This window comes from Ranitomeya imitator, chromosome 1 (assembly GCF_032444005.1).
Source record: "Ranitomeya imitator isolate aRanImi1 chromosome 1, aRanImi1.pri, whole genome shotgun sequence".
In the NCBI taxonomy this organism is placed as follows: Eukaryota; Metazoa; Chordata; class Amphibia; order Anura; family Dendrobatidae; genus Ranitomeya; species Ranitomeya imitator.
The window spans coordinates 823054764-823126852 of NC_091282.1; the positions used below are offsets into that span (position 1 = coordinate 823054764).

Consider the following 72089-nt stretch of genomic DNA (forward strand, 5'->3'; position numbering starts at 1 on the left):
CCGCCGCCACCTGCCTCCTTTTTTTTTCCTGGGGAAGGCAGACTTGATCCTCTTCACTGCCTCTCCCTTCTCACTCACCTTTAAGGTCCGCCGACCCCAGCGGTGGTGCTTCAGGGAAGGGAAAAAGGGGGCGGGGGGGGAGAGAGGAAAACCGCTCGACCCAGCCATGACAGGACGCCCCCTGTCAGGAACTGACTGGATCGGCCCCTGGTATCCCACGAAGGATCTTCAGGTACGTGCTGTAGGTTCCCTGTCAGGGACAGGAAACCAACTGATGTGGGAGAGAGGTACGCCCTTTTTTACCTGTAGGTTTCCTGTCCCTGGGGGCGGACCCCTCTCTCCGTGGTGCCATCATGGGGGAAAGAGAAAATCAGTTTCTTCTTTCCGGTTATGCCACTTTGCATTAATTCTTGAAAAGCACCTGAACGGCGAATAAACTACCTTAAAGCAATTTTAAATACATTGAGGGGTAAGGTTTTTAAAATGGTATCACTTTTGGGGATTTCCAAAATATGGAAGCCCCAAAGTCACTTCAAACCTTAATAGGTCCCTAAAAAATAAGTTTTGTACATTTCCTTGAAAAAATGAAAAAAAAAAAAAAAACCTGCTACATTTTTTAAGCCTTCTAACATGCAAACAAAAAACATTTTACAAATGGCGTTAATGTAAAGTAGACATGAGGGAAATATTTATTAATTTTTTTGTGTGGTATGGCTATCTGCATTAAAGGGATTAATCACTGTTTGAAAATTTCCAATTTTTTTTTAATTTTTCTACATTCTGATATTTGTATAAATAAAACAGAAAATATCATCAATTTACCATTACCATAAAGTACAATGTATCATGTAAAAACTATCTCAAAATCAATGAGATTATGTTGAAGAATTCAAGAGTTCTTGCCACAAAGTTACACTGGTCAGATTACAAATATTTTTCTCGGTCACTAAGTAAATACAATTACATTTTTTAATAAAACTAGATTTTTGGTGAGGTGTTTGCTAATGCCCAAAATGAATCCAAGCATGCAGCCATATGGCCTTGCGCATTAAATGAAAAATCTATGGTTGTGGCCTTATCCTTTTCACCCAAGAATCAAACTTATGGATTGTTAATGAATGTTGGTACACAACTGTTTAAAAATAATTTAATATATAAACAATGACAAAAATACCAAAAGAGTCATACAATTATGTACACGTCATCATTTAACATTTCCATCAAATGATTTAATAAAGAAAAAAAAAAAAAAAGGACATTGATACTTTAATGCTGTAGCCACGTGTACGGCTGCCATGCGGATTTTAATTAGAAGTCTGCTTTTCTTTACGTTTTCTAGTTGTCATCTTTTCAAAGTAGCTTAGCAATCACTCCAATGTGCCTGGAAAAAAAAAAGTCATATCCATTTTACTAATAATTACAGAAATCTAACTTTGTAAATTACAAGAAACTTTTTTTCTTTGACAATGTAGTCTCTGTGGAAGTTTATGTAAAGGGTATGCACTTTTTTGTTTCTACTAGTCTGCATAACCTGCAGTCATTTAGTGCAGAGAAAAGCAGGGCATGTACGCAACATTACCAAATTAATAATACTCATTTCTGCTCACTGCATTTATACTAGGCAGATTTGTGGGTTCGCTTTTAATCAATTGATACAGGGATAGGAAACAAAGGGTGGTTATTAATGGAGCACACTCGGACTGGGTAGCGGTTAGCAGTGGGGTACCACAGGGGTCAGTATTGGGCCCTCTTCTTTTTAACATATTTATTAATGACCTTGTAGGGGGCATTCAGAGTAGAATTTCAATATTTGCAGATGACACTAAACTCTGCAGGGTAATCAATACAGAGGAGGACAATTTTATATTACAGGATGATTTATGTAAACTAGAAGCTTGGGCTGATAAATGGCAAATGAGCTTTAATGGGGATAAATGTAAGGTCATGCACTTGGGTAGAAGTAATAAGATGTATAATTATGTGCTTAATTCTAAAACTCTGGGCAAAACAGTCAATGAAAAAGACCTGGGTGTATGGGTGGATGACAAACTTAAATTCAGTGGCCAGTGTCAGGCAGCTGCTACAAAGGCAAATAAAATAATGGGATGCATTAAAAGAGGCATAGATGCTCATGAGGAGAATATAATTTTACCTCTATACAAGTCACTAGTTCGACCACACTTAGAATACTGTGCACAGTTCTGGTCTCCGGTGTATAAGAAAGACATAGCTGAACTGGAGCGGGTGCAGAGAAGAGCGACCAAGGTTATTAGAGGACTGGGGGGTCTGCAATACCAAGATAGGTTATTACACTTGGGGCTATTTAGTTTGGAAAAACGAAGACTAAGGGGTGATCTCATTTTAATGTATAAATATATGAGGGGACAGTACAAAGACCTTTCTGATGATCTTTTTAATCATAGACCTGAAACAGGGACAAGGGGGCATCCTCTGCGGTTGGAGGAAAAAAGGTTTAAGCATAATAACAGACACGGATTCTTTACTGTAAGAGCAGTGAGACTATGGAACTCTCTGCCATGTGATGTTGTAATGAGTGATTCATTACTTAAATTTAAGAGGGGACTGGATACCTTTCTGGAAAAGTATAATGTTACAGGGTATATACACTAGATTCCTTGATAGGGCGTTGATCCAGGGAACTAGTCTGATTGCCGTATGTGGAGTCGGGAAGGAATTTTTTTCCCCAATGTGGAGCTTACTCTTTGCACATGGGTTTTTTTTGCCTTCCTCTGGATCAACATGTTAGGGCATGTTAGGTTAGGCTATGGGTTGAACTAGATGGACATATAGTCTTCCTTCAACCTTAATAACTATGTAACTATGTAATCCCAAAACAGAGTTTACAAATTCTTAATGGTGAAGAGAATAATAAAATGACTTTCAATGTGACTTACCTTCCAAAAATGCAAATTCGTCAAAAGCATCAATTGCGTTGTCTGAAATTAAGAGAGCAGCCCATTTAGAAAAAGAACTAGTGTCTCATTAACATCTTTGTGCCATGAATGTTTGTGTTTCATCTGAACCTTCTAAAAGCTATACATCTTTAATACACACATTCAGCCAGTCATATGAGGGCTTGATTCTTCCATGACAGACTGCGAATATGATTTTAATAATTTCATTTACCACATGATGTACAAGACAAGCAACCCAGCAGTGCAATTTTCCTGTTGCTCTTCAGGTAGCATTTTCATGGAACACACCGAGCAGTAATACAATTCTGTGATCAGTCTAATTAAAGAGGTTGTTTGCTACAGGGAAAATCCTGGCATGTGACAAGTAATGCCACTGAACTGATTAAACTTGTAAGTCCAGTAGTGAACAATCACTTTAATTGGAACCTGTCAGGATTAATAATAATCTTTATTTTTATGTAGCGCTAACATATTCCGGTTTACAGTTTTGCACACATTATCACTGTCCCCCATGGCAGTGTTTTTCAACCAGTGTGCCGCGACACATGGTCGGGTGTGCCGCGGGGAACGGGAGTCAGCTGTTCTCTGTGCCGACTGTCAAGCTGACAGCCGGCACAGAGAAGCTGCAGCGCGCCGGCTCCCGGAGATCAATTGTACTCGCAGACATCTACCAGCTGCGAGTACAATTGAGGCTCTGACCGCTGGGTCAGAGCGACGCCAGCAGCGTGATCAAGTCATGTGATCACGCTGCTGACATCACTATCCGGCGCGCAGGAGAAAGAAGAGACTTGGTGGTAAGTGCTCCTGTGCTGTGGAGCTGAAGACACCGAAGATTCAGCATGGGGCGGGTTTATGGGGAGTATGTGGGGGGATTTATTCAGTGTGTGGGGGGGGGATTTATTCAGTGTGTGGGGGGGGGATTTATTCAGTGTGTGTGGGGGGATTTATTCAGTGTGTGGGGGGGATTTATTCAGTGTGTGGGGGGGATTTATTCAGTGTGTGTGGGGGATTTATTCAGTGTGTACGTGGGGGGGGGCTGGAATTTATTTAGCATGTGTGGGGCAGGGTGCATTTATTCTGTGGAAGGGGATGGATTTATTCTATCGGAAGGGCAGTGGATATATTCTGTGGGGGTGAGTGGGGAGATGGGGGTGGACACAGTAGCGAGGGGAAAAATGTGTGCTGACAGTACTGGGAGCAACGGTGATGGGATGTGTGAGGACAGTATGGGGAGTCGGGGGAATGTGTGAGGAGGAAATGTGGAGAGAGCAAAGGGGTATGTTAGCAGGGGGGGGGGGATGTACAGGAGGAGGCTATTAGAAATGTGTGCAGACAGTATGGGGGGATGAAAGTGTGAGTGGTCACATAATAGATACTGAGTAGTGTGAGGGTAACAGCCAGGAGGAGACAGTATGCCAAGTAGGAGGAGTGTAATGAAGGGGCACAGTAGAGAGACTGGGCTCTCTATGAGGGACACCATATGAGAAGGCAGTGTGAAGTATGGAAAAGAGAGGGTAGTGTGGATGGCATGTACCATAAGAGGGACAGAGAGGGTCATATTATGTGCTGGGAATAAAGTGAGGGGCAATTATTTACTCAGGGGCTCAGCCTAGGGCAGATATTGTTATTCCGGAGCATTATAATAACACTGCTATCTTTAAGGGTGTTGTGTCGGGATGTGCTGCAGAAGACAGGAGAAGATGGAAGTCTGCAGAAACGAGCTCTGCCGGTGGATGAGAAGAGTAATCATGGCATCTGGACAAGGTGAAGATGAAAAGAAAGAGGCGACTCCACAAACAAGGTCATCTATCAGGTACCTGGATGTAAATGTGTTTTTTTTGTGATACCAATTCTCATTTTTATTTGTTAGGAACATTAAAGGGGATGTCCAAGGTTGTGATGAGTCTGCAGTCATACTATGTGACTGCAGACTTCTGAATTCTCACAGTGCACACTGCTATCATAATTCTCTGGTGTTGGTGATTTACATACATGCGGTCACGTGCTGACTAGACATGTGTGGCCTCATTCAATGAAAATGAATTGACTGAGGCCGGACACGTCTAGTTAGAATGTGGCCAGAAGTATCCAAATCACATACTTGTGCTGTCATGACCGTCCACCGGCAAGGGAGAATCCTGAAAGTGTGCAGTGCTTGCGCTGTGAGAATTCAGAAGCCTGCAGTCACATAGAATGACTGCAGACTTTCATCTCAAACCTGGACGCACCATTTTGTGCCATTTTGGTTGGTGGTGTGCCTCGGGATTTTTTAAGTATAAAAAGTGTGCCGCGGCTCAAAAAAGGTTGAAAATCACTGCCCCATGGGACTCACAATCTAAATTCCCTATCAGTATGTCTTTGGAATGTGGGAGAAAACACGAGTGCCTGGAGGAAACCCACACAAACCCAATACAAACTCCTTGCAGATGTTGTCCTTGGTGGGATTTGAACCCAGGACCCCAGCACTGCAAGGCTCAGTGCTATCCACTGAGCCACCGAGCTGCCCCCGAAGGATTGTGCACAGTAACCTACAGACAGTGTCAGGTCGGCTCCATTATACCGCTTAATGATACATTGGTTGATGAAATTCATCTTATGGTTGTTGTATAATCTTTATTTTCAGTTTTGTGGTGTTCCAATTAGGTATTCACCAGTATGACTTCTGACAGGTCACTGATCCCTCTCTGACCTGCCCTCTATTTTACATAAGGAATATTATATACCGTATATACTCGAGTATAGAGAGTATAGAAGGCTAGCACTCGACAGTTCTGGAGGTGACGGTGCAAATGAACGGAACCTGTGGTCCTCTCAATCATAGAACGTAAAATCACTACACTCGTATGATGAAGATATTCAATTCATGTGGATAATTTTATTAGATAAATGTTCAGGTGAAGCGATAAGTATAAAACGTTTCGGCCAGCCCGTGGCCTTGTTCACTAAATCGCTGAAACAAATAGAACAGAACAGTAGTAAATAACTATGTACAGGACAAGGACAAGATTACATATATACAGTTCAGAAAGCACGTCAATACTTGTGTCGAGGAAATGGAGGCCATCTAGGCTCATACCATCAATAATTAACAAGGAACAAAAAACAATGGAGCAAGAGAGATGCACAATAGATAATTAGTAACAGAAGAGACGGTAGGGAAAGATAGTCCAGCGTACCCTTAGGTAGTAGATTCTTCCTTCGAATGCGTAAATATTGCTGCTGGGGTGTCAGCCAAGAGAAAAAGGAAAATAACCTGGAGTACTGTGTCCAGTTTTGGGCACCGGTGCTCAGGAAGGATATAATGGAACTAGAGAGAGTACAAAGGAGGGCAACAAAATTAATAAAGGGGATGGGAGAACTACAATACCCAGATAGATTAGCGAAATTAGGATTATTTAGTCTAGAAAAAAGACGACTGAGGGGCGATCTAATAATCATGTATAAGTATATAAGGGGACAATACAAATATCTCGCTGAGGATCTGTTTATACCAAGGAAGGTGACGGGCACAAGGGGGCATTCTTTGCGTCTGGAGGAGAGAAGGTTTTTCCACCAACATAGAAGAGGATTCTTTACTGTTAGGGCAGTGAGAATCTGGAATTGCTTGCATGAGGAGGTGGTGATGGCGAACTCAGTCGAGGGGTTCAAGAGAGGCCTGGATGTCTTCCTGGAGCAGAACAATATTGTATCATACAATTAGGTTCTGAAGAAGGACGTAGATCTGGGGATTTATTATGATGGAATATAGGCTGAACTGGATGGACAAATGTCTTTTTTCGGCCTTACTATGTTACTATGTAACCTGTAACAGGTAATAGGAAAAATGAGCTGGGCTGCTGCATAACTGGTGTTAGTATGACCTCAGGTACAACCATAGATAGGCCTAGCTCGGCCGCCATGTATGTATACACATCACCTTAGTGTTAACGATGCCGTAGTCGCCGTGTTGCAGGGCAGACAGGTGTATACCAATGGCTGTATGGGTAGATATAGATACACTAAATAATCCAGTGTGCACGTAACAAGTAGGTGGATGATAAAAAGTAAAAATACATAACTACCTGTGTGCTTTAAGGGACCAGCCAGAGCAACAGTTGAATACCTTGGAAGAGTATAACCAGTAATGTGGGGAAATTCGTAAGCTTACAAACTATGGGGAAAAGGGGAGACACGAGAGGTGGATGGTAACAATTGCTTTAGTTATTCGGACCAGCTATAGTGTAAGGCTCAGGTGTTCATGTAAAGCTGCATGAACCAGTTAACTGCCTAAGTATGTAGCAGTACAGACACAGAGGGCTAATACTGCATAAAGTGTATGAGAACATGATGCGAGGAACCTTTTTTTTTTTTTTTTTTTTTTTATTATAAATAGGCCTCACAGGGATCGTTAGGTTAATGCATTGAGGCGGTAGGCCAGTCTGAACAAATGAGTTTTTAGGGCACGCTTAAAACTGTGGGGATTGGGGATTAATCGTATTAACCTAGGTAGTGCATTCCAAAGAATCGGCGCAGCACGTGTAAAGTCTTGGAGACGGGAGTGGGAGGTTCTGATTATTGAGGATGCTAACCTGAGGTCATTAGCGGAGCGGAGGGCACGGGTAGGGTGGTAGACTGATACCAGGGAGGAGATGTAGGGTGGTGCTGAGCCATGGAGTGCTTTGTGGATGAGGGTAGTAGTTTTGTACTGGATTCTGGAGTGGATGGGTAGCCAGTGTAATGACTGGCACAGGGTAGAGGCATCGGTGTAACGGTTGGTGAGGAATATGATCCTGGCTGCAGCATTCAGGACAGATTGGAGCGGGGAGAGTTTTGCAAGAGGGAGGCCGATTAGTAGAGAATTACAATAGTCCAGACGAGAATGAATAAGTGAAACAGTCAGAGTTTTTGCAGAGTCGAAAGTAAGAAAAGGGCGAATTCTAGAAATGTTTTTGAGATGCAGGTAAGAAGAGCGAGCCAGTGATCGGATGTAGGGGGTGAATGAAAGGTCAGAATCAAGGATGACCCCAAGGCAACGGGCATGTTGCTTTGGAGTAATGGTGGAACCGCACACGGAGATGGCAATGTCAGGCAAAGGTAGGTTAGTAGAGGGAGAGAACACGAGGAGTTCAGTTTTTGACAGGTTTAGTTTCAGATAGAGGGAGGACATGATGTTAGAGACAGCGGTAAGACAATCACTGGTGTTTTCTAAAAAGGTCGGTGTGATATCAGGAGCAGAAGTGTATAATTGGGTGTCGTCAGCATAGAGATGGTACTGGAAACCAAATCTACTGATTGTTTGTCCAATAGGGGCAGTATACAACGAGAAGAGTAGGGGGCCTAGGACTGATCCTTGAGGAACCCCAACAGTAAGGGGAAGGTGAGAGGAGGAGGAACCAGCAAAACATACAGTGAAGGATCGGTCAGAGAGATAGGAGGAGAACCAGGAGAGAACGGTGTCCTTGAGGCCGATGGAGCGGAGCATAGTGAGGAGGAGCTGATGATCCACAGTGTCGAATGCTGCAGAGAGATCCAAGAGAATTAGCATGGAGTAGTGACCATTAGATTTAGCTGTTAGTAGGTCATTAGAGACTTTAGTGAGGGCAGTTTCAGTAGAGTGTAAAGAGCGGAAGCCAGATTGAAGAGGGTCGAGAAGAGAGTTATCTGAGAGATAGCGGGTAAGACGGGAGTGGACCAGGCGTTCGAGGAGTTTAGAGATGAAGGGAAGATTAGAAACAGGTCTATAATTAGCGGCACAGTTTTGATCGAGGGATGGTTTTTTAAGTAATGGATGTATGATGGCATGCTTAAATGAGGAGGGAAAAATACCGGAAGTGAGGGAAAGGTTGAATATTTTTGTTAGGTGAGAGGTGACAGCCGGGGAAAGGGACTGGAGGAGATATGATGGAATGGGTCACTGGTGCAAGTGGTCGGGCGAGAAGATGCAAGGAGCCTGCTTACTACTTCTTCTGTAACTGCTTCAAAGTCATTATTTACTACTGTTCTGTTCTATTTGTTTCAGCGATTTAGTGAACAAGGCCACGGGCTGGCCGAAACGTTTTATACTTATCGCTTCACCTGAACATTTATCTAATAAAATTATCCACATGAATTGAATATCTTCATCGTACGAGTGCAGTGATTTTACGTTCTATACTCGAGTATAAGCCGAGATTTTCAGCCCAAATTTTTGGGCTGAAAGTGCCCCTCTCGGCTTATACTCGAGTCACAGTCGGCGGTGGGGTCGGCGGGTGAGGGGGAGAGAGGTCTGAGGCATACTTACCTGCTTCCGGGGCTCCTGGCGCTCCCCCTGCCTGTCCCACGGTCTTCGGGTGCTGCAGCTCTTCCCCTGTTCAGCGGTCACGTGGGACCGCTCATTAAAGTCATGAATATGGACTCCACTCCCATAGGGGTGGAGCCGCATATTAATTTCTCTAATGAGCGGTAACGGTGACCGCTGACAGAGGAAGAGGCTGCGGCACCCGGAGACCAGCTGTCCTGGGGAAGGAGCCAGGGACGCCGGGAGCAGGCAAGTATCTCATATTTACCTGTCCGCGTTCCACACGCCGGGCGCCGCTCTGTCTTCGCGTCCTCTTGCAGTGACTGTGCAGGTCAGAGGGCGCGATGACGTACTAGTGTGCGCGCCGCCCTCTGCCTGATCAGTCAGTGCGGAGACGGGATGCTGAGGAGCTGCAAGAAAGAGAGGGGAGTATGTCTTTTTTTTTTATTGCAGCAGCATTATATATGGCACAGTTTTATATGGCACATCTATGGGGCAATAATCAATGGTGCAGAGCATTCTATATGGCAGAGCACTATATGGCACAGCTTTCTATGGCACATCTATGGGGCAATAATGAACGGTGCAGAGCACTATATGGCACAGCTTTCTATGTCACATCTAAGGGGCAATAATGTACAGTGCAGAGCACTATATGGCACAGCTTTCTATGGCACATCTATGGGGCAATAATGTACAGTGCAGAGCACTATATGGCACAGCTTTTTATGGCACATCTATGGGGCAATAATGAACGGTGCAGAGCATTCTATATGGCACAGCTTTATATAGAGCATCTATGGGGCCATAATGAACGGTGCAGAGCATTATATGTGGCACAGTTTTATATGGAGCATCTATGGGGCCATAATGAACGGTGCAGAGCATTATATGTGGCAGTTTTATATGGAGCATCTATGGGGCCTTAATGAACGGTGCAGAGCATTATATGTGGCACAGCTTTATATGGAGCATCTATGGGGCAATAATGAACGGTATGGAGCATCTATTTTTATTTTTGAAATTCACCGGTAGCTGCTGCATTTCCTACCCTAGGCTTATACTCGAGTCAATACGTTTTCCTAGTTTTTTGTGGCAAAATTAGGGGGGTCAGCTTATACTCGGGTCGGTTTATACTCGAGTATATACGGTACATCTTGGAAAAAAATCCCCTTCTGCAGGCAGGCATAATCACATATATATATAAAATAAAGAAAATGGAGTATATGTGCCAAATACATTTTATTAAATATAGTAGATAACAAGTTAGCTTAAATAATCACAAAGGCTGAAATACCAAATATAATGGATGGGAAACACTGCATAATATACAACTTGGTGTTTACCTGGAATAAATCTAATGTGCAAAATAGATCCCGAGTGGAACAATGCCACTATCAGCTAAAGTGCCTCCGGTATAAGGTGCTGCTCTGAAGCGTGCATATAGAACATGTAAGGAGAAAAAAATAAACACATTGGTAACCCAATTGTGATGCAGGTGTTCCCGCCGATCCAACGCAGATTTCGTGTGGTTACTTCCTCCTGAAGATAGCCGGCGATCCGATAGCTGTTACTGCGCAGGTGCCGCCAATTTGCTAGAGAAAAAAAAAAAATCTCCGCCAAGATGGCACCGCCAGTGTCTGCGCAGTAGCAGCTATCGGATCGCCGATAGCTTCTACTGCAACAGCGCCAATTTTCAAACTGATTTTTAAGGAATTTATGGATAGCAAAAAAGAAGAGGATTACATACACATTATATATGCGATCATGCTGAATCACAGGCACCTGTCTGCAGAAGGGGATTATTTTCCAAGAATATATATAATATTCATTATGTAATCTAGGGAGGCAGGTCAGTGAAGGTACAGTTTAAAAAAACTGACCATCACATCCAAACATAGACTAAGTGTGAACAGGTGCTGAACCTAGAGTCACCATCTCGTATACAGTTAAATAAATAAGGCAGCACACTGCTGCGCCAAAACCTGCAAACATGAAAATTGAACTGCATTAGAAATATGAATAAATGAGAGCGTTTAGCACATAAATTGGCCAATTCCTGTGTACCTGGTAGCCACATTAAGGCTATGTTCACATTTGCGTTGTGCGGTACTGCGTCGGCGACCCAACGCACAACTCAAACAAGAACGCATGCAAAACGCTTAGTTTTGTGACGCATGCGTCTTTTTTTGGCCGGATTTTGGATGCAAAAATAATGTAACTTGCTGCGTCCTCTGCGCCCTGACGCTTGCGCCAAAAAAGATGCATGCATCACAAAACGCATGAAAATGCATGTCCATGCGCCCCCATGTTAACCCATTTCTGACATCGGACGTACTATCCCGTCCATGTGGGGTGGGCCCCTATGACCATGGACGGGATAGTACGTCCAGCGCGATCGGCGGCGCTCACGGGGGGAGTACCGCCGATCGCGGCCGGGTGTCAGCTGTTTATCGCAGCTGACATCCGGCACTATGTGCCAGGAGCGGTCACGGACCGCCCCCGGCACATTAACCCCTGGCACACCGCGATCAAAGATGATCGCGATGTGCCGGCGGTGCAGGGCTCCCTGCGGGCTTCCCTGAGCCCCCCGCAGCAACGCGATGTGATCGCGTTGCTGCGAGGGTCTTACCTCCCTCCCTCCTCGAGCCCCGGATCCAAGATGGCCGCGGATCCGGGTCCTGCAGGGAGGGAGGTGGCTTCACAGAGCCTGCTCAGAGCAGGCACTGTGAAGGCTGCAGCGCTGCATGTCAGATCAGTGATCTGACAGAGTGCTGTGCAAACTGTCAGATCACTGATCTGTGATGTCCCCCCCCTGGGACAAAGTAAAAAAAAAATTTTCAAACGTGTAAAAAAAAATAAAAAAAAATATTCCAAAATAATGAAAAAAAAAAAAAATATATTATTCCCATAAATACATTTCTTTATCTAAATAAAAAAAACAAAACAATAAAAGTACACATATTTAGTATCGCCGCGTCCGTAACGGCCCGACCTATAAAACTGGCCCACTAGTTAACCCCTTCAGTAAACACCGTAAGAAAAAAAAAAAAAAAAAACACGAGGCAAAAAACAACGCTTTATTATCATACCGCCGAACAAAAAGTGGAATAACACGCGATCAAAAAGACAGATATAAATAACCATGGTACCGCTGAAAACGTCATCTTGTCCCGCAAAAAACGAGCCCCCATACAGCATCATCAGCAAAAAAATAAAAAAAAGTTAGGCCATGTTCACACAGTGCGTTTTTTACTGCGGAACCGCAGCGGTATTGCCGCTGTGGTTCCGCAGCTGTTTTCCATGCAGGGTACATAACAATGTAACCCTATGGAAAACAGTCACTGCTGTGCACATGATCCGGAATTTAGTGTAAAAAGCCGCGCTGAATAGCCGCGGTAAAAAAGAAGGAGCATGTCAATTCTTTTTCCTGAACCGCAGCGGTTCTGCACCCATTGATCTCCATTGTGAGGTCAAAATCGCAGTAAAACCCGCAGATCAAAAATATATCTGCGGGTTTTACTGCGATTTGATGTGCAGAACCGCTGCAGCAGGAAGTGCGGGGGAGCGGGCGGAAGTGCGTGGGCGGAGTGTGGCTGCCCCCCCGTGCTCCGATCCCGCCCCCCCGTGCTCCGATGCCCCCCCCGTGCTCCGATGCCCCCCCCCGTGCCCTAATCTCCCCCCCTTATACTTACCCGGCGTCCCGGTGTCCGTCCGGCCGTCTTCTCCCTGGGCGCCGCCATCTTGCAAAATGGCGGGCGCATGCGCAGTGCGCCCGCCGAATCTGCCGGCCGGCAGATTCGCTCCAAAGTGCATTTTGATCACTGAGATATAACCTATCTCAGTGATCAAAATAAAAAAATAGTAAATGACACCCCCCCCACTTTGTCACCCCCATTGGTAGGGACAATAAAAAAATTAAGAATTTTTTTTTTTTTTTTCACTAAGGTTAGAATAGGGTTAGGGGTAGGGTTAGGGGTAGGGTTAGGGGTAGGGTTAGGGTATTTTCAGCCATTTTAGCCCTAAAAAGCTTCCTAGGAAACACACAGTAAAAAAAGGATAAAAAAACGCATAAAAAAACGCATAAAAAAACGCATCAAAAAAGGACAAAAAAAGGACCTGCGTTTTCTGCCAAGAGCTGCAGTTTTTTAAAAAAACTGTCCTGAAAAAAAAAGGAAGGAAATCCTGAACGTGTGAACATACCCTTATAGTCCTGAGAATAAAGCGATGCCAAAATAATTATTTTTTCTATAAAAATAGTTTTTATCGTATAAAAGCGCCAAAACATAAAAAAATGATATAAATGAGGTGTCGCTGTAATCGTACTGACCCGAAGAATAAAACTGCTTTATCAATTTTACCAAACGCGGAACGGTATAAACGCCTCCCCCAAAAGAAATTCATGAATAGCTGGTTTTTGGTCATTCTGCCTCACAAAAATCGGAATAAAAAGCGATCAAAAAATGTCACGTGCCCGAAAATGTTACCAATAAAAACGTCAACTCGTCCCGCAAAAAACAAGACCTCACATGACTCTGTGGACCAAAATATAGAAAAATTATAGCTCTCAAAATGTGGTAACGCAAAAAATATTTTTTGCAATAAAAAGCGTCTTTCAGTGTGTGACGGCTGCCAATCATAAAAATCCGCTAAAAAACCCGCTATAAAAGTAAATCAAACCCCCCTTCATCACCCCCTTAGTTAGGGAAAAATTAAAAAAATGTATTTATTTCCATTTTCCCATTAGGGCTAGGGTTAGGGCTAGGGTTAGGGCTAGGATTAGGGTTAGGGCTAGGGTTAGGGCTAGGGTTAGGATTAGGGTTAGGGCTAGGGCTACAGTTTGGGTTGGGGCTAAAGTTACAGTTAGGGTTTAGATTACATTTACAGTTGGGAATAGGTTTGGGATTAGGGTAAGGGGTGTGTCTGGGTTAGAGGTGTGGTTAGGGTTACTGTTGGGATTAGGAATGAGGGTGTGTTTGGATTAGGGTTTCAGTTATAATTAGGGGGTTTCCACTGTTTAGGCACATCAGGGGCTCTCCAAACGCGATATGGAGTCCGATCTCAATTCCAGCCAATTCTGCGTTGAAAAAATAAAACAGTGCTTCTTCCCTTCCGAGCTCTCCCGTGTGCCCAAACAGGGGTTTACCCCAACATATGGGGTATCAGCGTACTCAGGACAAATAGGACAACAACTTTTGGGGTCCAATTTCTCCTGTTACCCTTGGGAAAACACAAAACTCGGGGCTAAAACATTTTTTGTGGGAAAAAAAAAAGATTTTTTATTTTCACGGCTCTGCGTTATAAACTGTAGTGAAACACTTGGGGGTTCAAAGCTATCACAACACATCTAGATGAGTTCCTTAGGGGGTCTAGTTTCCAAAATGGTGTCACTTGTGGGAGGTTTCTACTGTTTAGGTACATTAGGGGCTCTGCAAATGCAATGTGACACCTGCAGACCATTCCATCTAAGTCCTCATTCCAAATGGAGCTCCTTCCCTTCCGAGCCCTCCCATGCGCCCAAACAGTGGTTCCCCCCCACATATGGTGTATCATCGCACTCAGGACAAATTGGGCAACAAATTTTGGGGTCCAATTTCTCCTGTTACCCTCAGGAAAATACAAAACTGGGGGCTAAAAAAATAATTTTTGTGGGAAAAAAATTTTGTTTTATTTTTACGGCTCTGCATTATAAACTTCTGTGAAGCACTTGGTGGGTCAAAGTGCTCACCACACCTCTAGATAAGTTCCTTAGGGGGTCTACTTTCCAAAATGGTGTCATTTGTGGGGGGTTTCAATGTTTAGGCACATCAGTGGCTCTTCAAACGCAACATGGCGTCCCATCTCAATTCCTGTCAATTTTGCTTTGAAAAGTCAAACGGCGCTCCTTCCCTTCCGAGCTCTCCCATCCGCCCAAACAGTGGTTTACCCCCACATATGGGGTATCAGCGTACTCAGGACAAATTGTACAACAACTTTTGGGGTCCAATTTCTTCTCTTACCCTTGACAAAATAAAAAATTGGGGGCGAAAAGATAATTTTTGTGAAAAAATATGATTTTTTATTTTTACGGTTCTACATTATAAACTTCTGTGAAGCACTTGGTGGGTCAAAGTGCTCACCACACCTCTAGATAAGTTCCTTAGGGGGTCTGCTTTCCAAAATGGTGTCACTTGTGGGGGGTTTCAATGTTTAGGCACATCAGTGGCTCTTCAAACGCAACATGGCGTCCCATCTCAATTCCAGTCAATTTTGCATTGAAAAGTCAAATGGCACTCCTTCGCTTCCGAGCTCTGCCATGCGCCCAAACAGTGGTTTACCCCCCCACATGTGGGGTATTGGCATACTCAGGACAAATTGTACAACAATGTTTGGGGTCCATTTTCTCCTGTTACCCTTGGTAAAATAAAACAAATTGGAGCTGAATTAAATTTTTTGTGAAAAAAAGTTAAATGTTCATTTTTATTTAAACATTCAAAAAATTCCTGTGAAGCACCAGAAGGGATAATAAACTTCTTGAATATGGTTTTGAGCACCTTGAGGGGTGTAGTTTTTAGAATGGTGTCACACTTGGGTATTTTCTATCATATAGACCCCTCAAAATGACTTCAAATGAGATGTGGTCCCTAAAATAAAATGGTGTTGTAGAAATGAGAAATTGCTGGTCAACTTTTAACCCTTATAACTCCCTAACAAAAAAACATTTTGGTTCCAAAATTGTGTTGATGTAAAGTAGACATGTGGGAAATGTTACTTATTAAGTATTTTGTGTGACATATCTCTGTGATTTAATTGCATAAAAATTCAAAGTTGGAAAATTGCGAAATTTTCATAATTTTCGCCAAATTTCCGTTTTTTTCACAAATAAACGCAGGTACTATCAAAGAATTTTTACCATTGTCATGAAGTACAATATGTCACGAGAAAACAATGTCAGAATCACCAGGATCCATTGAAGCGTTCCAGAGTTATAACCTCATAAAGGGACAGTGGTCAGAATTGTAAAAATTGGCCCGGTCATTAACGTGCAAACCACCCTTGGGGGTAAAGGGGTTAAATATAGGGGCGCATGACGCATGCGTCGCCGCGGCTGCGCCCGACGCAGCCCCGCAAAACGCTAATGTGAACGTAGCCTAAGGCATCTCTAGTACACCAGGTCCTAGACTTTCCTTTCATCGCTGAGAATAAACGTCTTCATCTGAATGGGAACCTACCTTGAATCTTCTTCTTAGACTAAAATTTCTCTCTCTCTGTGGAGGGGTAGTCGTCCCGCTGTGATTAAAACACCTGTGGCTAAGAGGTGGAGTGCTCAGTCAGAAGGCTAATGAATACAAACTTCAAAAAAACTGACCGTCACATCCAAACGTAGACTAAGTGTGAACAGGTGGTGAACCTAGAGTCACCAACTCGTATACAGTTAAATAAATAAGGCAGCACACTGCGGTGCCAAAACTTGCAAACATGAAAATTGAACTGCATTACTGCATTAGAAATATGAAGAAAAAAAAAAAAAAAAAACGTAGGTTCCCATTCAGATGAAGACATTTATTCTCAATGAGGAAAGTCTAGGTCCTGGTGTACGAGAGATGCCTTAATGTGGCTACCAGGTACACATGAATTGGCCAATTTATGCACTAAACGCTCTCATTTTTCTAATGCAGTTCAATTTTCATGTTTGCATGTTTTGGCGCCACAGTGTGCTGCCTTATTTAATTGAAGGTTCAGTGACCTGTCAGCAGTCTGCATTAATGATACCCAGAGCACCACATGAAGACCACCAAAGGCCATCCCCGAGCTTGAGCAGATCATTAACTCAAAACTAAAAAAGAAGATTAAAGAACCACAAGACTGATTTAATCAACCAAGGTATCATTGTAATCAATATAACGGCGCCGACCTGACACTGTGTGTAGTTAACTAGGCACAATCCTGCCGACAGGTTCCCTTTAAGCCAATGTTAAATTTGCAGGTTTTTTGTGGTTTAAAAAAAGCAAACAAAAAAAACAACACACCCTTAATAAAAATAAGAGCCGGAACTACAGTGTATTGAGCAAATAACCCAATATTGTTAATGTTCATCAAATCGTCAGTTTAAACCTTTCACTACCAGGGTTTTCTTGACAATTTGCTTTTCCACTAGCCAGAACAATTTTCACAGTTTTGAAATATATATATATATATAAAAAAAAAAGAGAGATTAAAAATTTGATCTTTGTGCATCTCAAACAAAAGTTTTATGGAAGTGCAAGCATGTGTCCATTTACTGCTTAAAGCCAAATCTTGTTTTCACCTTTTTGACCAGAAGAAATTTTACAATTCTGACCAATGTGGTAATGGCTCGAACGCTTTCATATATCCTAGTGATTCTGAAATAGTTGTTTTGTGAAACATTGCATTTGTTATTGGTAAATTTAGGTTGATATGATTTGAGTTTAATCCCTTCCCGACATGCGCCGTACTAGTACTGCTCTGCGGGAACTGCGTTCCTGAAAACCGCAGTACTAAACCAAACCAAAAAAAGATGATAGAAGCTGAGATTTCCATGTCCATGTAAATTTTATTAATAAACAATCAATCAAATATTAAAATTGCATAACAACAAATTGGGGAAGGTGGTGAAATAGAGCGACATTCACATAGTGTAATACATAATAAGCGACGAGGTGTACTGTCTGGACACCTACCTAGGTGCGAAGGTTGGCACCCTAAGAAAATTCGAGAATGGCGCCCCCACGATGGCTGACCCCATCTCCTGTTATAGCCCTATGAAGCAGATAGTCAGAAACAGAGGGCAAGATGGCCTGTAATTCTGTATAGTATAAAATGCTGTGAATAAGCCGGATTACGTACCGGTAATGCTCTTTTAATGAGCCACGACAGCACCCACTTTGAGAGAGGGACCCGCCCATAGGAACAGGAAACCTACAGAGATAAAAAGGGCGGTCCCCCTCTCCTCCTCAGTTGTCAGTACGAGAGGAACCGCCGTTGTTAAAATTAGTGTACATCCTTAATTACAAGTATATCTTATCATATCTATAATCACCCATGCGAATATTTTAGTATTAATAAACATACATATCTACAAGGGTGGGAAGTGACAGGGTGCTGTCGTGGCTCATTAAAAGAGCATTACCGGTACGTAATCCGGCTTTTTACTCTTCGCCACGACAGCACCCACTTTGAGAGACTTTCAGAGAACCTTCACCTGGGTGGGATTACCGTACTAAGGACGGCTCTCCCGAATGCCAAGTCAGAGGTGGAAGACAGATCAAGTCTATAGTGTTTATAGAATGTTGAAGGCGACGACCAGGTTGCGGCCTTACATATAAGCTCGATGGAGAGGTCTTTATTCTCCGCCCACGAGGATGATACGGCTCGAGCTGAATGCGCCTTTACTCCCTCTGGAGGATCTTTGCCTTTTGACAAGTATGCAAGACAGATGGCATCTTTGATCCATCGAGACAAGGTAGCTTTTGTGACCCCGTAGCCTTTTCGATGACCCTGAAAAGAGACAAACAGAGCCCTACTCTGTCTGTAGGACTGGGTTCTCTCTATGTAGCTCAGGACCGCTCTTAACATCCAACATATGTAGCATTCTCCTCCTCTGAATTTGTTGGATTATCATAAAAGGAAGGTAGAAAAATTTCTTGGGATCTATGGTATTTTGTAGCTACTTTAGGGAGATATGAAGGATCGGGTTTGAGAACTACTCTGTCCTGATATATCATTAGGAACGGAGGATCTATGGAAAGAGCTTGGATATCTCCCACTCTTCTGACAGAGGTCAAGGCTATTAATAAAGCTACCTTGTATGTAATATTTTATAAAGGGATAGAATGCAAGGGCTCAAAGGGAGGTCCCGTTAAGGCATCTAGGACTAAATTCAAATCCCAGGGAGGCAAACGTGGGACATGTACTGGTGTACATCTTTCACATGCTCTAATAAATCTTTTTATCCATCTATTAGCAGCAATATTAGCACTATAAAGGGCTCCCAGGGCAGATACTTGAACCCTCAAAGTATTGACTGATAACCCCAGCTCATGGCCTTTTTGTAAAAATTCAAGGACAGCATTAATAGGGACTTTGCTGGAAAAAGGTTTTGCATAGAAGTCAAGGAATTTTTTCCATATCCTACTATATATTATAGTTGTAGACTTTTTTCTGCTTAACAGTAGTGTGTTAATTAGCTCTTGAGAGAACCCTCTCGAAGTCAGTATCTGCCTCTCAAGTTCCACGCCGTGAGGTGGAGGCCCTTCACTTGTGGATGGTAGAATGGACCTTGGGAGAGTAGATCTGATGTCATTGGCAGAATCCATTGGTCGCAAACTGACATCGCTCGAAGACAGGAGAACCAGGGCCTCTTCGGCCAAAATGGAGCTATCAGAATCACCCTCGATTTTTCTTCTCTTATTTTCTTGACCACCAATGGGATTAGCATCATTGGTGGGAAGGCGTAGGCTAGATCGTAATTCCAAGGATACTGGAGAGAGTCTACTATATCTGGACGATCTGCCAGACTCAGGGAAGCAAACATTGGTACCTGCCTGTTGCTCCTGGTTGCAAACAAGTCTATCTGCGGAAGACCCCATATGTCCACTATGTTTTTGAATATGCGAGGATTGAGGGTCCATTCTCCCTGGCGGAGCATGTGACGACTTAGGAAGTCGGCTCTTAAGTTTTCTATTCCTCTGATATGGACAGCCATGAGAGAAAGGAAATTGGGTTCTGCTAGATCGAATATTTCTGCCGCTGAACACATCAGACTTCCCGATCGTGTTCCGCCTTGCCGATTTAAATATGCGACGACAGTTGTGTTGTCTGATTGGATCTTGACATGAGAACCACGAAGCTGGGGAAGAAAAAAATTTCAAAGCATAATATACTGCATTTAGTTCTTTCCAGTTGGAAGACTGCTGAATCTCTAAAGCATTCCAGCGACCTTGGGCTATATTTTGGTCTAGATGGGCTCCCCACCCTTCTGGGCCTGCGTCAGTAGTGAGTAATTTAGAGGATCTAATTGTCCTTGAGACTCCTCTGGACAAATGGTCTTTATTCAACCACCAAAGAAGTGATTGAAGCACGTTATCAGAGAAGGTAATTTTTGAATTTAGATGCTCCTGGCAATATGACTGGGCATGGAGTATCTGGTGTTGTAGAGCCCTAGTATGGTATTGGGCCCATTGAACCGCCGGAATGCAGGAGGAGAGTGAACCTAGGAGAGACATGGCCTCTCTAAGAGACATACGAGGACTAGATCTTGCTGTAATGATTTTTGAAATTATGATTGATTTTTTGGCTTCTGGCAAGAGACATTTTTGACTTACAGAGTCCAAGAGTAGTCCTAGGAAGGACTGAAGAGTTTCTGGAAGCAGCCTTGATTTTTTGAAGTTTACAATCCAGCCTAGAGCCTGTAACGATGAAATGGTATTAGATAAGCGTTCTTCACACTGAGATGCTGAATTACCAATTATTAGGAAATCGTCCAAATAGGGCACAATCAGCGTGTCCTGATGACGTAGATAGGCCATCACCTCTAGCATGACTTTCGTGAAAATTCGAGGAGCCATAGAAAGGCCGAATGGCATGGACGTAAACTGGAAGTGACGGACCCGGCCTTGCAGGTTTATCGCCACCCTGAGATATTGTTGGTGGTCTGCATGGATTGGAAGATGATAATATGCATCCTTTAGATCCAGCCCTGCCATAAAGCACCTAGGAAACAAAAGTTTTATGGTTGATCTTATTGATTCCATCTTAAAGGTATGCCCATGCAAGAAGGAATTTAATTTTCTTAGATTAATTATAGTACGAAAAGTACCATCTGGTTTCGGAACCAGAAATAAAGGGGAATAAAATCCCCTCCCTTTCTGACTGTATGGTACTTCGATGAGAACATTCTTAGCCAATAGGCTCAGAATTTCTAATTGAAGCGCTTCTTGTTGTTCCGGCGCTCTTAATGATGTTACTACAAAGTTATCCTGTGGTAATTTACAGAAATCTAGTCTTAGGGTACCGTCACACAGTGCAATTTTGATCGCTACGACGGCACGATTCGTGACGTTCGAGCGATATAGTTACGATATCGCAGTGTCTGACACGCTCCTGCGATCAGGCACCCCGCTGAGAATCGTACGTCGTAGCAGATCGTTTGAAACTTTCTTTCGTCGTCTAGTGTCCCGCTGTGGCGGCATGATCGCATGGTGTAACATATATCGTATACGATGGGCGCATAGTAACCAACGGCTTCTACATCGCACATACGTCATGAAATTATCGCTCCAGCGTCGTAGATTGCAAAGTGTGACAGCAGTCTATGACGCTGGAGCGATATTGTTACGATGCTGGAGCGTCACGGATCGTACCGTTGTAGCGATGAAAATTGTACTGTGTGACGGTACCCTTAGTCCAGTTTTTATTAGACTGAGAATCCACTGATTTGATGTTATCTCTTCCCATTTATGATAAAAAAAACTTCAGTCTGCCACCAACTGGGATTTCATTACTGATAGTATCGCCCCCGCCTAGATGTTTCGGGGTTACTATATACGGCACCTTTCGGCTTGGTTTCTTTTGATTCCCAGCAATCTTTTTGTGGCTCGTACGGCCTCCTCCTGTTAAATGGCCGTCTTCTAAACGCTCTCCTGTAAGAAGGAAGAAACTGTTTAGGGAAGCCTTTCCTTCTCTCTCCAGCTTTGTTAAGTAGGTCATCTAGGACCTTCCCGAACAAGAACTCACCCTGGCATGGGATTGAACATAGTCTAGTTTTTGACTGAGCATCTCCCTTCCATCCTTTGAGCCAAAGGGCACGCCGAGCTGCATTGACCAGACCTGCTGACCTCGCTGCTAAACGGAGGGAGTCCGCTGAAGCGTCAGCTAAGAATGCCGTGGCACTTTTAATCAGTGGCAAAGCTTGGAGGATTTTATCTCTTGAGACCTTGCCTCTTACTTGTTGCTCCAGTTGGTCTACCCAAACTAATAGGGACCTGGCTGTGCACGTGCCTGATATGGCCGGTTTGAAAGCTCCTGTAATCGTCTCCCAGGATCTTTTCAGGAGAGCCTCTGTTTTGCGGTCTAAGGGATCTAGCAAGATTCCTGCATCTTCCACAGGAAGAGATGACTGTTTCGAGGTGGATGCCACAGCTGCATCCACTTTTGGGACTTTAGACCATACTGCGAAGTCCTCATCGCTAAAGGGGTAACGCCTCTTAGAAGAGGACGGGAGAAACCCCTTCCCCTGTTTGTCCCACTCTTTCTTTACCAGGTCCTTGATGGCAGAAACTACTGGAAACGCTCGTCTTTTTTTATGACCCAGACCTGCAAACATAATATCTTCAGCAGATTTGACTCCTTTAGCGTCTGGGCACCCCATAGTATTTCTGATGGATTTTATAAGGCTGTCAATGCTTTCAACGGAAAAACATGCTCCACCTTCATCTTCAGAGGAACTATGAGATGATTCTGAGGTGTTGGATGAATGAATTAAGCCCTCTTCAGATTCTGAACTGGGGTCAGGAGACTGGCGTTTATTATCATGCTTTTTTATGGACCCTGATCCCAGAGACTGTATTTCTTGCCGTATTATGGCTCTAATACTTGTGGCTGTAACAGCCGCCTCATCCTGTAAGGTCTGACTTATACAGGACTGACACAGCCTCTTAGGATATGTGTCCGGCAAGGGCTGCGTGCACAAAGCACACTCTTTATGTTTAGATTTATTGTAGGGGAGATCAGAGAAGGAAGGAATCAGCTTATAGGTAGAGGATTTTTTTGTTAACACTCACCCAGTGAAGCCTTCATTTCCATTATCATACCGGTCTTGGAGGAGGAGACGCTGTGCGGGGTCTGAGTACTGTATCCGTACTCCTTGATTTACTTCTGTGAGTGTCAGATCCCTCCATGGAACGACCACTCTTTTTCGCTGAGGATTTAGAACCTTTAGCGCTGCTTTTATCAGCGCTGTCGCGTTCCACTACTAGTGGAAGCTCACTCTCTGCCGGGAACGACATACTGAGCATCGGCTCTGCGTCCCGGCTTCCCATTTGAATCGCGCGGCTCCCAGCAGCGCGCCGCCCCCGCGAACCGGAAGTGCTCCAACCACTTCCGGTTCAATTGAAGCAGCGCAGACTTACTTGCGCATCAGGGTCGGCGCCGCTCCTAGAACGTCCGGGACCGGCCCCCATGCACACGCTCCCTCCAAAGGCCGGACTTCCATGCCCGGAACCTGCCGGCCCGTACTCAGACGAGGGGGGAGGCTGCATGCAGTGGCTCCCCCGCCGCTGCTTCTGATGCCGCAGCCCCTGCTGTCACCGAGAGAACCACACAGGCGGGTGCATAGGCTCAGGTAGGAAAGCAAAGCGGAGGTGCTCCAACCACCTCCATCTGTAGGTATTCCAGGGATTTCCGATAGGAACAGGAAACCAACTGAGGAGGAGAGGGGGACCGCCCTTTTTATCTCTGTAGGTTTCCTGTTCCTATGGGCAGGTCCCTCTCTCAAAGTGGGTGCTGTCGTGGCGAAGAGTAAAATAGGGTATATACACAAGATCAAAAATGGTAAATATATAAGCAGGAGAGGGTACAATCAGCCTAAGTCACTCACACCACATGAGTTTGGGGATTAACAGATATAGTAATCCCCAAATATACAGTAACATAAACCTATATCAAACAAAATGTAAATTGGTACGGTCACACAGTGACCCTCATAAATATTCCAATGAATGCACAGTCATAGCCTGCAAGATGAGGATACAAAGATACTACCACACATGTAAAGGTATATGTATATGATGGTTTACCCCATTAAACAGAAGAGTACTAGTAAATAAAGTTCCAAACTAAATCATACTCCTCTGCTATTGTGTGCAACAAACATGCAGGCAACTGGGCATCATGGTGACAACAATCCTTAGATGTCTAGACAGTAATTACACCTAGGGCTAGGTCACTCTTTTCTGCACATCGGTTGTGAGTGTGTATATCCCTCCCTAGAATATTTTCACTATTACTTCTACATCAAAGGTACTGTCAATAGTTTTGAGGTGTTTTTCTGGGCATACCCCTGTTTACCCTTATTATGGCAGGGGTCTTTTTAGTATTCCAATGTTTTGGTTACTATTTATGTAGATAGCTGAGCTTCAATCTATTATTCTCAGCATCACTTCTCGTTTTTGGGCCCAGATTATCAGGCAATTTTCTCAATAAGGAACGATCCCTTTTTAGGTTTTTTTTTAGCATTGGTATATTTAATAAAGATATTTACGTTTTAGGTTTTTTAAACCGCAGTACTAGTATAGCGGCACGATCTAACGGTGAGCACCGCGGCGATCGCGTGCGGGTGTCAGCTGATCAGCTAGCACCGATCGTGGGCATTTAACCCCTCTGATGCCGCTATCAGTAGTGACAGCGACAGAGGGGCATCGCGCAGAGATGGGGTCTCCCTGCGCTCTCCCACCGAAACAACGTGATGCGATCGCGTTGTTCCGGTGGTCTCCATGGAGTCCCCGGATCCAAAATGGCCACGGGGCTCCTTCCGGGTCCTGAAGTGAGGTGGCTTCCCGACGCCTGCTCAGAACAGGCGCCGGAAAGCCTCCTGCACTGCCTGTCAGATCGCTGATCTGACACAGTACTATGCAAAGTGTCAGATCAGCAATCTGATGTAGTATAGTGATGTGCCAACCTGGGACAATGTTATAAAGTAAAAAAAGGAAGAAAAAAAAAAAAAAATAGAATGTACCGTATATACTCGAGTATAAGCCGAGATTTTCAGCCCATTTTTTTGGGCTGAAAGTCCCCCTCTCTGCTTATACTCGAGTCATACCCAGGGGTCGGCAGGGGAGGGGGAGCGGGGGCTGTCTAAATATACTCACCTGCTCCTGGCGCGGTCCCTGCAGGTCCCTGGCTTCCCGGCGCCCCAGCTTCTTCCTGTAGTGAGTGGTCACATGGTACCGCTCATTACAGTAATGAACATGCGGCTCCACTTCTCATAGGTACAGGAAGAAGCTGCAGCGCCGGGGAAGCAGGGACCGCCCCAGGAGCAGGTGAGTATAATGGGGAGGGGGAGCGCTGCGCGATATTCACCTGCTCCTCGTTCCAGGTGCCGCTTCGTCTTCAGCGTCTTCTGCAGTGACGCTCAGGTCAGAGGGCATGGTGACGTGGTTAGTGCGCGCCCTCTGCCTGAACGTCAGTGCAGAAGACGCTGAAGACGGAGCGGCGCCGGAACGAAGTCAGGTGAATATTGAAAGTGCTGGGGGCTTGAGCGACAGAGAGGTGAGTATGTGATTTTTTTTTATCTTTTATCGCAGCAACAGCAAATGGGGCAAGTGTCTGTATGGGGCATCTTATGGGGCCATAACGTTTGCAGCACTATATGGGGCAAGTGTCTGTATAGAGTATCTTATGGGGCCATAACGTTTGTGCAGCACTATATGGCGCAAGTGTCTGTATGGGGCCACAACGTTTGTGCAGCATTATATGGGGAAGATATCTTTATGGAGCATCTTATGGGGCCATAGGGCCATAATTAACGTTTGTGGAGCATTATATGGGGCAAGTGTCTGTATGGAGCATCTTATGGGGCCATTATTAACCTTTATGCAGGATTATATGGGGCACATTTTAATATGGAGCCCGTCAAACTGTATGGAGCATTATATGGTGCTCCTGATTCAATATGGATATTCAAAAACACTTAACCTTCTGATGTCTCAATTTTACTTTTATTGGTATCTATTTTTACTTTTGACATTTACCGGTAGCTGCTGCATTTCCTACCCAAGGCTTATACTCGAGTCATTAAGTTTTCACAGTTTTTTGTATCAAAATTAGGGGAGTCGGCTTATACTCGAGTATATACGGTATATACAAAAAAATAATCCCCAAATTAAGAAAAAAAAATATTTTCCAATAAATCCATTTATGTAAAAAAAAAAAAAAAAAAAAACAAAACCACACACTAAAAGTACACATATTTGGTATCGCTGCGTCCGTAACGACCCGACCTATAAAACTATCCAACTAGTTAAACCCTTCAGTAAACACCGCAAAAAAATAAAACAAGGCAAAAAACAATGCTTTATCATACTGCCAAACAAAGTGCAATAAAATGTGATCAAAAAGTAGGATATAAATAAACATGGAACCGCTGAACACGTCATCTTGTCCCGCAAAAAAAGCCGCCATACAGAGTCATTAGCAGAAAAATTAAAGAAAAAAAAAAAAAAAGTTATAGCTCTCAGAATAAAGCAATGCAAAAAATTATTTTTTATACAAAATAATAATCTTTATTTTTATATAGCGCTAACATATTCCGCAGTGCTTTACAGTTTGCACACATCATCACTGTCCCCGATGGGGCTCACAATCTAAATTCCCTATCAGTATGTCTTTGGAATGTGGGAGGAAACCAGAGTACCCGGAGGAAACCCACGCAAACACAGGGAGAACATACAAACTCTTTGCAGATGTTGTCCTTGGTGGGGTTTGAACCCAGGACTCCAGCGCTGCAAAACTGCAGTGCTAACCACTGCGCCACCGTGCCGCCCAAAATAGTTTTTATTGTGGAAAAGCTCCAAAACGTAAAAAAAACGATATAAATGAGGTAATGCTGTCATCATACTAACCCGAAGAATAAAACTGCTTTATGAATTTTACCACACGTGGAACGGGGTATAAAGAAAAAGAAATTTAGGAATTGCTGGTTTTTGTTCATTCTGCCTCCCAAAAATCAGAATAAAAAGCGATCAAAAAATGTCATGTGCCCCAAAATGGTACCAATAAAAATTCAACTCGTCCCGCAAAAAACAGGACCTCACATGACTGTGGGCCAAAATATGGATAAACTATAGCTGTCAAAATGTGGTGATGCAATAACTATTTTTTTGCAATAAAAAGGTACCTTCACACTAAACAACTTCACAACGATATCGCTAGCGATCCGTGACGTTGCAGCGTCCTGACTAGCGATATCGGTGTTTGACAGGCAGCAGCGATCAGGATCCTGCTGTGATGTCGTTGGTCGCTGCAGAAAGTCCAGAACTTTATTTTGTCGCTGGACTCCGTGCAGACATCGCTGAATCGGCGTGTGTGACGCCGATTCAGCAATGTCTTCACTGGTAACCAGGGAAAATATTGGGTTACTAATCGCAGGGCCGCGCTTAGTAACCCGATGTTTACCCTGGTTACCAGCATAGAAGTAAAAAAAACAAACACTACATACTTACCTTCAGCTGTCTGTCCCCCGGCGCTGTGCTTCTCTGCACTCCTCCTGCATCCTGTGTCAGCCAGCCGGAAAGCACAGCGGTGACGTCACCGCTGTGCTTTCCGGCCGCTGTGCTCACAGTCAGTGCAGGAAAGCAGAGCGCCGGAGGACAGACAGCGGAAGGTAAGTATGTGGTGTTTGTTTTTTTTTACTTTTACGATGGTAACCATGGTAAACATCGGGTTACTAAGCGCGGCCCTGCGCTTAGTAACCCGATGTTTACCCTGGTTACCCGGGGACTTCGGGATCGTTGGTCGCTGGAGAGCTGTCTGTGTGACAGCTCTCCAGCGACCAAACAGCGACGCTGCAGCGATCGACATCGTTGTCGGTATCGCTGCAGCGTCGCTTAGTGTGAAGGTACCTTTAGAGTGTAACAGCTGCCAAACATAAAAACCCGCTATAAATAGTAAATCAAACCCCCCCTTTATCACCCCCTTAGTTAGGGAAAAATAATAAAAAAAAAAAAAAAAAAAATGTATTTAATTCCATTTTCCCATTAGGGTTAGGGCTAAAGTTAGGGTTTGGATTATGTTTACCCAGTACCCTGAGTTATTTACATGCACTATTGCTTTTACCTACAGTAGAGAATATTTCATTTTGTTTCTATCTTATGGGATTTATCTGTAGGTTAACCCCTTCATGACCCAGCCTATTTTAACCTTAAAGACCTTGCCGTTTTCTTTATCGCCTCTCATTGGGGGACACAGGAACCATGGGTGTATGCTGCTGCCACTAGGAGGCTGACACTATGCAAATAAAAAAATTAGCTCCTCCTCTGCAGTGTACACCCCACCGACTGGCATTAAACTCTTCAGTTTAGCTTAGTGTCAGTAGGAGGTGGACACGGGTCTTTCATTAGACCCTTATCTACCTCAATGTGCGTCGTTTCTTTTCAGGTTTTCTTCCAGAGGGATACAGGGTGAGCAGTCACACCTGTAGTCCCACAATACGGACTATGAGTACGGCGTGTACTGCCACCCCGTATCCTCATAGATCCCTCTCCAGGACCAAGATCCTAGCACAGAAGCGTGCTCAGAAGTCCGGTCCTGGCTCCGTCCCCCACCCACTCGCCTACCAGAGCCTGTCGGTCGGAGGAGACGAGGACGTCCATCACAGCTCCGTGGACGTCTCATTCCCCTCAGGTTAGTAACGGCGTGGGATGTTTAGGTGAGTATTTCCCCCTGGCGGGCTCTCCATTCCCCCGGGATCTTTTCTCCAGATGTCCCCCGGTCCTCCCTCATGGCGTTTGTTTTGGGGGGATCCCAGGGACAGCCACGGGGGCTGTGGCTCATTTTCCTCCTGGGCTCTCCTTCATTGGCGGCCGCACAGCCACGGTGTCTCCCTTGTGGAGTCTCGGCCTGGCGGGCTGCCGCGCCGCTCCCCCTTGCGGTCTCGCTTCTCGGCGGCCGCGGTGTGTCCTGTGTCTGCACGGCGTCCTTGGCAGGGTGCCGTGCCGCTTGCTTTCTGCGGCGCTCCGACGCCGCCACTCTCCAGCGGCGCTCCGGCGCCGCTATTCTCAGGCGGCGCTCCGGCGCCGCGATTCTCTGGCGCCGCGATTTTCCGGCGGCGCCGGCCTCTAGTTTGGGTCCCGGCTTCTGCCGGGGCCTGCCTCTGGCGCCGCGGCCCCGCCGGTTCCGTTCGGACAGCCTTGGCGGACTGCCGCTCTTCTCGGACTCTACGGCGCGCTGCTCCGGCGCCGCGGTTCCCTTCTCCGGCGGCGCCGGTCTCTAATTTAGGTCCCGGCTTGCGCCGGGGCCTACTTCCGGTTTCTCGGCTCCTCACTTCCGGTTCTGCGGGCGGGCTTCTTTCCCGCCCGACATACTGCGCCCTGCCCACCGGCGCCTCTGCGTCTGGCTCCACCCCCTTCCTCGTGGGTCCCTCGGCCGGTGTGCACCGCTTCTCACAGCAGCAGCACTCGCATCTTCTGTGGCTCAGCATCGCAGAATCAGCACCTCAGGGAAGTTCTCCGCCGAGGACAAGTGGGACATCTTCCAGGACCGGGTCCGTGAGTAGCTGCACTGCAGACTGACACCCCCCTCTGCCCACTGTCCCCTAACCCACTGGCATCTTCAGGGTCCCTAAAAATGTCTACCTCTAAAGGGGGCCGCTCTCGTCCCCCTACCTCTTCATCTTCTGCCTTAGTCACGTACTTTGCATGTTCGTCCTGTAACAGCAAACTTCCCTCAGGTCAGTCCTCCCCGCTGTGTCAGTCCTGCAGCAACCCGATTGTTCCCACCGCCCAGGATCCCCCGGCTGTTCCGCCCGAGAGTGATCCCCCCATCCCAGGCTGGGCCGCTTCTCTGTCACAATCGGTGGCCGATTTAACACGGGTGTCTCAAACCCTGGTGTCCGCGCTGGATCGGTTACCCCTGCAGACCCCTGCAGTGGCCAGCGGGTCGCAGGAACCGCCGCCCGAGCCCTCCTTGATTAGCCACAAAAGGTCCAGACAGCAACGTCGGTCTGAGTCCTCTTCGCGTTCCATCTCGCCGCACGGCCCTCCCCCGCGGTTGGTGTCGCACCGTTCCTCCTCCCCTGAGTCAGGCGAGGCTTTATCTGATGCGCCCTCAGAGGAGATGTCGGAGTTGGATCCTAGCCAAATCGCCACCATGAGTGAGTCGGTCCAGAACCTCATTCGGGCTATAAACCAAACCTGCGGCATTAAGGATCCCTCTACGGAACCCGCAGATCAGGCGGTTTCGTTTAGACGGGCCAAACCACCTTCAAGATTTTTTGCCCCTCATCCTGAATTCGAGGAAATCCTGACCAGAGAGAGAGAGAATCCGACCAGACGTTTTCAGAGGGGAAAACGCCTGGGGGTGTTATATCCTTTTTCACCAGATCTTACCGCCAATTGGACGGTCTCTCCCTCGGTGGATCCACCTGTGTCCAGGCTGTCCACCAACACGGTGCTCCCACTGTCCGGCGGAGCGTCTCTGAAGGATTCTAACGACAGAGTTATAGAATCCTTCGCAAAATCTGCCTTCGAAGCGGCTTCAGCAGCGCTATGCCCGGCCTTTGCTTCCACTTGGGCCTCAAAATCCATCTCAAAATGGGCCAAGGATCTGCGGCGAGGTATCCTGGACGGGGCTCCTCCCGCGCAATTAGCGGAACTTGCCAACCAGATTTCCCACGCTGGTGAATACCTGGTTTCCGCCTCCCTGGATGTCGCGTCTTGTGCGGCTCAGGCTTCCAGCAATGCCGTTGCCATTCGCCGGACCGTTTGGCTCAAGGCCTGGCAGGCGGACTTGTCCTCCAAAAAGTCCCTCACTAGTCTGCCCTTCCAGGGCTCTCGTCTCTTTGGTTCCCAGCTGGACCAGATCATTAAGGACGCCACTGGGGGCACAAGTTCCCTTCTCCCCCAGGCTAAACCTCGTCGCCCTCCTCCTAGACGGCAGTTTCGCTCGTTCCGGCCTTTTCGTCGCTTCGCTGCGTCAAACTCCTTTTCCCAGCAGCAACAGAGGCCACAGGCACGTCAAGAGAAGAAGGCGGTGTCCTTCAGGCCCACTCCGTCCTGGCGTCCTCGCTATTCCCAGGGTAGATCGTCCAGGCCCAGGACTGGAAGATCCACTTCCGCATGACTCTCGGCAAGACTCCAGCCCAACTCCCAGGTTGGGGGGCCGTCTTCTCCGTTTCAGGGACGTCTGGATTTCCGCAGTAGAGGATGCATGGGTCAGGGAAGTTGTGTCTTCGGGATACAAAATAGAGTTCGCCTCCCGACCCAGAGATCGTTTCTTCCAATCTCGTCCTCCAAAAGATCCCGCTTTGGTTCCGGGCTTCTTCGCAGCCATCGCTTCTCTGCTCAAATCCGGGGTAATCGTTCCCGTCCCAGAAAAGGAACGGTACACGGGTTTCTACTCGAACCTCTTTGTGGTACCGAAAAAAGACGGCAAGGTTCGTCCCATTCTGGACCTCAAATTGCTGAACAGGAGGGTTCGCCTGAGACACTTCAGGATGGAATCCCTTCGTTCAGTAATTGCTTCCTTGGAGGCTCAGGAATTTCTATGCTCTATAGATATCCAGGACGCCTACCTACATGTTCCGATATTTCCCGGTCATCACCGTTTCCTGCGCTTCGCAGTGCAACAAGATCATTTTCAGTTCGTCGCCCTGCCGTTCGGCCTCGCAACCGCGCCAAGGGTGTTCACGAAAATCATGGCGGCGCTGATGGCCATCTTGAGAGTCAGAGGCTTGGTTCTGTTTCCATACCTCGACGACATCCTCATCAAGGCTCCGTCTTTTGCTCAGGCCCACGAAAGCTTGTCCATTGTTCTCGACACCTTATCCCGTTTCGGATGGCTGGTCAACCGGAAGAAGTCCTGCCTTATTCCTTCTCAGCGCATCATCTTTCTGGGCATGCTCTTCGACACTCGTCTGTCCAGAGTCTTCCTTCCCAAGGACAAGAGATCCACCCTTTGTCGGGACATTCTCTTGCTCCAGGGTCCTCGGCCTCCCTCCCTCCGATCGGCCATGAAGGTTCTGGGGAGGATGGTAGCTACCTTGGAAGCGATTCCCTTCGCCCAATTCCATTCTCGACCCCTTCAGCAAGCCATTCTGTCTCAGTGGGACAGGTCGGTCTTCTCCCTGGATCGGCCGATCAGACTCTCCTTTCGGGTCAAGCGGTCTCTCAACTGGTGGCTGACGTCTCCTCTCATCTCCCAGGGCAGGTCCTTCCTTCCGGTTCACTGGCAGGTGGTGACAACGGATGCCAGCCTGATCGGCTGGGGTGCGGTTTTTCGCCACCTGACGGTTCAGGGCCGTTGGTCGCTGCAGGAGTCCGCGCTGCCGATCAACGTCCTCGAAATTCGGGCCATCTTTCTGTCCCTCCGCCATTGGGAAAGGATTCTCAGGGGCCTTCCAGTCCGGATCCAGACGGACAATGCCACGGCTGTGGCATATGTCAACCATCAGGGGGGGACTCGGAGCTCCTTGGCCCTTGCCGAGGTGTCCAAGATCCTCCTTTGGGCAGAGGCAACGGTTCCGGTGATATCCGCGGTGCATATCTCCGGCGTAGAAAACTGGGCCGCCGACTTCCTCAGCCGCGAGGGTCTCGCGGCGGGGGAATGGTCCCTGCATCCGGAGGTCTTCCATCAGATTTGTCTTCGATGGGGAACTCCGGATGTGGATCTCACGGCGTCTCGGATCAACAGGAAGGTTCCACAATTCGTCTCCAGGTCACGCGATCCTCTCGCAGTGGGCGTCGATGCTCTGGCCATTCCTTGGTCACAGTTCGAGATGCCCTATCTGTTCCCACCCCTTCCATTACTTCCCAAACTGTTGAAGAAGATCAAAGCGGAAGGGGTGCCGGTCATCCTGATCGCCCCGGATTGGCCCAGGAGAGCTTGGTTCGCGGAGCTCGTCAACCTTCTCGCGGACGCTCCCTGGTGCCTTCCAGACAGGCCCGATCTGCTGTCCCAGGGTCCGATCTGCCACCCGAATTCTCGGTCGCTCAGTTTAACGGCGTGGCTGTTGAGACCGCGGTTCTAAGAGCGTCCGGCCTTTCGGACCGCGTCATTCACACCATGATTCAGGCTCGGAAGCCTTCGTCTTCCAGGATCTACTACCGCACCTGGAAGGCCTACTTCCGTTGGTGCGAGTCCAACCGCGTGCCGCCTATGGTTTTTTCCCTGCCTTCTCTTTTGGCCTTCCTTCAGGCAGGACTGGATTCGGGCCTGGCTCTTAGTTCCCTGAAGGGTCAGGTCTCTGCGCTTTCCATCCTCTTTCAGAAGACCTTGGCCTCTCGGCCACAGGTTAAGACCTTCTTTCAGGGGGTAGCCCACGCCGTCCCGCCGTACAGGGCCCCTGTGGAGGCATGGGACCTAAACCTGGTACTGGACGTTTTGAAGGTTTCTCCCTTTGAACCTCTTAGGGAGATTCCTCTATCAGTTTTATCTTGGAAGGTGGCCTTTCTTGTGGCCATCACGTCCATTCGCCGCGTTTCCGAGCTGGCGGCACTGTCTTGCCGCCCTCCGTTTTTGGTCATTCACCAGGACAAGGTGGTCTTCCGACCTCCACCTTCTTTTCTTCCTAAGGTGGTTTCCACCTTCCACCTCAACGAGGACATCGTTCTACCTTCCTTTTGTCCAGCTCCGACTCATCCTCTGGAGCGATCGTTGAACAAGCTGGACCTAGTCAGGGCAGTGAGGATTTATCTGGATAGAACATCCTCTTTCCGGAAGACGGATTCATTTTTCGTCATTCCTGATGGCACGCGCAGAGGCCAGCCGGCTTCTAAAGCGACTATTGCTCGCTGGATCAGAACGGCAATTTTGGAGGCTTACCGGGTCAAGAACAGAGTGCCCCCTCCTGGGATTAAGGCTCACTCTACCCGGGCAGTCGGCGCCTCCTGGGCGGTGCACCACAGGGCTTCCGCCCTACAGCTTTGCAAAGCGGCAACTTGGTCTTCCATCCACACGTTCGCCAAATTTTACAAGGTCCATACCTACGCATCGGCGGACGCCAGCCTAGGCAGAAGGATCCTGCAGGCGGCAGTGGTGAGTCCTCTGACCTGATGGAAGTCTGTTTTCCCGCCCTTGGGACTGCTTTGGGACGTCCCATGGTTCCTGTGTCCCCCAATGAGAGGCGATAAAGAAAACAGGATTTTTGGTTGCTTACCGTAAAATCTGTTTCTTGAAGCCTCCATTGGGGGACACAGCACCCTCCCAATGTTTTTGTTATATGTTCTCTGACTGTTCTCACGTTTACAGTTCTCAAGTTTGTGGTTATGGTTTTTCAACCTTGTTCTTTCTCCTACTGCTTTCTCACTAACTGAAGAGTTTAATGCCAGTCGGTGGGGTGTACACTGCAGAGGAGGAGCTAATTTTTTTATTTGCATAGTGTCAGCCTCCTAGTGGCAGCAGCATACACCCATGGTTCCTGTGTCCCCCAATGGAGGCTTCAAGAAACAGATTTTACGGTAAGCAACCAAAAATCCTGTTTTTTGCAATTCTGACCAGTGTCCCTTTATAAGGTAATAACTCAGGAACGCTTCAACGGATCCTAGCGGTTCTGAGATTGTTTTTTCGTGACATATTGGGCTTCATGTTAGTGGTAAATTTAGGTCAATAAATTCTGCGTTTATTTGTGATAAAAACGGAAATTTGGCGAAACTTTTGAAAATTTTGCAATTTTCACATTTTGAATTTTTATTCTGTTAAACCAGAGAGTTATGTGGCACAAAATAGTTAATAAATAACATTTCCCACATGTCTACTTTACATCAGCACAATTTTGGAAACAAAATTTTTTTTTGCTAGGAAGTTATAAGGGTTAAAATTTGACCAGCGATTTCTCATTTTTACAACGAAATTTACAAAACCATTTTTTTTAGGGACCACCTCACATTTGAAGTCAGTTTGAGGGGTCTATATGGCTGAAAATACCCAAAATTGACACCATTATAAAAACTGCACCCCTCAAGGTACTCAAAACCACATTCAAGAAGTTTATTAACCCTTCAGGTGCTTCACAGCAGCAGAAGCAACATGGAAGGAAAAAATGAACATTTAACTTTTTAGTCACAAAAATTATCTTTTAGCAACAATTTTTTTATTTTCCCAATGGTAAAAGGAGAAACTGAACCACGAAAGTTGTTGTCCAATTTGTCCTGAGTACGCTGATACCTCATATGTGGGAGTAAACCACTGTTTGGGCGCACGGCAGGGCTTGGAAGGGAAGGAGCGCCATTTGACTTTTTGAATCAAAAATTGGCTCCACTCTTTAGCGGACACCATGTCACGTTTGGAGAGCCCCCGTGTGCCTAAAAATTGGAGCTCCCCCACAAGTGACCCCATTTTGGAAACTAGACGCCCCAAGGAACTTATCTAGATGCATAGTGAGCACTTTGAACCCCCAGGTGCTTCACAAATTGATCCGTAAAAATGAAAAAGTACTTTTTTTTCACAAAAAAATTCTTTTAGCCTCAATTTTTTCATTTTCACATGGGTAACAGGATAAAATGGATCCTAAAATTTGTTGGGCAATTTCTCCTGAGTACGCCGATACTTTATATGTGGGGGTAAACCACTGTTTGGGCACACGGCAGGGCTCGGAAGGGAAGGCGCACCATTTGACTTTTTGAATGGAAAATTAGCTCCAATTGTTAGCGGACACCATGTTGCGTTTGGAGAGCCCCTGTGTGCTTAAAAATTGGAGCTCCCCCACAAGTGACCCCATTTTGGAAACTAGACCCCCCAAGGAACTTATCTAGATGCATATTGAGCACTTTAAACCCCCAGGTGCTTCACAGAAGTTTATAACGCAGAGCCATGAAAATAAAAAATAATTTTTCTTTCCTCAAAAATGATTTTTTAGCCTGGAATTTCCTATTTTGCCAAGGGTAATAGGAGAAATTGGACCCCAAATGTTGTTGTCCAGTTTGTCCTGAGTACGCTGAAACCCCATATGTGGGGGTAAACCACTGTTTGGGCGCACGGCAGAGCTCGGAAGGGAAGGCACGCCATTTGGCTTTTTAAATGGAAAATTAGCTCCAATCATTAGCGGACACCATGTCACGTTTGGAGAGCCCCTGTGTGCCTAAACATTGGAGATCCCCAAGAAATGACCCCATTTTGGAAACTAGTCCACCAAAAGAACTAATCTAGATGTGTGGTGAGGACTTTGAACCCCCAAGTGCTTCACAGAAGTTTATAACGCAGAGCCATGAAAATAAAAAAAAAAAATTATTTTCTCAAAAATGATCTTTTAGCCTGCAATTTTTTATTTTCCCAAGGGTAACAGGAGAAATTTGACCCCAAAAGTTGTTGTCCAGTTTCTCCTGAGTACGGTGATACCCCATATGTGGGGGTAAACTACTGTTTGGGCACATGCCGGGGCTCGGAATTGAAGTAGTGACGTTTTGAAATGCAGACTTTGATGGAATGGTCTGCGGGCGTCACGTTGCGTTTGCAGAGCCCCTGGTGTGCCTAAACAGTAGAAACCCCACACAAGGGACCCCATTTTAGAAACTAGACCCCCCAAGGAACTTATCTAGATATGTGATGAGCACTTTGAACCCCCAAGTGCTTCACAGACGTTTACAACGCAGAGCCGTGAAAATAAAAAATCATTTTTCTTTCCTCAAAAATGATGTTTTAGCAAGCATTTTTTATTTTCACAAGGGTAACAGGAGAAATTGGACCCCAGTAATTGTTGCGCAGTTTGTCCTGAGTATGCTGGTACCCCATATGTGGGGGTAAACCACTGTTTGGGCACACGTCGGGGCTCGGAAGTGAGGGAGCACCATTTGACTTTTTGAATATGAGATTGGCTGGAATCAATGGTGGCGCCATGTTGCGTTTGGAGACCCCTGATGTGCCTAAACAGTGGTAACCCCTCAATTCTACCTCCAACACTAACCCCAACACACCCCTAACTCTAATCCCAACTGTAGCCATAACCCTAATCACACCCCTAACCACAACCCTAATTCCAACCCAACCCTAACCCTAATCACAACCCTAATTCCAACCCAACCCTAACCCTAAGGCTATGTGCCCACGTTGCGGATTCGTGTGAGATTTTTCAGCATCATTTTTGAAAAATCCGCGGGTAAAAGGCACTGCGTTTTACCTGCGGATTTTCCGCGGATTTCCAGTATTTTTTGTGCGGATTTCACCTGCGGATTCCTATTGAGGAACAGGTGTAAAACGCTGCGGAATCCGCACAAAGAATTGACATGCTGCGGAAAATACAACGCAGCGTTTCCGTGTGGTATTTTCCGCACCATGGGCACAGCGGATTTGGTTTTCCATATGTTTACATGATACTGTAAACCTGATGGAACACTGCTGCGGATCCGCAGCCAAATCCTCACCGTGTGCACATAGCCTAATTCTAAAGGTATGTGCACACGCTGCGGAAAACGCTGCGGATCCGCAGCAGTTTCCCATGAGTTTACAGTTCAATGTAAACCTATGGGAAACAAAAATCGCTGTACACATGCTGCAGAAAAACTGCACGGAAACGCAGCGGTTTACATTCCGCAGCATGTCACTTTTTTGTGCGGATTCCGCAGCGGTTTTACAACTGCTCAAATAGAAAATCGCAGTTGTAAAACCGCAGTGAAATGCGCAGAAAAAACGCGGTAAATCCGCCATAAATACGCAGCGGTTTAGCACTGCGGATTTATCAAATCCGCAGCGGAAAAATCTGCAGAGGACCAGAATACGTGTGCACATACCGAAACCCTAACCCTAACCCTACCCCTACCCCTATTCTAAGATTAGTGGAAAAAAAAAAAAATCTTTATTTTTTATTGTCCCTACCTATGGGGGTGACAAAGGGGGGGGGGGGGGGGGGTCATTTATTATTTTTTTTATATTGATCACTGTGATAGATTATATCTCAGTGATCAAAATGCACTTTGGAACGAATGTGCCGGCCGGCAGATTCGGCGGGGGCACTGCGCATGCGCCCGCCATTTTGGAAGATGGCGGCGCCCAGGGAGAAGACGGACGGACCCCGGCAGGATCGGTAAGTATGATGGGGTGGATCGGAGCATGGGGGGGGTGGATCGGAGCGCGGGAGGGGTGGAACGGAGCACGGGGGGGGTGGAATGGTGCACGGGGGGGGTGTGGAACGGAGCACGGGGGGGGGGGGGTGGAACGGAGCAAGGGGGGGGGGGGGGGTTGGGGGTGGATCGGAGTGCAGGGGGGGTGATTGGAGCACGGGGGGAGCGGACAAGAGCACGGGGGGAGCCGGAGCACAGGACGGAGGGGAGCCGGAGCAGTGTACCGGCCAGATCGGTGGGCTGGGGGGGCAATCGGTGGGGTGGGGGCACATTATTGTTTCCAGCCATGGCCGATGATATTGCAGCATCGGCCATGGCTGGATTGTAATATTTCACCCGTTATAATAGGTGAAATATTACAAATCGCTCTGATTGGCAGTTTCACTTTCAACAGCCAATCAGAGCGATCGTAGCCACGGGGGGGTGAAGCCACCCCCCCTGGGCTAAACTACCACTCCCCCTGTCCCTGCAGATCGGGTGAAATGGGAGTTAACCCTTTCACCCGATCTGCAGGGACGCGATCTTTCCATGACGCATATGCTGCGTCATGGGTCGGATTGGCACCGACTTTCATGACGCAGCGTATGCGTCAAAGGTCGGGAAGGGGTTAAAAGTGTTTGGGGATGTGTCAGATTTCCTTTAAAAATAAATGAAATGATCAGTGTTCTAAAAGCAGAGCAGTAGAAAATGCTTTGTAGGAGGTACACCTGTAGTACTGATCCATATGTAGGCTATTCTGAGAAACCGGCTATAACGGGAGAACATCTGGAGGACATAAATTCAATTTCTCCCACTGTTTAACTATGAAATAAATAAAGAAACATTTCAGTATTACTATAAAAAAGTTAGGTGAAAAAAGGAGCAAAGTCTATACCCAGGTCTTTCCGCTGCAATGTTTTCCTTTTTCCTCTTTGAGCATACACAAATGCATCTTTTGCAATAGCTTCAATGAATAATTCCTGTAAAACAAAAATACATTTGCATTTTTTTTTTTAAATCAACGACATCCTCTGCACTTAATCATATAATGGAAATACAAAAATACTAATTTCACAAGTCACTCACTATGAGGAGTGAATTGACAGGAGTTTTGCAAAGAACAAAATATATTTTAAACAATACATCTAGGAACAATAATTTACACAATTGGTTGTGTTTAAAAAAAAAAAAAAGTCAACAGACAGTAGCTGGAGCAGCTGTGCAATACACAAAACAATTCTAGCGATGAAGTTTTAATAGTACAAGTCACAAAATATTGATCTTAAATGTTGTATTCTCTTGTTTAAAAAATAAAATATATGTTTTTATATTAATTTCCACTCCTTGGCAATTTTACAGCACTTGGAATATTTTTTTCCAGTTTTGCAGATACCATTCACTGTATCATTCCAATATACAACTCATCTTGCCAAAAAGAAAAAGCCCTCATACGGTTGTCAATGGAAAAATAAAAATAAGTTCTGGATTTTGGAAGAAGTCAAAGCGCAAACGTCCATGTGTCGCCCAAGAAAAATAAATAAATAAAAACAATTAGGCTATGTGCACACGTAGAATGGGCTACTGCGGATTTTTCCGCAGAATTGCTAAATCCGCATTGGAAAACCGCTGCGGTTTTTAATGCGGATTTATTGCAGATTCCGCTGCGGTTTTCCATCTGCAGTTTTTTATTGGAGCAAATGGAAAACTGCTGCGGATTCTGCACAAAGAATTGACATGCTGCGGAAAATAATCCGCTGCGTTTCCGCGCGGCTTTTTCCGCAGCATGGGCACAGCGTTTTTGGTTTCCCATAAGTTTACATTGTACTGTAAACTCATGGGAAACTGCTGCGGATCTTCAGCAAAATCAGCATCGTGTGCCCATAGCCTAAGAACATGGCCATCACACAAATCTGGGAATGTAACCCAAGGATGGGTTCAGACGAGAATATGAAAGAAAACCAGCCTAGTAGTGCAATACAATTTTAGGATTGTGGCAGCACATTAGTTAGCGGGACTAGTCCTAGAGGCATGCGCTAAGTGCAGACAAGAGAAGTACATCAAGCGGTTATGACATCCACAGAGGTGCGACTGTCCCGCCACCGCCTGCTGATGTCCTGCCAATGTGTGATTATTGCTGTGACTGGGCATACAGTGACATTCTGCTCAGGCTACTTTCACACTTCTGTCGGTACGGGGCCGTCGCCATGCGTCGGCCCGACGTACGTTGTGAAATAAATGAACAGCGGGTGCAGTTATCCAACGCATCCGCTGCCCCACTGTAATGTTCGGGGGAGGAGGGGGCGGAGTACCGGCTGCGCATGCGCGGACGGAAATGGCGGACACTTCGCACAAAAAAAGTTACACGGAACATTTTTTTGTGCCGACGGTCTGCCAAAACGCGACATGTTGCAATATGTCGCTAATGCAAGTCTATGGAGAAAAAAGGCATCCTGCGGGCAACTTTGCAGGATGCGGTTTTTTCTCCAAAACGACGCATTGCGACGTAACGACGGAAGTGTGAAAGTAGCCTTACATGTCACTACCATGGCGTGCCATTGTGCACACCCGGAGTCTGCAGCAGGCATGCTAGCACAGTACTGCGGCTTTTGACAGCTCAGCACTGGATCGTGTCTGCTGTGAGCGCGCACAGGGACGCGCCTGGCCTGTCAGACTTCGTGGATGCACAATGTGACGCCATGGCAGCGCCACATAAGCAGGTGGTCACAGTCACAATCAATACCACATGTGAGGGCTTTAGGGAGGCAGAGGGCACTGCAGAGAGGCCTGATATCAGCTTGTGGGACTACAGCAGCCAATACCTGGCTCCCCGACATTGGGGGTGCGACCGTTGGGAGAGCTAGAAATCAGTAAATGACAACGCAATGCTCCGGATACTGGAGGTAACTTTTAATGACAGGTCCCCTTTAAATAACATTTCACCTAGAAATGCCATCACACGCCTGTGGTAACTATCGCAAGGCTTTGTGCACACCCGTGTGTAACCGTAGCGCTAGTGACGTGTGCTGCCGAGCACAGGACACAATGCCCACCATAAGGAAGCACACACAGTGGAAGAGCATGGCCCGCACCGGGCTCTCACCGTGGCCTTGCTGATAGCAAACACCGCCTCCTGACTGGCCAGAGACACATCCGGGTCCGACTTCATCAGCGACTTTATCCGAGACATTGGCAGTTTCGCTAGCTTCTGCGAGGCCACTGGCTGCACTGGCACCGCCACGTTCTCGGGGTGTCCGCTGCTCTCAGCAGCCTCAGGCTGAGCGGCGCCGCCCGCCATCACCTCCTCCTCAGAGGCCATGGAGAGAAGCAGCTGAGCAGCACACAGCAGCGCGCGGCACGGAGGAGCGCGGGAAAGTATCACGTGACCATGTAGGTAGTCGGCCGGTAGTAAAGAAGGTTTCCTATTGGTGACATCCGGGTCGTCAGCAGTGTACTGTTACAGCCCGGCGTCCTATACTGACAGGTCTCCCCCTGAGTGGTACCAGACACCTACCTGCTGGCGACTGTCACCGGGTTTCACCACAGAGCGGTGCTCATAACGTTCAGCTATGACAACAAGGGGGTCTCCTGCAGACCCTGAGGTGTCATGCCAAGCCGTTAGTGACCTGTGGTCTTGTGATGGGTGCATCCGATTTGCGTGAGTTAAAGAAGTTGTCCACTACTATAAAGTTTTTTGTTTTTTTTCATAAATCTTGCTATTATGTGCCACTGAACACATCTACTGTGTTTATTTTAGCAATATTAGCTGTTATCATGCTGTAGCAGCACATCTTCAGTGCTGGATTCAGCTCTCATGGGGTTAATCGACAACTTCCTTTCTCCTGAGGGTGCATACTAAAACCCTATGTGGCAAATTTACCTATGCCTATGGTAGATATTTTAGTCGTATTCATCTACATCTCTGCCTATTTTAGATTTTTTTTTACCGTTTCATTTTCTTAATTTAGTTTTCCTTTCCACTTCACTCCATTTGAAGCAGAGTAACCAATTTATTTACATATGTATTTATTTGACATAAAGTTGCAATACATGAATGTAGGGGTCAAATTTTTTGGAAACGGAATAACGGTTTTGAGCTCTGTTTTTTTTATTGGAATATGTTCATATTAGTACAACAACGTTATCTTCCAAGTTTCATTAGGATCTTTTTAGGGATTCACTCTTTATGCGCCATTTTCTGCCATACCTATGCCTAGTGTGTTATCATGGTTGGAAACGGAAAAGCGGTTTTGAGCTCCGTTTTTTTTATTGGAATATGTTCATATTAGTACAACAACGTTATCTTCCAAGTTTCATTAGGATCTTTTTAGGGATTCACTCTTTATGCGCCATATTCTGCCATACCTATGCCTATGGTAGTTTTTTTTCTAAAGTTGAATTTTTTGAATCTTTTTTCCTTTCCACTTCACTCTATTTAAAAATAAATTAGCGGAGGTTAAACTTTAATTGCGTTTTCAACAAGGCAAACCCATACATTTCTATATAGTAACTTAAAATTTGAAATAAACACTGAATCCCTAAGAAGATCTTGATGAAACTTTTAAAATAAGTTTCTCATTAATATGAACTTTTTCCAGCAAGAAAAACAGAGCTTAAAAATGTAATTCTGTTTTCAACAATGTTAATTCATACATTCCTATATAATAACTTTACATTTCAAATAAACAGTGAATCCCTAAGTATATCTTTATCGAAAATGTTTGCCTTAAGGGACCTTCACACACAACGATATCGTTAAGGATATCGTTGCAACGTCACGCTTTTTGTGACGTAACAACGATCCCGCTAACGATCTCGTTATGTGTGACAGCGACCAACGATCAGGCCCCTGCTGGGAGATCGTTGGTCGTTGGGGAATGATCAGGACCTTTTTTTGGTCGCTGATCACCCGCTGTCATCGCTGGATCGGCGTGTGTGACGCCAATCTAGCGATGTGTTCACTGGTAACCAGGGTAAATATCGGGTTACTAAGCGCAGGGCCGCTATGGGGGCCAGAAAAATACGGATTACACACGGACCAGCAGTGTGACTTACGAGAAATACACAGCGGTGTTCTATAGAAAAGCCGGCAATTCAGTGCGGTGTACAGTAAGATCACACTGACAGGTTAGAATAGAATAGCTAAGATAAATGTCTACACATAGTATATATATACACACACACACACACACACACTAGATGGTGGCCCGATTCTAACGCATCGGGTATTCTAGAATATGCATGTCCACGTACTATATTGCCCAGCCACGTACTATATTGCCCAGCCACGTACTATATTGCCCAGCCACGTAGTATATTGCCCAGCCACGTAGTATATTGCCCAGCCACGTAGTATATTGCCCAGCCACGTAGTATATTGCCCAGCCACGTAGTATATTGCCCAGTCACGTAGTATATTGCCCAGCCACGTAGTATATTGCCCAGCCCACGTAGTATATTGCCCAGTCACGTAGTATATTGCCCAGCCACGTACTATATTGCCCAGCCACGTAGTATATTGCCCAGCCACGTAGTATATTGCCCAGCCCACGTAGGATATTGCACAGCCATGTACTATATTGGCCAGCCATGTACTATATTGGCCAGCCATGTACTATATTGCCCAGTCAGGTAGTATATTGCCTAGAGCCATGTAGTATATTGGCCAGTCACGTAGTATATTGCCCAGCCACGTAGTATATTGCCCCGCCAGGTTTGTCACATTTTAAAAAATAAAAATATACTCACCTTTCTGAGGGCCCCTTGTAGTCCACGGCAGCTTCCGGTCCCAGGGTTGGTATGAGCGCAGGACCTGTGATGACGTTGCGGTCACAGGCAATATACTACGTGGGCTGGGCAATATAGTACGTGGCTGGGCAATATAGTACGTGGCTGGGCAATATAGTACGTGGCTGGCCAATATAGTACGTGGGCTGGGCAATATACTACGTGGCTGGGCAATATACTACGTGGCTGGGCAATATACTACATGGCTGGGCAAAATACTACGTGGCTGGGCAATATACTACGTGCCTGGGCAATATACTACGTGACTGGGCAATATACTACGTGGCTGGGCAATATACTACGTGGCTGGGCAAAATACTACGTGGCTGGGCAAAATACTACGTGGCTGGGCAAAATACTACGTGGCTGGGCAATATACTACGTGCCTGGGCAATATACTACGTGACTGGGCAATATACTACGTGGGCTGGGCAATATTCTACGCGGCTGGGCAATATACTACGCGGCTGGGCAGTATACTACGTGGGCTGGGCAATATACTACGTGGACTGGGCAATATACTACGTGGACATGCATATTCTAGAATACCCGATGCGTTAGAATCGGGCCACCATCTAGTATATCTACATCTATATATATCTATTCTACGTGTAGACATTTATTCTACCTATTCTACTGTAAGCTGTCAGTGTGATTTTACTGTACACCGCACTGAATTGCCGGCTTTTCTCTCGAACACCGCTGCGTATTTCTCGCAAGTCACACTGTTGGTCCGTGTGTAATCCGTATTTTTCTGGCCCCCATAGACTTTCATTGGCGTATTTTTTGCGCAATACGGTGACAAACGCAGCATGCTGCGATTTTCTATGGCCGTAGAAGACCGTATAATACGGATCAGTAAAATACGGCTGATAGGAGCTTGGCCATAGAGAAGCATTGTACCATATGCAATCCGTATTTTATGAACCGCTCATACGTCCGTAAAACTCGCTAGTGTGAGGTCGGCCTAAGGCAAAATTTTTCGATAAAGATATACTTAGGGTTTCAGTGTTTATTTCAAATGTAAAGTTACTATATAGAAATGTATGGGTTTGCCTTGTTGAAAACGCAATTAAAGTTTAACCTCCGCTAATTTATTTTTAAATAGAGTGAAGTGGAAAGGAAAAATAGATTAAAAACATTCAACTTTAGAAAAAAAACTACCATAGACATAGGTATGGCAGAATATGGCGCATAAAGACTGAATCCCTAAAAAGCTCCTAATGAAACTTGGAAGATAACGTTGTTGTACTAATATGAACTAATTCCAATAAAAAAAACGGAGCTCAAAACCGTTTTTCTGTTTCCAACCATGATAACACTGTAGGCATAGGTATGGCAGAAAATGGCGCATATCGACTGAATCCCTAAAAAGAACCTAATGAAACTTGGAAGATAACGTCGTTGTACTAATATGAACATATTCCAATAAAAAAAACGGAGCTCAAAACCGTTTTTCCGTTTCCAACCGTGATAACACACTAGGCATAGGTATGGCAGAAAATGGCGCATAACGACTGAATCCCTAAAAAGATCCTAATGAAACCTGGAAGATAACGTTGTTGTACTAATATGAACATATTCCAATAAAAAAAACGGAGCTCAAAAACGTTTTTCCGTTTCCAACCATGATAACACACTAGGCATAGGTATGGCAGAATATGGCGCATAAAGACTGAATCCCTAAAAAGATCCTGATGAAACTTGGAAGATAACGTTGTTGTACTAATATGAACATATTCCAATAAAAAAAACGGAGCTCAAAAACGTTTTTCCGTTTCCAACCGTGATAACACACTAGGCATAGGTATGGCAGAATATGGCGCATAAAGACTGAATCCCTAAAAAGATCCTAATGAAACTTGGAAGATAACGTTGTTGTACTAATATGAACTTATTCCAATAAAAAAACGGAGCTTAAAACCGTTATTCGCAATTCTTACCAAAGTGATGATGGGAGAGCCTGGTGTTGCAGCTTGACTTCAGTAAGGTACAGTCACACATAGCGACGCTGCAGCGATATAGACAACGAGCCGATCACTGGAGAGTCGCTGTTTATGTCGCTGTAGAGACGTCAAACACTGTAACAGCAGAACGATGCAGGAGCGATCCAGTGACGTAACGGCGACTCGCTTATTGTTCTCGCTCCATGTAAAACATTGCTGGCGTAGTTGTTTTTGATGTCAAACATGACGATACACGCCGATCTAGCGATCAAATAAAGTTCTGGACTTCTAGCTCCGACCAGCGATGGCACAGCGGGATCCAGATCGCTGCTGCGTGTCAAACACAACGAGATCGCTAACCAGGACGCTGCAACGTCACGGATTGTTGTCGTTCTCGTTGCAAAGTTGCTGAGTGTGACGGTACCTTAAGATATGCCCCAGCTAGCATGTCCACTTACTCTGCATTCTGTGGTTGCTAGGGTACTGGATGTGTGAGAGGAGGGTTTATAAACTATCTCAAGGTAGACAATATTAGGCTAGGTTCTCATTGCGTTAGGGCAATCCGTTTAGCGCTAAGCGCTAGTGGATTGCGCTAACGCAATGTCTTTTTAGGGGTCGCGTTAAATGTCCCCGCTAGCTGCAAGCAGCGTCCGAGGCGCGCCACAAAAGAACGGCACATCGCTAGCACGTGCCGAAAATGGCACGCACTAGCAATGCGCTTTAACATTGCTGGCAATGGGAGCGCTAACGGACACGTTGCACGGCGTTAATTTCGCCGTGCAACGCTGTCTGTTAGCGCTCACCCGAAAACGAAATGAGAACCTAGCCTTAATATTATCTCACTCAAAACATCCCCCTCCCTCTCTCAGTTCAGGTACACAGAGAAGGGAGTTGTAAGGCTATGTGCACACGTTCAGTAAAAACGTGAAAAAAAACGCTTACATATGGTTCCCAATCATTTCAATGTAATCCGCAAAACTTGTGCAAATGTTGCGATTTTTTTCTAGTGCAAATGTTGCGATTTTTTTCCGCGAAAAAAAAAAAATCGCGGAAAAAAAAGCAACATGTTCATTAATTCTGCGGAATCGCTGATTTCCCGCACACTGTAAAAAATCTACCATAGGTATAGACAAATATGACTAAAAAAATCTACCATAGGCAAAATCTACCATAGGCATAGGTATAGACAAATATGACACATAGGGTTTTAGTATTTTCCTCTCCTGAGTTATTGTGCTCTAAGGCTACTTTCACACTAGCGTTTTCTGCAATCCGTCACAATGCGTCGTTTTGCAGAAAAAACGCATCCTGCAAAAGTGCTTGCAGGATGCGTTTTTTCCCCATAGACTTGTATTGACGACGCATTTGCGACAGATTTCCACACGTCGCATCCGTCGAGCGACGGATGCGTCGTGCTATGGCGGACCGTCGGGAGCAAAAAACGCTACATGTAACGTTTTTTGCTCCTGACGGACCGCTTTTTCCGACCGCGCATGCGCGGCCGGAACTCCGCCCCCACCTCCCCGCACCTAAGGGTACCGTCACACAGTGACATTTTGATCGCTACGACGGAACGATCCGTGACGCTCCAGCGTCGTAACAATATCGCTCCAGCGTCGTAGACTGCTGTCACACTTTGCAATGTACGACGCTGGAGCGATAATTTCATGACGTATGTGCGATGTAGAAGTCGGTGGTTACTATGCGCACATCGTATACAATATCGTGCACACCTTTGTTACACCATGCGATCATGCCGCCACAGCGGGACACTAGACGACGAAAGAAAGTTTCAAACGATCTGCTACGACGTACGATTCTCAGCGGGGTCCCTGATCGCAGGAGCGTGTCAGACACAACGAGATCGCTGGAACGTCACGGATATATCGCTGGAACGTCACAAATCGTGCCGTCGTAGCGATCAAAATGCCACTGTGTGACGGTACCCTTACAATGGGGCAGCGGATGCGCCGGAAAAATGCATCCGCTGCACCCATTGTGCAATGCAGCAAACGCTAGCATCGGAATCTCTCCCCGACGCATTGCGACGGGGAGATTCCGACGCTAGTGTGAAAGTAGCCTTAGGATACCGCCGCAAGGTGTGCAGGCGCGGTTCCGTTCCTTTCTGTTCTGTTCGCTAGGCACCTGCCAGGTTCCCACGCCTGACAGGGACCCCCCTGTGCCTTCTCCCTGCAACACCCCCTGCCACGGGATGTTGCCTGGTTCCATCCCAGTCAGCTTCTGAAGTTCTGACTAACTTCCTCCCCAGCCCCTAGTTTTACCAGTGTGAGGAGTGGCCCAATAAATAAAGCCTTTTGCTCCCCCTAGTGGCCGGAGTGTGAAATGTAATGTGTTCTGGTGATACCTGGTCAGGAGAACTCTTTAGTGCCATCGGACGTACCGCTACTCGCCTTGGGGCAATACTGCAACGACCACAACAATTGGTTGTTATTCAGTTTTGCCACAAAGTTAGTCAGAGTTCCAATGTCCCCATTCCAAATTAGCAGGACATCGTCTATATAGCGGGACCAAAAGGCTATATTAGCCTGTTCTTCCGCAAAGGGGTCCCCAAAGACCTCGGTTTCCTCCCACCAGCCCAGGAGCAAGTTCGCGTAAGCGGGCGCACAGGAATTACCCATCGCGGTGCCACTGAGCTGGTGGTAGGTGGAGCCATTGACTAGAAAATAATTCTTTGTTAAACAAAATTCCAACAGGTCCAGAATAAATCAATTGTGTCCCAAAAATTGTTGACCCCTACTTCTGATGAAATATACCACTGTGTTCTCTGTGCTGTGTATATACCACTGTGTGGGCTGTGCTGTATATACCACTGTGTGGGCTGTGCTGTGTATATACCACTGTGTGGGCTGTGCTGTGTATATACCACTGTGTGGGCTGTGCTGTGTATACTACTACGCAGGCTGTGCTGTATATACTACTATGCGGGCTGTGCTGTATATACTACGACCCGGGCTGTGCTGTATACTACTACACGGGCTGTGCTATATTATGCAGGCTGTGCTATATACTATGCAAGTTGTGCTATATTATATGCGGGCTTTGATATATACTATGGGAGGTATATTATATTCTATGGGGGAGGCCGTGTTATATACTATGTGGCTGTGTTATATACTATTGCGGGGGTATATTCTATTCTATGGGGGAGGCTGTCTTATATACTATGGGGGGTATATTATATTCTATGGGGGGGCTGTCTTATATACTATGGGGGGCTGCATTATATTCAATGGGGGCTACATTATATATTATGGGGAGGTGGGCTGCATTATATTCTATGGGGGGCTGTATTAGATTTTATGAGGGATGATTGCATCATACTCTTTGATTGGGCTGCATTATATTCCATGGGGAGGTGGGCTGCATTCTATTCTATTCGGGGCTACATTATATTCTATGGGGGGCTGTATTATATTTATATTCTATAAGGGGTGATTGCATCATACTCTATGGGGGGCTGCATTATATTCTTTGGGGGGATACATTATACTCTGGGGTGGCTGCATTATACTCAGCAAATTCAGATGTAAGGCTACTTTCACACTTGCGTCGGTACGGGGCCGTCGCAAACCTTCGGCCAGACGTACCGACGGACGTTATGCTAAATTTAGCACAACGTGGGCAGCGGATGCAGTTTTACAACGCATCCGCTGCCCATTGTGATGAGCGTGGAGGAGGGGGCGGAGTTCCAGCCACGCATGCGCGGTCAGAAATGGCAGACACGTCGCACAAAAAAAGTTACATTGAACTTTTTTTGTGCGTCGCGTCCGCCAAAACACGACGGATCCGTTGCTAATACAAGTACAAAACGCATCCTGCGAGCACATTTGCAGGATCCGGTTTTTTTCGCCGGATCTTTTTTTTTCCGCCGTATCCGTTTTTTTCCGCCAGATCCTTTTTTCTCATAGAGTTGTATTAGTGCCGGAGTGCGTCTGATGGCCACACGTTTCATCCGTTTTTTGCTAGATCAGTACCAAAAAACCGTTCCTCTGTATGTGTTTTCCGTCCAGCGGAAACAGCTTTTTTGACGGATCCTGCAAAAACGGATTAAACGTGTGGCCATCAGGCGCAATCCGGCGCTAATACAACTCTATGAGAAAAAACAGATCTGGCGGAAAATAAAACATCCAGTGGAAAAAATGGATCCGGCGGAAAAAAAACGGATCCGGTTGAAAAAAATGGATCTGGCGGAAAAAAACGATCCGTTGCAAAAAAACGGATCCTGCAAATGTGCTCGCAGGATGTGTTTTACCCATAGACTTGTATTAGCGACGGATCGTGACGGATGGCCAGACATCGCCTCCGTCGTGCTACGGATCCGTCGTGTTTTGGCGGACCGTCGGCACGAAAAAAAGGTCAATTGAAAATTTTTTTGGCCGTCGCGCCCGCCATTTTCTACCGCGCATGCGCGGCAGAAACTTTGCCTCCTACTCCCCGCACTTCAGAATGTGCAGGGGATGCGTTAAAAAACTGCATCCGCTGCACACGTCGTGCACAAATTTCACAACGTGCGTCGGTACGTCGGCCCGACGCATAGCGATGGACCCGTACCGACGCAAGAGTGAAAGAGGCCTTAATGAGCGTTGAATTTAAAAAAAAAAAAAAAAAAAGCGGAAAAAAACGGCGTGGGCTCCCATGCAATTTTCTGCGCCAGAGGGGGAAAGCCGACGGCCGGGGCCAATATCTGTAGCCTGCTATGAATACCAGCCCGCAGCTGTCTGCGTAGCCTTTACTAGCTATTAAAATAGGGGGACCCCCCCAAAAAAATGACGTGGGGTCCCCCTATAGTTTATAGCCAGAAAGGCTACGCAGACAGCTGCAGGCTGATATTCATAGCCTAGAGAGGAGCCATGGATATTGCCCCCCCCCCCCCGGCTACAAATACCAGTCCGCAGCCGCCCCAGAAATGGCGCATCTGTAAGATGCGCCAATTCCGGCACTTAGCCCCTCTCTTCCCACTCCCGAGTGGCGGTGGGATATGGGGTAATAAGGGGTTAATATCACCTTGCTGTTGTAAGGTGACATTAAGCCGGGTTAATAACGGAGAGGCGTCAATAAGACGCCTATCCATTATTAATCCAATAGTAAGAAAGGATTAATAAAACACACACACATTTGGAAAAAAGTATTTTAATATTCTTCATTTAACCATACTTACCATACTTCAGCGCCTGCAAAAAAAAGTAAAATAATAAACCGTATACTACCTTTCCGCCGTAGTCCAATTAATAACGAGTGTCCCACGACGATCTCCCCTATAGAACAGTGACATCGGGTGATGTCACTGCTCTATAGGACCCTCAGTGACACACTGACAGGAGACAATGGCTCCTGCAGTGCATCACTAAGGTTACTATAGTTCAAAGTCTCACTTTATGGCAATTGCTGCGTGGGAAAATGTCTCACCCAGCAATGCCAATAGTGAGACTAGGGACTATTTTCTCACAGGGACGTACAATACCTTGTGAGGAATACATGATGGAAGGATACCTTACGTTCCTGGAGCCCCTGGAGAGTGGTCTCATCAGCTGATGCTCCTGCTCTCCACGGGAGATCGTCGTGGGACACTCGTTTTAATTGGATTTCTGCGGACAGGGAGTATAGTGTTTGTTTATTATTTTAATATTTTTTACAGGTGACAATGGCTTCGGGGAACAAAGTGACAAGTGATGGTGAGTATGTACTCTATGTTATATGTACTGTATGTCTGTAGTATGTATGTACTGTATGTCGCATGTCGTTGCATGGTGCATGTCGTCGCATGGTGCATGTTGCATGTCGTTGCATGGTGCATGTCGTCGCATGATGCATGTCGCATGTTGTCGCATGGTGCATGTCGTTGCATGGTGCATGTCGTCACATGGTGCATGTCGTCGCATGGTGCATGTAGCATATCGTCGCATGGTGCATGTCGCCGCATGGTGCATGTCGCCGCATGTCACATGTCGTCACATGGTGCATGTTGTCGCATGGTGCATGTCGTCGCGTGGTGCATGTCGTCGCATGGTGCATGTCGTCGCATGGTGCATGTAGCATGTCGTCGCATGGTTAATGTCGCATGTTGCATGTCGCATGCCGTCACATGGTGCATGTCGTCGCATGGTGCATGTCGCATGGTGCATATCGCATGTCGTCGCATCGTGCATGCCATCGCATGGTGCATGCCGTCGCATGGTGCATGTCGCATGTCGTCGCATGGTGCATGTAGCATGTCGGCCCATGGTGTATGTTGGTGCATGCCGCATGTCTTCGCATGGTGCATGTCGCATTTCGTCGCATGGCGCATGTCGTCACATGGTGCATGCAGCATGTCGTCGCATGGTGCCTGTCGCATGTCGTCGCATGGTGCATGTCGTCGCATGGTGCATGTCGTCGCATGGCGCATGTCGTCAAATGGTGCATGTCGTCGCATGGTTCATGTAGCATGTTGCATGGTGCATGTCGCATGGTGCATGTCACCGCATGGTGCATGTCGTCGCATGGTGCATGTAGCATGGTGCATGTCGTCGCATGGTGCATGTCGTATGGTGCATGTCGTCGCATGGTGCATGTCGTTGCATGGTGCATGTAGCATGTCGCATGGTGCATGTCGTCGCATGGTGCATGTGGCATGTCGCATGGTGCATGTCGTCGCATGGTGCATGTAGCATGTTGCATGGTGCATGTCGTCGCATGGTGCACGTAGCATGTCGCATGGTGCATGTCGTCGCATGGTGCATGTTGTCGCATGGTGCATGTCGTCGCATGATGTCACATGGTGTGTGTTGTATGTATGTACTGTGTATGTTTTTTTTTTTTTTTTTTTTTTTACATTCAAAACACATTAGCCGGATGATGGGACTACTACTGTCCCATCATTGGCTAATGTGTCACTCACTGTCAGTGTAGCAGGCAGAGCCCGATGGGACTTGTAGTCCCATCGGATGATGCCTGCCTACACACACACACACACGCACATGCCGGCGGGCAGACACCGGCCGCCGGTCCACAGACACCGGCCGCCGGCGGGCAGACACCGGTCAGAGGCAATGGAGTTATCTTCACGAGGTAAGGCACACACATGCAACACATTCTGAATCCAGGCCAGGAGGGGGAACTCAACACCCGGATTCAGGGGTTCTTCCCTGGGCTTTATGTATCTTGACCTGGAGGAGGAGCTAGCCAGTTGGTCCAGCGAGACCAAGCAAGGCAGTTGTTCAGAGACACTGAAGTAGAAGGAAGTCTGGAACTGAGTGCAGACAGGCCTGGCAGCCACGAGGGAGCTGCAGCCTCTGGAAGGACAGATAACCTGGAAGGGTTGAATGTGGAGTAGCTAGAAGGTAAAGAGCACAGGAAAGGAACAGAGCTCAGCAGGGAACTGTGGCAGAGCACACTCAGAGCTGAAGCGCAGTACCGGGAGCCCGAGGCTTTTGTGGGACTCTTGGACACAGAACAGAACCAGAGGGCATGACACTACACGTTAACTGCCCTCACCACGCCTGAGATGCAGCAGCACCTGAGGAGCCCGGGGCATATTAGAGTTCCTGTAAAAAGGCTCAAGCTGCCCATCATGCAGGTACCTGTCTTAGGACAGTGGGAATAGAGGACTCTGCAGGAAGCTTCAGGCAGCAGGGACCTCACACACAGCAGGCGCTAGTTGGAAAGGCTCACAGACCTCTAATGGGACAAAGGGACCATCCATTGCCTCTGAGCCGGCCGGACCACCATCATCCGTGCCTGGTACCCTGGACTGTGGCCAGCAACCTACAGTAAACCAGGTAAAGACTTACAGCTTGTCTCCTCCATTTATTTATCGGTTATACCATCCACGTCCTACACCATAGGACCCCTGGGGACCCCGCTTCACCTGTGGGAAGTGTAACATCTGTGCTGCCGCAACATCCCCCGGGGACCCCTTCAATGCAGCGTTGGTCCTACTGCTGACCAAACTCCACAGGTGTCACGACAAACTTGGGACACTTTCCCCTTTAACGTTGAGGCCCAGGGCCCGAACCGGGTCGCAGCCACCGTGAGATCCCCTTTGCGACTGCACCCGGTACCGAGTACCCCACTGCCCTGGGGGCGACTCATTTACATTTTCTAAAACAAAATGGTTTTTAATGACTTAAAATATGAAAAATAATAATAAAAAACTTTGATTTTTTTCCACTTTTAAACACTAGGGGGAACAGCTGCTGAAATTTGCCATTAAAACCTAGTGTAGTGTTGGTTAGAGGCATATCTGGGGGGAAAATAGATGGGGAATCTGTCTCGAGTGCAGCCATCAGCTCGCCTACTGTGGTGGTCCAAAGTGTCTCCTCCGTCGGCTGCACTTTGCCGCCACCCTGGACTGGGAGATGACCGCTTACTGAAGCTATGTGCACACGATGCGGATTTTGCTGCGGATCCGCAGCATTTCCGCAGCTGCGGGTCCGCAGCAGTTTCCCATGCGTTTACATTACAATGTAAACCTATGGGAAACAGAAAACGCTGTGCCCATGCTGCAGAAAAAAACGCGCGGAAACGCAGCGGTTTACATTCCGCAGCATGTCAATTCTTTCTGCGGATTATGGAGCGGTTTTACACCTGCTCCAATAGAAAACCGCAGGTGTAAAACCGCAGTGAAATCCGCACAAAAACCGCGGTAAATCCGCGATAAATCTGCAGCAAAAACGCAGCGTTTTTGCCCTGCAGATCTATCAGATCCGCTGCGGAAAAATCCGCAGAGGACCATTTTACGTGTGCACATACCGTGCATAGTGCCAGTTTCCAATGAACAGGGTAACTCCTCCATCTCTTTATCTTAATTCTAGCATGAGATATGATAAAAAAATATAGTCATATTAGCCCAAATATTCAGGCTTTTCAAAACTTGAAATCTAGAAAAAATTAACTAATGAAGATAAAAATTTAAAACTTATTATTTTTTATTCACTAAAGTAGCACATCAAAAAAACACCCAAAAATATCCTAAGATGTCAGGTAAAAAAAAAATTCAGATTTTGATCACTTGACATGGAATGACCCTATAATGGCCCCTCGTGCTCCATGGTGTAATGGGTCCACATAGTGCTCCGTAATATAATGGCAACACATAATGCGCCACAGTATAATGGCACCACATAGTACTACGCAGTATAATGGCCCACACAATTCTCCACAGTAGACCTGGACAAAGTGTGGCCCATGGGCCACTTCTAGCCCTCTGGCTGTCCCAGCCCACGGACCGAGAGAGCCAAGGGTCTGGAAAACAGTGGCACACGGGCCACACCGTACCCTCCCACGTCCGGCCGCTCACTGTCTCCGCTGTCTCCATCTGCACTGACTTCATTGGTGGAGGAGGGGCCTTTGGCCACTTCTTCCACCAATCAGCGTGTAAAACAGCTGACCCGATGATGTAATTTCATTGCATCAGCTGTGTACTGCAGAGAGTGAGTGCACCAGAGACATGAAGACAGGAGCAGAAGCAGAGTGCCGGGGGGGGATGGGACCAAGGTGAGTATGTGGTGTTCTTTTTTTTTTCATGTGTATGGGATGTTTGGCTGGACATGGGGAGTCTATTTGGGACTCGTCCTGGATATGGGAAGGCTCATCCTGGACATAGGGTGGCTCTGGGGTTCTCATGATGGTCAGGAGGAAGCTGTGTGGGGCTCATGCTGTATATAGGGAGGCTGTGTGTGGCTCATGCGGTATGTATATAGGGAGGCTGTGTGTGGCTCATGCGGTATGTATATAGGGAGGCTGTGTGGGGCTCATCTTGTATATAGGGAGGCTGTGGGGCTCATCCTGTATATAGGGAGGCTGTGTGGGGCTTATGAAGTGTATAGGGAGGCTGTGTGGGGCTCATGCCATATATAGGAAGGCTATGTGGGCTCATGCAGTGTATAGGGGTGCTGTGTGGGCCTCATGCTGTATATAAGGAGGCTGTGTGGAGCTCATCCTGTATATAGGGAGGCTGTATGGGGCTCATGCTGTATGTAGGGAGGTTGTGTGGGGCTTATGCCATATATAGGAAGGCTATGTGGGCTCATGCAGTGTATAGGGGTGCTGTGTGGGCCTCATGCTGTATATAAGGAGGCTGTGTGGAGCTCATCCTGTATATAGGGAGGCTGTATGGGGCTCATGCTGTATGTAGGGAGGTTGTGTGGGGCTTATGCAGTATATAGGGGGGTTGTGTGGGGCTCATCCTGTATATAGGGAGGCTTTGTGGGGCTCATCCTGTATATAGGGAGGCTGTGTGGGGCTCATCCTGTATATAGGGAGGCTGTGTGGGGCTCATCCTGTATATGGGAAGGCTGTGTGGGGCTCATGCTGTATATAAGGAGGTTGGGGGGCCCATGCAGTATACAGTTGGGCTGTGTGGGGCTCATGCTGTATATAGTGAGGCTTATGCAGTATATAGGAGGTGTGTGGGGCTCATGCAGTATATAGGGAGGCTGTGTGATGCTCATGCAGTATATAGAGAGGTTGTGTGATGCTCATGCACAGGGGCGCCGCTACCATGAGGCGAGTTGAGTGCTTTGGCTCAGGCGGCACTGCTGTCCCTGAAGAGAGGGGTGGCAGATTCTGTCGGTGTAGTAACTGGATTTGTGTTAGAGACACAGGTTCAGTTACACTATTGAGTCTATTCAGGGCTCCGTCCTGGATCTCCTCATCCAGCCCTCCCCAACTCACGTGACATCACAGGTCCTGACGCTGAAGTCGCTTTTCTCCATGCGTCTCCTCGGGTTGCTCATAGATGGCAGCTCTGTGCACACAGGATCTGTGATGAGGTCACAGGAGAGGGAGGAGTCAGCGATAACATGATCAGGGTCCTCGTGTATGCAGGACTCTGCTGTGCTGGTTGTCATGGTGCTGGATGAGGGGAAGTTGATGTGTGGTGTCAGGAGGGGTTTGCAGGGTGGATGTAGCAGAGCCGTGTGTGTACGAGGTATGCGGAGCGGAGCCGTGTGTGTACGAGGTGTATGGAGCAGAGCTGTGTGTGTACTTGGTGTACAGAGTGGAGCTGTGTGTGTACTTGGTGTACAGAGTGGAGCCGTGTGTGTACTTGGTGTACAGAGTGGAGCCGTGTGTGTACTTGGTGTACAGAGTGGAGCTGTGTGTGTACTTGGTGTACGGGGCGGAGCCATGTGTGTACGAGGTATACGGAGCAGAGCCGTGTGTGTACTTGGTGTACAGAGTGGAGCCGTGTGTGTATGAGGTGTACGGAGTGGAGCCGTGTGTGTACTTGGTGTACGGAGTGCAGCCGTGTGTGTACTTGGTGTACGGAGTGGAGCCGTGTGTGTACTTGGTGTATGGAGTGCAGCCGTGTGTGTACTTGGTGTATGGAGTGGAGCCGTGTGTGTACTTGGTGTACGGAGTGCAGCCGTGTGTGTACTTGGCGTACGGGGCGGAGCCATGTGTGTACGAGGTGTACGGAGCAGAGCCGTGTGTGTACTTGGTGTACAGAGTGGAGCCGTGTGTGTATGAGGTGTACGGAGTGGAGCCGTGTGTGTATGAGGTGTACGGAGTGGAGCCGTGTGTGTAGTTGGTGTATGGAGTGGAGCCGTGTGTGTACTTGGTGTACAGAGTGGAGCCGTGTGTGTATGAGGTGTATGGAGTGGAGCCGTGTGTGTACTTGGTGTATGGAGTGGAGCCGTGTGTACTTGGTGTACGGAGTGGAGCCGTGTGTGTATGAGGTGTACGGGGCGGAGCCATGTGTGTACGAGGTGTACGGAGCGGAGCCGTGTGTGTACAAGGTGTACGGAGTGGAGCCGTGTGTGTACGATTTGTGCGGAACGTAGCCGCGTGTGTGCAAGGTGTACGGCGTGGAGCCGTGTGTATACTTGGTGTATGGAGCGGAGCCATGTGTGTACTTGTTGTACGGAGTGGAGCCATGTGTGTACGGAGCAGAGCAGCACGAGTACGAGGTGTATGTGGATCAGAGCCGCATGTGTACAAGGGTTATGGAGTGGAGCCAAGTGTGTAGGAGGTGTAAGTAGCGTGGCTGCGTGTGTACAAGGTGTACAGAGCACTTTTCCCTCTCTGATCTTTTTTTCTTTCTCTCTCATAGTAACATAGTAACATAGTTAGCAAGGCCAAAAAAAGACATTTGTCCATCCAGTTCAGCCTATATTCCATCATAATAAATCCCCAGATCTACGTCCTTCTACAGAACCTAATAATTGTATGATACAATATTATTCTGCTCCAGGAAGACATCCAGGCCTCTCTTGAACCCCTCGACTGAGTTCGCCATCACCACCTCCTCAGGCAAGCAATTCCAGATTCTCACCGCCCTAACAGTAAAGAATCCTCTTCTATGTTGGTGGAAAAACCTTCTCTCCTCCAGACGCAAAGAATGCCCCCTTGTGCCCGTCACCTTCCTTGGTATAAACAGATCCTCAGCGAGATATTTGTATTGTCTCCTTATATACTTATACATGGTTATTAGATCGCCCCTCAGTCGTCTTTTTTCTAGACTAAATAATCCTAATTTCGCTAATCTATCTGGGTATTGTAGTTCTCCCATCCCCTTTATTAATTTTGTTGCCCTCCTTTGTACTCTCTAGTTCCATTATAACCTTCCTGAGCACCGGTGCCCAAAACTGTGTGGGAAATAAAGAACACTCTCTGTGTTCTTTATTTCCCTCTCTAATCTTTCTTTCTTTCTTTCTTTCTTTCTTTCTTTCTTTCTTTCTTTCTTTCTTTCTTTCTTTCTTTCTCTCTCTCTGTTCTTTCTTTCTTTCTTTTTCTTTCTTTCTTTCTTTTTTTCTTTCTTTCTTTCTCTCTGTTCTTTCTTTCCCCTCTTTCTTTCTTTCTCTCTCTCTGTTCTTTCTTTCTTTCTTTCTTTCTTTCTTTCTTTCTTTTTTTCTTTCCCCTCTTTCTCTCTCTGTTCTTTCTTTCTTTCCCCTCTTTCTCTTCTCTGTTCTTTCTTTCTTTCCCCTCTTTCTCTTCTCTGTTCTTCCTTTCCCTATAACCAACAAACAGAAAAAGGAGGCGGGGGTGTTAAAAAGGTACTACTGGCCTCTCAGATCCTCAATATTAACCCCTTTCTGACAATGGATGTACTATTCCGTCCATGTGGGGTGGGCCCTACTTCCCACGGACGGAATAGTACGTCCAGCGCGATCGGCCGCGCTCACGGGGGGAGCGCGGCCGATTGCGGCCGGGTGTCAGCTGCTTATCGCAGCTGACATCCGGCACTATGTGCCAGGAGCGGTCACGGACCGCCCCGGGCACATTAACCCCCGGCACACCGCGATCAAACATGATCGCGATGTGCCAGCGGTGCAGGGAAGCATTGCGCAGGGAGGGGGCTCCCTGCGTGCTTCCCTGAGACTCCCGGAGCAACGCGATGTGATCGCATTGCTCCGAGGGTCTCCTACCTCCTTCCTCGCTGCAGGCCCCGGATCCAAGATGGCCGCGGCATCCGGGTCCTGCAGGGAGGGAGGTGGCTTACCAAGTGTCTGCTCAGAGCAGGCACTTGGTAACGCTGCAGCGCTCTGAGACAGATCAGTGATCTGACAGAGTGTCGTGCAAACTGTCAGATCACCGATCTGTATTGTCCCCCCCGGGACAAAGTAAAAAAGTTACAAAAAAAATTTCCAAATGTGTAAAAAAAAAAAAATCCTAAATAATGAAAAAAAAAAAAAAAATATTATTCCCATAAATACATTTCTTTATCTAAATAAAAAAACAAAAACAATAAAAGTACACATATTTAGTATCGCCGTGTTCGTAACGACCCGACCTATAAAACTGGCCCACTAGTTAACCCCTTCAGTAAACACCGTAAGAAAAAAAAAAAAAACGAAGCAAAAAACAACGCTTTATTATCATACCGCCGAACAAAAAGTGGAATAAAACGAGATCAAAAAGACGGAAATAAATAACCATGGTACCGCTGAAAGCGTCATCTTGTCCCGCAAAAAACGAGCTGCCAAACAGCATCATCAGCGAAAAAATTTATAGTCCTCAGAATAAAGCGATGCAAAAATAATTATTTTTTCTATAAAATAGTTTTTATCGTATAAAAGCGCCAAAACGTAAAAAAAATGATATAAATGAGGTATCGCTGTAATCGTACTGACCTGAAGAATAAAACTGCTTTATCAATTTTACCAAACGCGGAACGGTATAAACGCTTCCCCCAAAAGAAATTCATGAATAGCTGGTTTTTGGTCATTCTGCCTCACAAAAATTGGAATAAAAAGCGATCAAAAAATGTCACGTGCCCGAAAATGTAACCAATAAAAACGTCAACTCGTCCCGCAAAAAACAAGACCTCACATGACTCTGTAGACTCAAATATGGAAAAATTATAGCTCTTAAAATGTGGTAACGCAAAAAATATGTTTTGCAATAAAAAGCGTCTTTCAGTGTGTGACGGCTGCCAATCATAAAAATCTGCTAAAAAAACGCTATAAATAGTAAATAAAACCCCCCTTCATCACCCCCTTAGTTAGGGAAAAATAAAAAAAATTTAAAAAATGTATTTATTTACATTTTCCCGTTAGGGTTAGGGCTAGGGTTAGGGCTAGGGTTAGGGCTAGGGTTGGGGCTAGGGTTATGGTAAGGGCTAGGTTTAGGGCTAGGGTTAAGGCTACAGTTAGGGTTAAGGCTACAGTTAGGGTTGGGGGTAAAGTTAGAGTTTGGATTACATTTACGGTTGGGATTAGGGTTAGGGGTGTGTCTGGGTTAGAGGTGTGGTTAGGGTTACCGTTGGAATTAGGGTTGGGGTGTGTTTTGATTAGGGTTTCAGTTATAATTGGGGGGTTTCCACTGTTTAGGCACATCAGGGGCTCTCCAAACGCGACATGGCGTCCGATCTCAATTCCAGCCAATTCTGCGTTGAAAAAGTAAAACAGGGCTCGTTCCCTTCCGAGCTCTCCCGTGTGCCCAAACAGGAGTTTACCCCAACATATAGGGTATTAGCGTACTCAGGACAAATTGGACAACAACTTTTGGGGTCCAATTTCTCCTGTTACCCTTGGGAAAATACAAAACTGGGGGCTAAAAAATAATTTTTGTGGGAAAAGAAAGGATTTTTTATTTTCACGGCTCTGCGTTATAAACTGTAGTGAAACACTTGGGGGCTCAAAGTTCTCACAACACATCTAGATAAGTTCCTTGGGGGGTCTAGTTTCCAATATAGGGTCACTTGTGGGGGGTTTCTACTGTTTCGGTACATTAGGGGCTCTGCAAACGCAATGTGACGCCTGCAGACCATTCCATTAAAATCTGCATTCCAAATGGCGCTCCTTCCCTTCCGAGCCCTCCCATGCGCCCAAACGGTGGTTCCACCCCAAATATGGGGTATCAGCGTACTCAGGACAAATTGGACAACAACTTTTGGGGTCCAATTTCTCCTGTTACCCTCGAGAAAATACAAAACTGGGGGCTAAAAAATAATATTTGTGGGGAAAAAAAGATTTTTTATTTTCACGGCTCTGCGTTATAAACTGTAGTGAAACACTTGGGGGCTCAAAGTTCTCACAACACATCTAGATAAGTTCCTTGGGGGGTCTAGTTTCCAATATGGTATCACTTGTGGGGGTTTCTACTGTTTAGGTACATTAGGGGCTCTGCAAACGCAATGTGACGCCTGCAGACCATTCCATCTAAGTCTGTATTCCAAATGGCGCTCCTTCCGAACCCTCCCATGCGCCCAAACGGTGGTTCCCCCCCACATATAGGGTATCAGCGCACTCAGGACAAATTGCACAACAACTTTTGGGGTCCAATTTCTCCTGTTACCCTCGGGAAAATACAAAACTGGGGGCTAAAATATAATTTTTGTGGGAAAAAAATTTTGTTTTATTTTTACGGCTCTGCATTATAAACTTCTGTAAAGCTCTTGGTGGGTCAAAGTGCTCACCACACATCTAGATAAGTTCCTTAGGGGGTCTACTTTCCAAAATGGGTTAGTAAACTTCTTGAATGTGGTTTTGAGAACCTTGAGGGGTGCAGTTTTTAGAATGGTGTCACACTTGGGTATTTTCTATCATATAGACCCCTCAAAATGACTTCAAATGAGATGTGGTCCCTAAAATAAAATGGTGTTGTAAAAATGAGAAATTGCTGGTCAATTTTTAACCCTTATAACTCCCTAACAAAAAAAAATTTTGGTTCCAAAATTGTGCTGATGTAAAGTAGACATGTGGGAAATGTTACTTATTAAGTATTTTGTGTGACATATCTCTGTGATTTAATTGCATAAAAATTCAGAGTTGGAAAATTGCGAAATTTTCAAAATTTTTGCCAAATTTCCGTTTTTTTCACAAATAAACGCAGGTAATATCAAAGAAATTTTACCACTATCATGAAGTACAATATGTCACGAGAAAACAGTGTCAGAATCACCGGGATCCGTTGAAGCGTTCCAGTTATAACCTCATAAAGGGACAGTGGTCAGAATTGTAAAAATTGGCCCGGTCCATAACGTGCAAACCACCCTTGGGGGTAAAGGGGTTAATCTGACCTGATAGCAAAATTACTATATTTGTCCATAGGATGAATAGTATATACATGATCTCATTTATGTGGTACAAATAAGTGGTGCTTATAAGAAAAGGATGTTATACCCATACATGTTATTGTGACTTACTTGGGCCAGTGGAGGACATATCCTATGGGCAACTATAGTCATTTTGCTATCAGGTCAGATTAATATAGAGGATCTGAGAGGCTAGTAGTACCCTTTTAAAGGGCGTCTGTCACCCCAAAAATCGTATATGAGCTGCTGCCACTGCCATCAGGGGCTTATCGACAGCATTCTTTAATGCTGTAGATAAGCCCCCGATGTAACCTGAAAGATGATAAATAAAAGTTATATTATACTCACCCAGGGGCGGTCCCGGTCCGTTACGGGTCAGATGGGCATCGCGGTCCGCTCCAGCTGTCTGCGGGAAGTCAGAAGTAACAGAAACACGCTATCAGGCCACGTTCACATATTCAGTATGTTACCTCAGTATTTGTAAGCCAAAACCAGGAGAGTAACAATCAGAGGAAAAGTATAAAGAAACACGTCACCACTTCTTGATCTCTCACCCACTCCCTATCTGGCTTACAAATACTGAGGTAAAATACTGATCAAATACTGAACGTGTGAATGTGGCTTTAGGCTGGTTTCACACATCCTGATATTGACATTTTGCCGTTCGCCTCAGTCAGCAGAGAGTCTAGGTTCACCTCTGCTCATGCAGTATATAGGGAGGCTGTGTGATGCTCATGCAGTATACGGGGAGGTTGTGTTGGGCTCATCCTATATACAGTGGGGCAAAAAAGTATTTAGTCAGTCAGCAATAGTGCAAGTTCCACCACTTAAAAAGATGAGAGGCGTCTGTAATTTACATCATAGGTAGACCTCAACTATGGGAGACAAACTCAGAAAAAAAAATCCAGAAAATCACATTGTCTGTTTTTTTAACATTTTATTTGCATATTATGGTGGAAAATAAGTATTTGGTCAGAAACAAACAATCAAGATTTCTGGCTCTCACAGACCTGTAACTTCTTCTTTAAGAGTCTCCTCTTTCCTCCACTCATTACCTGTAGTAATGGCACCTGTTTAAACTTGTTATCAGTATAAAAAGACACCTGTGCACACCCTCAAACAGTCTGACTCCAAACTCCACTATGGTGAAGACCAAAGAGCTGTCAAAGGACACCAGAAACAAAATTGTAGCCCTGCACCAGGCTGGGAAGACTGAATCTGCAATAGCCAACCAGCTTGGAGTGAAGAAATCAACAGTGGGAGCAATAATTAGAAAATGGAAGACATAGAAGACCACTGATAATCTCCCTCGATCTGGGGCTCCACGCAAAATCCCACCCCGTGGGGTCAGAATGATCACAAGAACGGTGAGCAAAAATCCCAGAACCACGCGGGGGGACCTAGTGAATGAACTGCAGAGAGCTGGGACCAATGTAACAAGGCCTACCATAAGTAACACACTACGCCACCATGGACTCAGATCCTGCAGTGCCAGACGTGTCCCACTGCTTAAGCCAGTACATGTCCGGGCCCGTCTGAAGTTTGCTAGAGAGCATTTGGATGATCCAGAGGAGTTTTGGGAGAATGTCCTATGGTCTGATGAAACCAAACTGGAACTGTTTGGTAGAAACACAACTTGTCGTGTTTGGAGGAAAAAGAATACTAAGTTGCATCCATCAAACACCATACCTACTGTAAAGCATGGTGGTGGAAACCTCATGCTTTGGGGCTGTTTCTCTGCAAAGGGGCCAGGACGACTGATTCGGGTACATGAAAGAGTGAATGGGGCCATGTATCGTGAGATTTTGAGTGCAAACCTCCTTCCATCAGCAAGGGCATTGAAGATGAAACGTGGCTGGGTCTTTCAACATGACAATGATCCAAAGCACACCACCAGGGCAACTAAGGAGTGGCTTCGTAAGAAGCATTTCAAGGTCCTGGAGTGGCCTAGCCAGTCTCCAGATCTCAACCCTATAGAAAACCTTTGGAGGGAGTTGAAAGTCCGTGTTGCCAAGCGAAAAGCCAAAAACATCACTGCTCTAGAGGAGATCTGCATGGAGGAATGGGCCAACATACCAACAACAGTGTGTGGCAACCTTGTGAAGACTTACAGAAAACGTTTGACCTCTGTCATTGCCAACAAAGGATATATTACAAAGTATTGAGATGAAATTTTGTTTCTGACCAAATACTTATTTTCCACCATAATATGCAAATAAAATGTTAAAAAAACAGACAATGTGATTTTCTGGATTTTTTTTTCTCAGTTTGTCTCCCATAGTTGAGGTCTACCTATGATGTAAATTACAGACGCCTCTCATCTTTTTAAGTGGTGGAACTTGCACTATTGCTGACTGACTAAATACTTTTTTGCCCCACTGTATAGGGAGGCTGTCTTGGGCTCATGCTGTATATAGGGAGGTTGTTTGGGGCTTATGTAGTATATAGGGGGCTGTGTGGGGCTCATGCTGTATATAGTGAGGCTCATACAGTATATAAGGAGGCTGTGTGGGGTTCATGCAGTATATAGGGAGGATGTGTGGGACTCATGCAGTATATAGGGAGGCTGCGTGGGGCTCATGCAATATATAGGGGGGATGTGTGGGACTCATGCAGTATATATAGGGAGGCTGTGTCGGGATCATGCAGTATATTGGGAGGCTGTGTGGGGCTCATGTAGTATATAGGGAGGCTGTGTGGGGCTCATGCAGTATATAGGGAGGCTGTGTGGGGCTCATGCAGTATACAGTTAGGTCCATATATATTTGTGCTGAAATATCTATATTTAGGAGCTGAAACTCCTAAACTCTTCATCCAATTTTAATGTGGATACCCTCAAATGAAAGCTGAAAGTCTGAACTTTAACTGCATCTGAATTTTTTGTGTAAAATTCATTGCGGTAATGTTTATAACCAAAATTAGAAAAAAGTTGTCTCTGTCCAAATATATATGGACCTAACTGTATATAGGGAGGCTGTGTGGGGCTCATGCTGTTTGTAGGGAGGCTGTGTGGGGCTCATGCAGTATATAGGGAGGCTGCGTGGGGCTCATGCTTTATATAGGGAGGCTGTGTGGGGCTCGTCCTGTATATAGGGAGGCTGTGTGGGGATCGTCCTGTATATAGGGAGGCTGTGTGGGGATCGTCCTGTATATAGGGAGGCTGTGTGGGGTTCATCCTGTATATAGGGAGGCTGTGTGGGGCTCGTCCTGTATATAGGGAGGCTGTGTGGGGCTCGTCCTGTATATAGGGAGGCTGTGTGGGGCTCATGCTGTATTTTGGGAGGCTGTGTGGGGCTCATGCTGTATTTTGGGAGGCTGTGTGGGGCTCATGCTGTATATAGGGAGGTCGTGTGGGGCTCATGCTGTATACATGGAGGCTGTGTGGGGCTCATGCAGTGTATATAGGGAGGTTGTGTGGGGTTCATGCAGAATATATATTGGGATGCTGTGTGGAGGCTCTTAAAGTATATAAGCGGCTGTAGGGGGCTCATGTGTGTATGTATGTGTGTGTGTGTGTATATATATATATATATATATAGATATATATATCTATATATATATATATATATCTATATTGAGGTTCAAACAATATATAGGGGATGTCAGTAACTGGGCAAAATTTCTGAAATCTGACCAGTGTCAGTTTATGAGGTAATAACTCTGGAACACTTCAACAGATCTCATTGATTTTCACGGGGGCCCCGTGATCAAGTTGACAGCTGCTAATCAGTTGCCCATCCAGGTTGCAGGGGTAGTCTGGATGCAAATCACCGTGTGTGGCAAAAACATAGGTTGGAAAGGAGTCGTGTTGACTGCTGGGGACCCTGGCAGTACCGCTGTGACTTTAGGAATGAACGTACTGAAAGAACTCGGGAACACCCGATGTGTTTCTAAATCAATAAGAGTCTTCGTACCCCCAAGAGGAAAGTGTTCCAGCAGTTGATCCGGGTGGCCTAGTCCCAAGAGACTTCGAGCGAAGGAAAAACAGTTGGTAAGGTGATTGTCCCGGCTGCTGCCAACCTTGTCTTACCACCAGGTCAAACTGTGCTCACTGGAGTTGAAATCCAGATAGGACCAGCTTTTATGGAGCAGTTAGCTCCAGGGCTCCTCGTTGCGAGGATATTGGTTACTGTTCACAACAGTAATGTACCAGTGCGATGTGTCAATCTTGGGGAGGGCAATCTCACGCTTCCGCCCAAGAGTGAAATAGTACAGATCATGGGCATGCCAGAAGAGCTGATACCACCGCAAGTCGTGCAGCTGGCAGTGAAACGGGGATCCCTGGACAGTGGCCATAATAGTGTCCTCTGAACCAGAATCAAAACACTTAAAAGAAGGACGCCGAATCCTGGAGCAGATGCGGGCCGAACTAACCGAACTCTCACCACAACAGGTACAAGAGGTGGAAGATATGCTAGAGTGATACCAGGACATTTTTTGCTCGTCAGGACGATGATTTCGGGTGTACCACAGCTATCACAACGGGAAACACCGCACCCGTTAGGGAACGATATTGCCAAATACCACCACTGATGTACCAGGAGTTGAGGGAGATGTTGGCGCATATGTTGCAGAGTGGAGTTATCTGTGAGAGCCAAAGCCCATGGGCTGCACCCATTGTCCTAGTACGAAAGAGGGACAGGACCCTGCGCTTCTGCGTAGACTCCCGGTAACTGAATGCCTGCACAGTGCGAGATTTGTACCCCGACCGAGGATTGAGGAATCATTGTCTGCCCTGCCTGGAAAAGTACTTCTTGGACCTGGCCAGTGGGTATTGGCATGTGCCCATGTCCGAGCATGACCTGGCGAAGACAGCATTCATACTGCCTATGGGGTTGTTCAAGGTCAATCGGATGCCTTTTGGCCTTACCAACGCACCCGGGACCTTCCAGCGATTGATGGAGAAATGCTTAGGGGACCTAAATTTCGAGGCTACCCTCATCTACTTGGATGACATCATCGTCTACGCAGCCACTTTTGAGGAACACGTGCAACGGCTGGACCAAGTGTTGAGTCGGCTACAGAAGCACTGCCTGAAAGTGAAGCTCCGGAAGTGTCATCTCTTTCACCAACAGATTAAATACCTGGGACATGTCATCTCCGCTGAAGGGGTAAGACCGTCGTGTGAGAAGATAGCAGCGGTACAGGACTGGCCTACCCCGAAGACTGTAAAGGATGTCCGGGCTTTCCTGGGACTCACTGGGTACTACTGACATTGTTAACCCACTGCTGGAGTTGTTGAAAGGAGTACCGTCTGGCACAAAAAATAGGCCCATTTAGTGGGGGACAGTTAGGAAGAAGATTTCCGAGCCTTAAAGATGGCTCTAACCGAAACACCCGTACTAGCTTACGCAGATTTCTCCCAACCCTTCATCCTTCACACCGATGGAAGCCTACATGGACTAGGAGCTGTGTTGTCACAAATTCAGGACGGGAAAGAACAAGTGATTGCTTATGCAAGCCGGTTTCCATTATTCTGAACGAAATCCAGACAACTACAGTTCTTTCAAGCTGGAACTGCTGGCATTGGTGTGGGCAATGACTGCAAAGTTTGCTGAGTACCTGTCTGGGTCCGAAGCCCTGGTACGCACCGATAATAATCCATTGGCCCACCTGGAAAATGTGAAACTAGGGGCCCTGGATCAGCGATGGATGGCCCGCATGGCTAAGTACCGATATAAGATCACCAAGGATGCCAACACTTTATCCAGACCTAATCAAGGTGAAGAAATAGAGGCTAAAGAGATCCCTGAATTTCATAATTCCGCCAGGATGGTGGTGACCACGCAGGGACAGATCGAGTAGGTGCCCAGAGGATGCACCGTGGAAAGATCCTGTGATGACTGAGTATGACTTCAGCAGGAAGATGGAGAACTCACTCGGATGAGGCAATGGGTGGCTCTAAAACAACTTCCCATCTAAAGCGAGAGGGATATTCTGTCTATGGGAACTCTGCAGATCCTTCGGCAGTGGGAAAGGCTCCAACTCAAAGACGGTCTATTGTATCAGAAAATCCAGTTGACCATAGAATAGGGAGTCACATGGCAAGTGGTACTCCCCGAAACACTGCTCCTCAAGGTGGCCACACAGGCTCATGAAAGAGGGGCCCACTTTAGCCCGGAGAAGACATTCCAGTGGCTGCAGAAGTTAGTCTATCATCCTCGGCTAAAAGCTGCAGTAGATGAAGCCTGTCAACAGTGCAGAAGCTGTGAGCTAGCTAAGCCTCCGGAACATAGTCTGCATAGGGGTCCTATCATGATTTCTGCTCCCCTAGAGGTATTGATTGATTACTTGATTATAGGCTCAACTCACCTTGGATATGAACACTGTCTGGTGATGACCGATCATTTAACAAAATTTGCTTTGGTGACTCCGATCCGGGATCAGACTGCTGAGTCGGCTGCGCAGGCCATTTGCAGAGACTTCATTCAAGTATACGGCTGTCCGAAAATAATTCACTCTGACCAAGGCGCCTGTTTGCAGGGATGAATGATGGAAGAACTGTACCGCCTGTATCAGATGGAGAGATCCCGGAAGACACCTTACCATCCCCAAGGAAATGGGACCTGTGAACATTTCAATCGAACATTGATTCATATGCTGAGGACATTGGAGGAAGACAGTAAAGTTTGCTGGCCTGAGTTTGTGGCTGAATTAATTTGGGTGTACAATAACCGAGTACATCACACCACTGGATACACCCTACTGTTTAGCCGACAGGGGCAAGAGATCACTGATCTGGAATTGGATCCAGAGGAGGACTACCCATGGACGGGGGTGTCCACCTGGTTCTGCGAACATCGACACTGGTTGCAGAACTTACATCGCCTTATGCAGACCAAGTTCCGGAAGCTCGAACATCCTGATAGCTCCCCTATGAGGGACAGCTCTTAAGGCCGGGGACTGCGTGTTAGTCTGAGACAAACATCCTTGAGGCAAGTTGGAGTATTGTTGGAAAAGTCCCCGTACCGGGTGAAACGCCGGATCAGAACCAAAGGTCCTGTTTACGAGATCCAACCTGAAGGGGGAGAAGCCCCCCCCCCCTCGAGTAGTATATCAAAACATGCTACTTCCTTTCTTGTCATGGGACCCCAATCAACCAGACGGAATACAAGTTGTTCCTGAGCCACTCCCTCCTGCAGCCTGCAACTATAGAAGAGGAACAGGCGCCTCAATCTCCCGAAGTGGCTGCTCCATTGAACTTGGGAGCATCCCCGCCCTTGCCCATTCAACCTGACTCCACTACTGTCATACCTGCTGCACCTCCATATCATTCACAGCATACTAACCAGTCCCGGCGTGCTTCTTAATTTGCTGCCACTTCAGCTGGTCCCTTCTCTGGCTCCCGGCGTGTCCGTCCACTCCTGCGTGCTCCTGGTCCGTCTGCTTGCTGCCGGGACTCCTCACTTCCGGTCTCCTCGCCAGCTCTTGGTTCCTGGCTGCGGCACATGCGCACTCCTTCCTCCGGCTCCAGCTGCGCACACGTACTTCCACTGGTTGGCCTTCTCTCCCTCCATTCCTCCTGTTCTTAATGCCGGTGGCTTCCTGACCCGGAAGTTCAAGGTACGCTTCCTTTATTAGCTTGCCTCTTCCTCTGACCTTTGCCTGCTTGTCTATTGTACTTCACGTTAGACTCGGGTCCCTCTCCTCTCTGAGCTTGCATGGTTCTCCATCAGTCTGTTCTGTATACTTCCTGACTCCCTGCCCTGTGCTCTTCTTTCTAGATTTCCTCTCTTTTGTCCCTTTTTGCCCTCAGTCCTACCGTGTCTATTCCCACTTTATTCCGTTTCTCCCTTCCTCTCCAGTGTGTTCTCCCTCCCGTCTCCCTCTTCCCATGCCAGTTCAGTCTCCCCTGGTACCTCCAGCTTCCGCCACCTTTCTCCTCGCCTTCCCCTAGTGCTCTGTTGTGAATTCTGTGGCAGAGTTCACTCCTGTGGTCACAAGTGGTACTTCGGCTGATTCTCTCTGGGAGCTTCCGTTTGTGGAGGAAAGTGGTACTGCAGTTTCTGAGTTTCCTCCCTCAGGTGATCTGGTGAGCTCGTTAGCTGCTTCTCTACTTAACTCCACCTAATGCTTTGATCCATGCTTCCTGTCAATGTTCCAGTGTTGGACTTGTGTATCTCTGGATCATTCCTGTGGCCTGCTGCTCTGCATAGCTAAGTGCTTCTTTGCTATTTGTTGCTATTTTTTCTGTCCAGCTTGTCTATTTGCTTTGCTGGAAGCTCTGGGATGCAAGGGGTGTACCTCCGTGCCGTTAGTTCGGTACGGAGGGTCTTTTTGCCCCCTTTGCGTGGTTTTCTTTAGGGTTTTGTGTAGACCGCAAAGTTATCTTTCCTATCCTCGTTCTGTCTAGAATATCGGGCCTCACTTTGCTGAATCTATTTCATCCCTACGTTTGTCTTTTCATCTTACTCACAGTCATTATATGTGGGGGGCTGCCTTTTCCTTTGGGGTATTTCTCTGAGGCAAGGTAGGCTTATTTTTCTACCTTCAGGCTAGTTAGTTTCTCAGGCTGTGCCGAGTTGCATAGGAAGCGTTAGGCGCAATCCACAGCTGCCTCTAGTTGTGTTTGGAGAGGATCAGGGATTGCGTTCTGCAGAGTTCCCACGTCTCAGAGCTCGTTCGATTATTTTGGGTTATTGTCAGATCACTGTATGTGCTCTGATCGCTATGCACATTGTGTTCCTGAATTGCCTATCACAACAGTGCTCCTCCTTTGTCCTGTCCCTGGGTATCAGCATCCACGGCGATAGTCTCCTTTGGGCCTGCCTCTGACACTCCCTGTATAGGGGTGGTCTACCAGGTCAGCTCACCCTGAGGAGGTTCGTTGCCGTGGTCTACCGGGTCCACCCTAGGATTTCCGCTAATCCTTACAACTACTCAATCTGGCTTACGCCGCACCGAACGGACGACAGCTGGAATACCACCCAATTGGTACAAACAAGACCACTTTATTTGGCAGTGATGGAGGAGTGTCAACGTTTGCTACAAGAACTCTCGCCCTTGGAATGGCGAGCAAAAGGAGAGGGGGATTGTAAGAAGGAGGACCAAGCTGTGGGTACTTGCTCTGTGCTGGGTCCGGAACTGTCGGGGCTGTCACCTCTATTGTCCGGGGAAAAGCTTAGGGGACCGGACCTAGACTTGCATCCGGGAGCAGGGGTGTGTGGTTTAGCTTAACCCCTTCATGACCCAGCCTATTTTGACCATAAAGACCTTGCCGTTTTTTGCAATTCTGACCAGTGTCCCTTTATGAGGTAATAACTCGGGAACGCTTCAACGGATCCTAGCGGTTCTGAGATTGTTTTTTCGTGACATATTGGGCTTCATGTTAGTGGTAAATTTAGGTCAATAAATTCTGTGTTTATTTGTGATAAAAACGGAAATTTGGCGAAAATTTTGAAAATTTCGCAATTTTCACATTTTGAATTTTTATTCTGTTAAACCAGAGAGTTATGTGACACAAAATAGTTAATAAATAACATTTCCCACACGTCTACTTTACATCAGCACAATTTTGGAAACAAAATTTTTTTTTGCTAGGAAGTTATAAGGGTTAAAATTTGACCAGCGATTTCTCATTTTTACAACGAAATTTACAAAACCATTTTTTTAGGGACCACCTCACATTTGAAGTCAGTTTGAGGGGTCTATATGGCTGAAAATACCCAAAAGTGACACCATTCTAAAAACTGCACCCCTCAAGGTACTCAAAACCACATTCAAGAAGTTTATTAACCCTTCAGGTGCTTCACAGCAGCAGAAGCAACATGGAAGGAAAAAATGAACATTTAACTTTTTAGTCACAAAAATGATCTTTCAGCAACAATTTTTTTATTTTCCTAATGGTAAAAAGAGAAACTGAACCACGAAAGTTGTTGTCCAATTTGTCCTGAGTACGCTGATACCTCATATGTGGGGGTAAACCACTGTTTGGGCGCACGGCAGGGC

General features: G+C 46.5%; 1 protein-coding gene across 1 annotated transcript; it reads right to left on the reverse strand.

The window, feature by feature from the left end:
• Window positions 1–1133: 1133 nt before the first annotated feature.
• POLE4 (DNA polymerase epsilon 4, accessory subunit) lies at window positions 1134–41314 on the reverse strand. Its single transcript, XM_069740425.1, has 4 exons — window positions 41035–41314; window positions 38830–38914; window positions 2916–2957; window positions 1134–1381 (listed from the first exon to the last, which is right to left on the reverse strand). Exons 1-4 carry the CDS (start codon window positions 41248–41250, stop codon window positions 1368–1370), a joined length of 357 nt encoding a protein of 118 aa, XP_069596526.1. The 5' UTR covers window positions 41251–41314; the 3' UTR covers window positions 1134–1367.
• Window positions 41315–72089: the final 30775 nt, after the last annotated feature.

What these genes read in the sequence shown, in the direction of transcription:
- POLE4 (XM_069740425.1), bottom strand. Translation starts at nt 41,250, where the DNA reads ATGGCCTCTGAGGAGGAGGTGATGGCGGGCGGCGCCGCTCAGCCTGAG. An exon ending in TTGCTATCAGCAAGGCCACG is followed by an intron (nt 38,915 to 41,034) that starts GTGAGAGCCCGG and finishes TTTGTTTTACAG; the next exon opens with GAATTATTCATTGAAGCTAT. An exon ending in ATTGCAGCGGAAAGACCTGG is followed by an intron (nt 2,958 to 38,829) that starts GTATAGACTTTG and finishes TCTTAATTTCAG; the next exon opens with ACAACGCAATTGATGCTTTT.